We start from the raw sequence: 65,600 nt of genomic DNA on the forward strand, positions 1-65,600 counted from the left end.
GAGAGATGCATGACACATTTCATTCATGGCTCGCCAAGCGGCGGAAAACAAGGTTTTAAAATTCACTTGAAAAGGCAGAAATACTGAGAAGGGTGATGAATCGCTCGTCAACTCTTTAATGTCCCGGCATTTGGTGACATTCACTAGAAAGGTCAAGCCGTTCCGATTCTGGTCTCTTCTTCAATAATGAAATTTTCCTCACACGCAGCGAGAGATGCATGACACATATCATTCATGGCTCGCCAAGCGGCGGAAAACAAGGTTTTAAAATTCACTTGAAAAGGCAGAAATACTGAGAAGGGTGATTAATCGCTCGTCAACCCTTTAATGTCCCGGCATTTGGTGACATTTCACTAGAAAGGTCATGCCGTTTAGATTCTGGTCTCTTCTTCAATAATGAAATTTTCCTCACACGCAGCGAGAGATGCATGACACATTTCATTCATGGCTCGCCAAGCGGCGGATAACCAGGTTTTAAAATTCACTTGAAAAGGCAGAAATACTGAGAAGGGTGATGAATCGCTCGTCAACCCTTTAATGTCCCGGCATTTGGTGACATTTCACTAGAAAGGTCAAGCCGTTCCGATTCTGGTCTCTTCTTCAATAATGAAATTTTCCTCACACGCAGCGAGAGATGCATGACACATTTCATTCATGGCTCGCCAAGCGGCGGAAAACCAGGTTTTAAAATTCACTTGAAAAGGCAGAAATACTGAGAAGGGTGATGAATCGCTCGTCAACCCTTTAATGTCCCGGCATTTGGTGACATTCACTAGAAAGGTCAAGCCGTTCCGATTCTGGTCTCTTCTTCAATAATGAAATTTTCCTCACACGCAGCGAGAGATGCATGACACATTTCATTCATGGCTCGCCAAGAGTCTTAAAACCAGGCTTTAAAATTCCCTTGACAATGCAGAAATACTGGGACAGGTCATGAAATACTCACCAATCCTTTGATGTCCCAGCATTTGGTGACATTTAACTAGAAATGTCAAGCTGTCCTGATTCTGGTCTCTTCATTTAATAATGAAACTTTACTCACACGCAGCGAGAAATGCATGACAAATTTCATTCATGGCTCTCTAAACGGCGGAAAACAGTGCTTTAAAATTCACTTGACGTAGCAGAAATACTGGGGCGGGTCATCAATCGCTCCTCAAACATTTGATGTCCATGCATTTGGCGACATTTCATTGGAAAGGTTAAGACCCCGAATCTGGCCTCTTCATTCAATAAGGACTCATCATTCACATGCAGGGAGAGATGCATGACAAAATCATTCGTGGTTCGCCACGAGGCTGAGAAAACGCCTTAAAACGCCACTCGACTTTCTTTCATTCCCTGAGAATTGGTCTCACAATAGCAATATCAAATTCTTGATAGAATTTTAAGTATTTGAATGCATTTTAGGCATATTCTATAAATGCGTTGTAAACCAGATGCATAAATCGTTTGCAATTAAGGTCGAAGGATAAATGATTCGTTTGCCATTCAGACTCAAGAGACGAATCTGTTACACAAATGAACATCTGTTACATCTGTGAAGTCAAAACTTCAAACTGTAGAAAAATTCATTGTAATTATGTTTTGAGATTTGGAAACAGTACTTTGATAGATTATTAGTTCCATTACCTTATCGTGAAATTAGAGAGCAAGTAGGTATCCTAAATATATACAGTGGCTCAAAAAATTGAGAGTACACCTTACTTTTACTTGATAAATCCGACTTTCAATATAAATAGCACATTACCGGGAAGTGCAAACATGTTTTTATTTTTACACATAACAAATGGTTTAATTTCGAGTAAAAATAAAGAAAACTCAATGAAAACTTTTAAATTGAAAAGTTTCAGAAGCATTTTAAATAAACATATGCAGAATTTTGCCTCAAAAAATTGAGAATACACTAATAAAATTTTTGCAATATCACGCATGGAAACAAAGTGTCACTATTAAGTTACATGTCTTTTGGCTCTTATAATGGTCTCTAAACGTCATGGTACCGATTCGACCAATTTTTAGTGGCATTTGAAGATATTTCAAAACATTCTTCTTGCAACATTTGTTTTAAATGGGTTTTGTTTCTATTTTTTTTGTAATTAAACCACTTTTCAGTATGGCCCACAAGTATTCCATGGCATTGATGTCGGGATACCGTGGTGGTGTGGGTAAATGCTGTTTACAATGAAAAAGACACCATATTTTGACGTTACGTGCATTCTTTTTGGAATCGTTGCCCTGCTGGAAAATGGAATTTACATCTAAACCCAAATTTTTAACACTTTCCTTTAGATTGCTGCGACCATGTGCTTCATTCATTCAACTTGTTGCAGAAACTTTTCAACTCATAGCCAGAAGTGTAAGTGCTGAAACTGTGCGAAATGCCATTGGGCAAGCTGGATATAAAAGTCGCATTGTTAGAGAGTAACCGTTCATCAGCTTTCAAATTGAGAAAAGGCTTTTGAAGTTTGCAAAAACTCATCAATTGAAGACCAATAACTTTTGGAAGAAAGCTATATTTAGTAATGAAAGAAAACTCAACGTTTTTGGCAGTGACAGGCATCGTACTGTATGGAGAAACCCTAATACTGCTTTGGATTCTAAAAATCTACGTCCTACATTTAAACATGATGGTGACTCCGTCATGATTTGTGGTTGCATGGCTTCATCCGAGGTAGAAAATTTAATTTTTATAGATGGCATTATAAACGATATGGTTTACTTGGATATACTTCGCAAAAATCTAAAGGAAAGTGCTAAAAATTTGAGTTTAGATGGAAATTTCCGTTTCCAGTTGGACAACGACCACAAACACAATGCAAGTAATGTCAAAATATGGTGTCCTTTTTATTTTAAACAGCAGTTACACACACCACCATATTACCCCGACATCAATACCATTGAATATCTGTGGGCCACACTCTAAGCAGTGGTTCAAAATCATAAAATTAGGAACAAAAAAACCCATTTAAAATAAGTGGTGCAAGAAGAATGGGGTAAAATATCTTCAGATACCACCAAAAATGGGTCGAATCGGTATCATGACGTTTAGAGGCCATTATGAGAGCCAAAAGACATGTAACTTAATAGTGACACTTTGCTTCTATGCGTGATATTGCAAAAATTTCACTAGTGTATTCTCAATTTTTTAAGGCAAAATTCTGCGTATGTTTATTTAAAACGCTTCTGAAACTCTTCAATTTAGAAGTTTTCATTGATTTTTCTTACTTTTACTCTAAATTAAACCATTTGTTACGTGTAAAACTAATGTCACGTAGATACTCTAGTGTTGAACTCAATGACACACAAGAAGTAGAGCTAAACCAATTTATTAACTCAACTCAGAACTGAGAATACAGTGACTGACAAATCTTCTGCTTTTATACTAGCAAGGAAAGTTCCAGAATACTTTTCTGGAAACAGTAAGAAAAGTCCAGAACACTTGTCTGGTAAACTAAAGAAATGTTCAGTATCTTCTGGAACATGAAATAAAGGAAAACATAAAATCAACGAATTAAATATTTACATATACTGTGAATCCCATTGTCTCTAGCGGTATTCGAACTCAAAGTCTCTTGATTATGAGACCAGTGTCATGACCATTCGGCCATGGAGATTCGACTATCTTTCTTCAATGCGGCAATAAAAACATGTTTGCACTTCCTGGCAATGTGTTATTTATATTGAAAGTCGGATTTATCAAGTAAAAGTAAGGTGTACTCTCAATTTTTTGAGCCACTGTATACTGCTAAATTTTCGTTTCTGTATAATTATATTATAATGGTGAAAAATATTATTTATTATAAGCCTCATTGGCATTAATATGAGCTCCTAAAAATAAAAAAATAAATATGACTTTTTTCCGGCTCTGAAATTTGTGCTTGAAATAAATACTGAAGAATGAATATTTTCGTAAAAGAAAACATTGCTTCTCTCAAGAACTGATTTTGACATTTTAAAGGAATTCCATCTATTAGGTGCTTGCATGTATTTTGATCAGTTTTTCACTTTAAAAAGGCATTTATTGAAAAAAATGGGTACAATATATATCAATCAAAATATTTTTCATCATTTTCTGCAACTTTTTCTCATTTTCGACCAATAAATCTTTCAATTGATAATCTTCGAATTTTTTTGGTCCTCCAGGCCTTCCTTTGTCATTGAGATCGAAATCACCACTCTTAAATCGTTGAAACCCAAACCGACAATTGGGATATGACGGAACAACATCACCATAAGTTTCTAGAAGTGTTTGACGGACTTGGGTAGAAGATTTCTTCAAATCAAAAAAAAAAAAAAAAAAAAAAGGGGGGGGGGGGCAATGAAAGTTGAAAATGCAATTTGGAGCGTTCCATGATTGAGGTCTTTATACACAGAATAACTCAATAATACTAAATGGAAAACTTTCAAAATGATAACAATAAAGTAATAATAAATTGATTAAAACCCAAAACCATTGTCCTTTATATAGATACTCCGCATGCTTACCAATAGGTGCCGCTGATTAAAATATATGCAAGCACCTAATAGTAATAATTTAAAATCTAAATGGTGCATCTTTCATATTTTTTTTACTGAAGGAATTTGATTAGTTTTGTTAAAATAGCGCAGAAATGTGTTGTTTCTTTTTATGAAAATGCCTTTTGCTCCCTTTTAAATAGGAAATAAAAAAAATACTCAATAAAAGAATTTCATTTAAATTCTTACCTTTCAGATTATGTAGAATGCTCGGGAGATTTGTTTGCCACTCAGATTCAATACACGAATTTGTCACACATGTATCCATCTATGAATATAAAAGTTCAAATTGTAGAAAAATAATTCATTGTAAATATGCTCTGATATTTGCATTTTGACAGATTGTAACTGAAATATTCAATAAAACTGGCATCCATAAAAAAAGAAAGGGGAAATGACAGTTAGAAAAAGAACTTAAATAACACAAAACCAAGCTAAATAGTCAATCTGGAATGACATAAATTTCATCATGTTATAAAATACGTTCTTATACAGAAAACTAGCTGACCCGACAAACGTCGTTCTGCCTTATAAATTATTTCTATTGAATATTTTGGTTGTTAGCGAATGCATTGTAAGTGTGTGGGGCTGGGATCTATGACAGAAAGAGGAATGGAGTGCTGTAGACGATAATCGCCGATAAAAACAAAAAAACCCAACCATTCATTTTCTCAATACAATGCAGTTCAATAACATAACGAACATATACATTGTTTGATCTCTTAAAAGTTAAACGTAAAGTGAAAAAAGTAATATATTTTTTGTCCTAAAATATAAAAATGAAATAAAGAAAATCAATATTCATTTCGAAGAGCAATTGAGTGTACGATACTTTTTTGTCAGTCCGTCTTTAGCCAACACAAATAAGCTCGATGGTTTGCCCACGCGAGAATACGCAGCGTGTGAAAAACATGGTGTGCCCAAATCTAAGCCGCAAACAGACATCGTTTGACCTTGCGACTTATTGACTGTTACTGCGAATGCGAATCTAATTGAAAATTGAACGGGTTTGAATTCGATTGGCACGTCTGTGAGAATCATTGGAATTCGTGGCAGCAAAACATTTTCACCTCGGAATTTACCATTCAAAATGGTGGCTTCGATAACGTTTTCCATCAATTTTTTAATGACCAATCGCGTGTCATTGCACAGCCATGGTGGGTTCAAATTCAGAAGTAAAATAACCGGATATCCAACTTTCAGTCGTGGAAGGTATGATGACATGCCTGGCAAATCCAGTGAGTTCAAAAACTCTGTTAGATAATTTACAGCTTCGTTAGCATCGCAAACTGTATCGATCAATTTGTATGATACCAAGCCGCCTGGCAACGACTGCTGTATCTCGAAGTTTAAATCGTCGACCTCCACATTTTTTGCTGCCAAAATGGTTTCTTCTGCCAACCACGCATGATTTATGTATTATGTGCGTACATCGGGAAATATGCGGTCAATGATAGCATTTTGCGAATCAACGATAATGCAGAAATAGTGGACAATTTTATGCAACCAGTATTTTATTAGACAGCAACTTTTACATCGCCTATATCTAACAATTGGTCCGAGAATGTGTCAACAGATGGATCTTGTAGCATTTGGACGTGCGTGTTTAATTTTAGCTGGATTTTTTCAACATTACGTCACAGTGGCGATGATTTCAAGCAAGCGTTGATCTCCTCAGCGTATGGTGAACGTGGATAAGAGCACCCTAATTACCTAGCGTTATGAAATATACTTTACGACCTATTCTCATACCTACCAAATACACATAAAAAATTTCATGAAAATCGGTCGAGCCGTTTCGGAGGAGTACGAACACAAGCACTGTGACATGAGATTTTTATATATTAGATTACTATACTGTTGGTCAAATGGTCAGTTTACTAAATGCGATCCATTTTACAGAGCACATCTACTACTTACCCTGAATGTAATGTACCTGATATGTAATATTGTGACTAAAATTTCAGTTCGTTGGCTTTAAAAGGTTAGAAAAAAGCTCGCAAACACATATAAGCTTTTTGGATATTTGTCTATTAATCGCATGTCAGGAAATGAACGCCAAAATTGCACGAACGATTCAATACAACTTTTAGATGCAAACCAATGATCTGATCTGTATTTCGTAACTATCACTCGTCAACGCCAGGCAAGTCATTCCCTAGTTTATCCGAGGTCCAAAGTTTTATGCAAGGGAAGCTGATAACACCTTTGGTTGAGAGTATGCTAGAAGTTTTGAGGAGTTCACTCAGCTGCTTGTAACAAGAATTCATTAACATCAGATTAATAATAATGAATGATTATTACTAATATTCGTGTGAAATGTGTTCATATCATAAGAAAAAGAATTCTGACAATTTTTTGAGATTATTAAATGCGACCCTTCTAACCCTAAAAAAATTTTAGATATACGATTGATTATCACAACTCTGCAAAACAAACTCTTAAGATGTCTGTTGGGAGCAATATTTTCATACTTAATTCGTATGACTTTGGAAGAATTCCAAAAGCTGTTTTCGTTATAATTGCTTATCCTTCATTTTATTTCGTTCATTTCTTTAATACTTCACATTGCCTTGAAACATTTTTCTATAAGATTTTTGAAGGAAACACACAGAGTGTTCACATTAATCGTGACACCATAGTTAACTTTAGATATTAACGGTATTGTTACGGAAAAATTCATCTGGCGGATATAAGGCGAAAGATCCAACAAGTATGATAACGTTTGCGTTATTTTACAAGAATTCATAGTGAATGAATGCATCCAAAGAGTGTAGTTCGGTTTCATAGCATAAAAGCAGCAAATCACTAATAATCGACCGCAAAAGCACAAAACGCCCAGAATAAAACTCACTGGAGATCAACGCTTCAAAATGAGATTTTACTCGATTACTCTCTGAGATCTGTTAGTCGAGTTTTCATAATCTCAATGATTTAGTAAAGAAACTAGAAGGATATCGTATCTTCGCTCCTAATCAATATATGGCCAAACTATCAGTAGTTTCAAATTTTTTAAATTTGTTACTAAAGTTGACAAATTCATCTCAACGGGGTCGTTGACCTGACATCCATGCAATAGGCATTGAAATATCGGTAAAACTCTCTTACTTCACGAAACTAAATGATCGGGGAAGAAATATTATAGATTCGTAACAATAGGCACGTTAACGACTTATTTAATTGCTTGTTCAAAGTTTGGAGAGCGCAAAAATTAGGATTATATTATTTTGTAATTTCACGGAATTTTACCATCAGAATGAGAATTGGAAGACAAAACCGATGCTATACCGTTAGTAGTGGAATGATTCAATGCTTCATCTTATATTGAAATAAAACACTGCTTTCTTTTATTGCTAACATTGTTTCATCGTTAAGTCTCAGTTCATATTCTTCATTACATAATGAGCGTTTATTAATATAAAAGAATACTTACACTAATTAACATTGAGTTACTAAATTCAACGCGAGTCGTCTAGATGACAAACTCAAAAATTTTATCACACCCAAATGCAACAGCGCCAATGCCTTGATTCAACTATCTTTCTGCAAAATGAAACGCCTTTGGGACTCTCTATAGCAGTTTCTTCGGCAACATTTTATTAATGATAAAGTAATGCGTTTCCGGCAACCTAACCATCTCGTTCTACACATTTAATCCCTGTGATTTTTGGCTTTGGGGATACTTGAAAAATGTTGTTTATTGAGGACGTCCAATAAACTTGACAGATTTGAAAGACAATATTACTCTGCATGTGAGAAGCATCTCAATCAACCAATTGCGGTCCATAGTTGAACAAGCTGTTCACAGAATGACGATTTTACACCTGGAAGAAAGAAACCATATGCATAAGGACCGCTTACACGACTGTTCTTCGATGTAATCGAGCTTTGAACCTGAAACCCTCCAGTTCTAAAATCGAGATCTTACCACCAAGCCACCGTTTTTCACATACTTGCGAAAGTCATTTGAATTGAATAGACGTGAGGTTCCAAACTTTCCAATTTTATTCAACGCATTTTCTTATCCTATATACTGCTATCCTTATAACTGTTACTTTCCTGTAAGAGATAAGGTTCAGATACTTTTGTTGAGGGAAATCCTACTGAGTCATTTGAACAACTGTAAATGGTGTTTTTTTATTGGTTTTATGATATCGTACCAATCATCTGGTGAGGAAATATTTTGAATTCTTTTCGCATGTGAACCAACAACAATAAAATTTGAATTATTAGGCAAGCAAGTATCTATGGTTACTTAACAAAAATTTTATTTCAAATCATTCAGTTAATTGGGTACATTATATTCCACTGGATAGGTCCTGTAAAATATTAATTTTTAATGTTACATTTATTTTAAGCCTATATTTCCTTATTATCTCTCATAAAAATGAAACGCTTTTATTTGTAAGTAAGGAAATGATTTAATATTTCAGGATTTTTATTACATTAGTCATTTTTTTAGTCATTCTTATTAAAAATAAATAAATAAAAGCATACATTTTCACAAACTTGCTAAAAATAAAAATTTAAATAAATCCTTAATATGTCGAATAGATTAAAAAAAATTATTAAAATATGAAACTCAATTTATTAGTTATCAACAGAAAGGCCTCATAAAGCGTGTATTGTTAAGACCACGAAGTACTTAAATTTCCTACTAGCAAAAATCAGTTTTCCATTTAAAAGCTAACGTATGATTAAAATCAATTTTTGGAATGTAGATGGCAGCACAAACGAGATAAAATTCTTTTTTCCAAATATATATAATTTACATTCATACCTTTTTTAAAAACTGTAGTTAATCCAGTGTTAAAACCTTCGAACGACAGAATACTTGTTAGGCATTTTAATCAAGATTGTGAACAACTAAATATTATTCATGTGTTAAGATTATTTGAACATGTTGAGAATTGAAAATTAGTTAATTCAAATTAGTCTTTAAAAAAATAAAAATAAAAAAATTGTGGAAATGTTTTCCCCCTGCTCTCTATTATAGATACTCATTACGGCATGCCTATTCAGAGTCGCTCTAGGGGAAAGGAATTGATCAAGATTCAGGAATGGAAACAAAAATCGTTACTATAAAATTTAAGAGTTGAATTGGTATAATCTGCTATGTAAATCTATATCTATATCTATACTTATAATAAAGCTCAATGTGTGTGTGTGTGTGTGTTGGCGCTCTACAGGCCAGGTCATTTGACATGCAGCTATCAAATTTGGTACATGTATACCTTAGAGGTTGGGAATTTGCACCTGGGGTCCCTTTTTTTGAAATTTTAATTAGAATTTTAATTATTAATTAAAAACTAACTTTCCCGCCAAAAAAAATCTTCCATTTTCCCCACCGCCAACTTTTCCGCCAAAAAAATCTTTTATTTTTACCACCACCAAATGAGTAAGTCTTCGGTTGTTTTTTTCTCCCAACAGTAATGAGGTTAGGGTTAATATTTTTCGGCGGATTATTTCAAACGATTCTGTTTATTTTCTTAATGTTTTATGTATTTAAAATTAAACATTGTTAATTAATCCATGTTTCAGATTCATTCTGAAGTACTTTTGAATTAAAATAACACAGAATAAAGGAAATTAAAAATGTATAATCTGCATAGCGTTACCCCAACTGGCGTAGAAAAATTCACGCATTTGCGTTAACCTAACTGGCGAAGAAAATTCACGCATGCGCATTATGTTCTGACTGTTGGCATGACAACCAACGAATGATTTAAATTATTTTTAGGTTAGTTGCATGCTTTTGTAAGTAAATTGTATTTATGTTAGTTATATATTTTTTGTATATGCTTATAGTTTTAAGTACTTTTTTTAAACCTGTGTTCGACCGATTATTTTAAACGATTCGTTTTATTTTCTTAGTGTTTGATGCATTTAAAATGAAACATTGTTAATTAATCGGTCTGTTCATGATGGATTTCAGAAAATTTTGTTGACTAAGTCTTGAGATATTACATAAATTAAAAAAGATATTCTTTAGTGTCCATAAAGTTTAAACGCTCAGTGACTCTATTATCAGTAATCATATTATAAAAAAATGCTTTGTTTCAGTAAAAAATATTATGATATTAATTGCAGATTCATTCTTTCCACTTTAATTTAAAGCATAAATTCTACGGCAGCTAACAGAAAATTAGAGAGATAATATTACGTTATGACTGAAGGCATTTATAATATTATGAGTGAATTATATGACTATCAAAATTAGAAGTTTTTAAATATTTTGATGAAGAATCTATTAAAGTAGCGTAAAATATTTAATTATTAAACTTTAAACGAACATTAAGATTGGCGAACCGGCTGGTCGCCAAAGGCGGCTAGTAAATAAATAAAGGAACCCCGCAAGAATCAGCTTTCTGTAGCTGATTAAAACTACGGACAGAAAAAATTCTTGTAAAAACAAGTAGACTTTGCAATTTAGTTACCGCGATGTGCAATGTAATAATCAATTATTGTTGCATACAATATTTTTTTTATCATTGTAATTCACTAATTTCATTTTTTTCAAGAACATATCCTTTATATCAAACCTACTCACAAAATTATGAAATTTGATAAATACGTATAGAAAAGGGAAAGAGTAATAATTTTCCGAAGAATATCAATTGGAGAGGAATTAACATAAATATAGAACATAGGGATGCAGGGGTTAACAGTTCTATCAGCGGACAAAATCCTTTTTATATAATCCTGAGTGCGTACCTCCTCTTTCGTTTGACTGTGAATATTATTGATATGAGTACTGTCATTGATATGATTAATACTATGAGAACCAGTTAGCAGTCTTAAGTCCCGCTCCGTCGACTTACAGATTTGGCCATAAATCTGCCAATTAACCCGTTGTTGGACCACCCCCATCTGCGGGCGGCGATCGGGAGCTTTCTGCAACTTGTCGGTAAAATGAAGAGATATCAAAGAACCCCAGAAAACCATAAGAGAGCGGAAAGAGGGGGAAATGCGCCAGACCCAAGGCGAGTACAGGTCGTCGGAACAGGGCTTCGCTGGCCACCGTATATTTTGACTGTACATAGAATCAGACAAATGCGCCGCTGCTTTATAAGTTCGATTCATACCTCTCCTGAATAATGATAGATGAAACATTAATGGAACATGATTGTGTCATTTGTGGACTGCAGAAGAAAAGTAATGAGAAGCACCCCAAAATGTAAGGAATCTGTTACACATCTGGCGTTTCGAACTGTCCGTGATTCATCGTAATAGTAGCTGCTAAATTAACTGCCTTGAAGGCTAGACATTAATTTTGGCCAAATGCGAAGAGTAAATATATGTGGAGAGTAAAAATAATGAGAGGAATTGAACTGTAGCTCTCTAGAATTGGAAGCTGCTTAATTGTGATTTTTATTTTGAAGTAGAAAAACTCGCTATGTTCCAACACGGTGATTTACTCGATCTGGAGAAATTCAATATAACTTCGTCGCGTTATTTTAATTACGATCTCAAGATGTAGTAAACTTCTTTAACATGTATTGTATGAAATCTTTTTTAAAGAAGTATAAATAAACTAATTATCCTAGGGGTATTTTGCTTACTTGGGTGTTACAAAATTTGGCTAAACAAGTTACGTCTTGTTTTCTGTGCGCCACTCATGAAAGGGCCATACTGTTTATATTCAGAAATAGATCAGATTAGTTATAGTGAAAAAAAAGAAAGATAAGAAGTGGTATGGTCATGAAGGGAAATTACTGGTTCTCATGTAAAAATGACAGTTTACATCGATAGATCATATTCTAAATCGCGAAATGAATCGCTTGTGAACTGTAGTAGAATACTTAAAAAAATATTTCGTGAGCTCTTAAACTGTTTCCATAAATCTATTTTTAGTCTTTTTCTGCAAAATGAATACTTACACAAAAATGTCCCACCCCCCCTTTTTGTGAAGACTGGAATAATGTTGTTACAGTTAGAAGAATATCCTTATATTATATTTCAATTTAAAGGTAGTTCATGTTCCATGTCAACTATTTTCTGTCAAGATGAGAAAAAAAAATCTTCTTTTATCTTTACGTCAATTTTTGATTAAAAAGGATTTTTTTAAAACAAATTGCACAATAAATTTTAATAGAGTAAAAAGGATAGCATCAAGTTTACTATAAATCAAACTGAAATGGACTAAAAAATTATCTTGTCTTGATTCAACTTTCACGCTGGAATTATAATCAGAAAGAAAGAACAAAAATTAAAAATAAAGAGTGAAAACAGATAAATGAATAGATGAAATTCCTGAGTGATTCTTTCAAACAGGAACAAGAAACTTAATCAAAATGAGTTGCACGTCCATAAAACAAATTCTGCACATTCTTACATACTGGTTTCAATCTTTATGGATTGTGCATCTAAAACAACATGTCAGTTTCCAAGAATGAAATAAGAAGATTTCATAGAATTCCCCGAAGCAAGTAATTATAAGTATCACTGTTGAAACGTAAATGTGATATTATCTGGTCCTCCCCTTTTTATGTATTTGCAGTGTTTTGTGTTTAAATGAATATGCCATCTAAATCGCTAAGATTATATATTTTCTAACTGCAAATCTTCGAAGAAATTTTCCGATAATTATTGGAAATATATCTGCATGTTATTTCGAAGCTTGTTTTCTCTTCTTTTTTAAATAAATTATAGCTAATGATTGTTGAAACGTAAATGTAATGTTTATCTGGTCCCTCCTTTTTTATGTGTTTGCATTGTATCGTGTATAAATGACTATGTCATCTAAATCACTGTAAATTGTATATTCTCTAGTAATTGTATATTCTCTAGTAATTGTATATTTCTAGTAATTGTATATTTTTGAAACTTATTTTCTCTTCCTCTTTAACACCTCCAACTAATTCATTATTTCGGTTTATGACAGTTTAGACAGGTCGAACTTTCTGATACATAACTGAAGAATACCTTTAAGACCTTTACCTGGCATAAGAGATAAATTTTAGCCCACAGAAACCTATAATTGGAAGTATCTGAAAGACGAGATATCTCGTTGGTAGTGTTAAAGTGTTAAATGAATTATAGCCAATGACGTGTTTTATTGTATAATAATTAGAATAAGCCGAAATAATAAATTATTTATTGCCTGATGAAAACTAACACCTTTTAGAGGTATAAAAAAAGAGATTTTTTTTTTTAAATTCCAATGCGGGCGAGAAGAAAAAGAAAAAAATTTACATAAAGAGAAAGAAAAAAAAAATAAGGAAAAGTTTTAGAGCCCGTTTTTCTCCTATTCTAATGAATGAAGAAAAGCAAAGCTATTAACAAAAAGCCCTAAAGCTATTAACAAATGAATAGCAAAAAAGTCAGATGTTGTCACCTATATGATGGCATAAGAATAAAATATACTCACAAAAAAAGACACGAATGAAATGCTTGGATGTAAACTCGTCTACAGTCGTAACAGAAGTAAAAGCAATGATTTGATTTTTCAAGATGTTGGAGCAATAATGTTTCCTGATCTCTACTGTTCACGTCTGACTGAACAATGGTGATTTTCCTTACAAGCCTTTCAGGATCAATTCGATACATCACAGTGAAAAACCGACATTCCTACACTGCAAATTTTCTGTATTCTTCCCATACATTTTTTTTTCTTTTCTATTTTCTTTTTTTAAAAAAATGAATGAGTGAAAAGAGCCAATTGAAGCAGAAGGAAAAATAAGCACCAATACGGAAACATGGATAAAAGAAGATCAAAGCGAATTTCTAAAATAATGATGTTATAAAAGTTTCTAAATATGAAAATAGTAAAAAAAAGTTTTTTTAAAAAACGATATTATTACATATATTTGACATGTGTGTAAAAAAAATTTGACTTGTGATTGACATATATTTCCAGATGTCAAGACGACAGGAAAACAATTTAGAATTTGATTCATTTATCCATCCAGTTCGATTCATTTATCCACTGGAGGAGGAGCAAATTGTTGGGGATAAACGCGTCCATTCGCACAGAGGTTAAGTGAAAAAAGCGCTTTTCCTCAGCACTTTTATTAATAGATTCATATAGGGATTTCTTTGACACGTGTAGATTCAGGAAAGGGAATCTTAAGTATCTTTGGAAGTTATGCAATATATATATATATATATATATATATATATATATATATATATATATATATATATATATATATATATATATATATATATATATATATATATATATATATATATATATATATATATATATATATATATATATATATATATATATATATATATATATATATATATATATATATACTTTGTCAATATATATACTTGACAGAATATATGTTACGAATCTATAATGTTGCTCTCCACCACAGTTAGTCTATCGTAGGCAAGATAGTTTTACTGGCAGCTTCATTGGATCTGATCAGATGTCGGATCAATAATACCCGAGCTTGGTGACTTTGGCGATAAAATGGATGATACTAGAATTTTCAGAAATTTTGGGGATAGGACCAATAGGAGACAGATTTTTATTGATTCCCCTATAGCCTTTAAAGCCCTGCTTCGGAGAACATAAAAGGCTGGCAGACCAAGTCGGAGTCAGTCGTATAGTCGAGTCAGCGAGGAATCAGTCCAGTGAAACACAAGCAATGAATGGAGCTCAAGCGATTAATAGATTGAGATTTGAGTTCTGTGCCGAGTATTGGAGACAAGTATTGAATCTTGTATTAAGTAGCCAGTCGTTTAGTAGTGAATGGACGATTGAATGCAGCTAAAGCGAGATAATAATGGAGATTTGCAGGCGTTTGTACAGACCGTAGAGAGTAGCTACAGAGATTCCCTCCTCCTGCTGAATTCTGTCTGGCCATTTTGTTTGCTGCCAATGTGATTGTTGTTAGCTACCGATTACTACTTGTGGGCTGCTCTTTGTTATCAATGCTGCTATGTATTATTGCCTGTGTGCGTCTCATCTGTATATTTATCGTCTGTGTCTTCATGTCTTCGTGTTATTTGTTATTGAGGCCTGCAGACTGTTTCATCAAAGACCCACTAGCGAAACTTCGAGTTTAATGGAATTTTCGTATTAATATTTTTTGCCCAAAAGAAAGAAAATAAGCATTATATGTGCAGTAATATCGAATTCGCCTTCAAATTAAATAATAAATATTGTAATATCTTGGTTCAAGATCGACCAAATAAAACAGTAGCGTAACAAAAAGATTATTTTATTTACAGCATTATATATGTACACAAAACAACTTGCTCTCATTTAAGTTAATATCATTTACAAATATCCAATACTAGTTCAATCGCAAAATAGTTCCTCGATTAAATCGGAAAATAAGTCACCAATAAAACCACTAACCGGCTGTTAGTTCTAAACGGCTTCTCCAGGGCCTCTTCAGAAATCCACCGATCTTTATCGGGTGGATCATATCACAGAAGCCCGAAACACATGGAACTTCTCAAAAAATCGGGAACAACTTCCCCGAACACCGACGTCTCACCGAATCCCAATTTGAAGCCTTTTTCTCCTCTCCTGTGGGGAAAAAATATCGCAACGGCAACGTCGTGATGTTTCGGAGTTCCGCGATGTGACAAAGTGGTCACGAGCACCTCCACATCATAATTTGGAATAGATACTTTAATTTGTTAGTTTAGGGAAAAGTTAAATTTAATTGAAACTAGTTTGGACGAGCGCAACAAAGCTCTAACGTCATGAAATTTGGTATTTAATTCATATTATTATTATTTATGATATAATTAATTAACTAAAATAATATTTAGATTATTTATGGGGTAATATACAGAGAAATTTAATGGAATTGCACGTGCCTTAACTATTGGGACTGATTTTTTAAAAATAAATTTACTGAAGGAAGAAATTTCACGCGTGTAGCTAGCTCATCGTAGCTATCTGAGGCCAAAACAAATAATTTTGATAAATTTAATCTACCAGATTGGTAACAGAGTTAATTAATTCTCAGTTTTTTGACTGAGGGGAAATTAACATAGGTTGTCTATTGCAGCTCTCGGTCTCTTCCTCAAGCTGGATACTGCTGGATCATAAGCAGGTAGGTAAAGTAACTTGTTACGAATCTGGGGCAGTTTTTCGAAGAATTTGATTGATGTTCTTCTAATAAAGTCCGAAACAGGTTCAATTTTGAGATCGTCAAGTAAGATTTTCCTCCTGATATACCAGAGGGCGTTTACAATCTTCATCAGGTGCCTATTTTGGAAAACTTGCGACCTCTTAATGTTAATGGTGGAAGTCGCCCCCCAAATTTGGGAGCCATACATTAAAATTGGTCTTAAAATAGCTTTGTAGAGCAGAAGCTTGAGCCTAATCGATAGCTTGCTCCTAGGAGAAATTAAGCTGTTGAGTTTAACACTCATTCTTGTTGAGGGCTGCTTTAATATGACTATTAAAGCTCAATTTGGCGTCTAAAATTAACCCTAAGTATTTATATTCATTTACGAAGGGGACGGGTTGGCCGAAAATTTGGATAGGGACTAAGTCAGGCATTACCAGTTTTTTAGTAATGCCTTTTTAATTAAATCCAATCCTGGCGATTTATTCGGCTTAACGTTTTTCATAAATATCGCATTTTATTTCCATCAGATATATGCTTCTGTTTTCTCATTGGTGAACTTAAGTTCCTTATCACTCAATAACTGTTCAGCAACGCTTCCTCAATGGTCTGGACTCGATCGAGGAAGTGTCTGTTAAGGATCCATCTTTGTGGCCGACCCTTCTGGAACACATGTTAATTATAGTCAATTCGCAGTTAACATCGGCTGAAACGCACCTGGGTTTGACACTTAATGACAATGGTTGCTAGTGATTGATCGTTTTTTATGACTTACTGAGTCTCTTCATAAGGGAAAAAAAGTTTAGCTTCGGGATGTTTAGACGTTCTGCTCCCTTGAAGACATGATTGATCTATTTGAAACGACAGTGCACGCATCTGTGTTCCCCTATCTGGATAGCAACAAATGTCCAGACACAATGACTCTCCTAGTGAAAAGGATCCTCATGTGGCGGTCCGTATGCACTTAACTATGTGTAGGGAAATAGGTGACATTACATTTGGTCAGAATGCATTTTCCTGACCGATTGAAACCAAAATTTGACGCAGAAACTGCAATTGGCTTTCAATCGCATATGTGATTTGATATATTTAAGTCATTGCGTTTTTGAGTTATCGCGTTTACATATTTTTGAAAGTACAGACCGACAGACATTCAATCCTTTGTTGGATTTGGCCCAAAATTTGATAGGTGTCTACAGTTTAATTGTTAAATTTGTGAGGCAAATTTTGTCATTTGGCTCTCTTCGTTTTGCAGTTAACATGTTACCTACATTCGAATAGCTGGATGAATGAACTTCTTCTGATAGATTTTGCTAAAAAATTGACAGAAACTTACAGATTTCGAATTATTAGTCAGTCGTACAGTAGTGAATGAGAAATTTGTACAAATTTGGATTTAGTAGCCAGTCGTACAGTAGTAAACGGGAATTTTGTACAAATTTGGAATTAGTAACCAGTCGTACAGTAGTAAACGGGAATTTTGTACAAATTTGGAATTAGTAACCAGTCGTACAGTAGTAAACGGGAATTTTGTACAAATTTGGAATTAGTAACCAATCGTACAGTAGTGAACGAGAATTTTGCACAAATTTGGTTTGGTTTGGTTTGAGGTTTTAAGGCACAAGAACCAATATGAAGGTTATACTGCGCCAAACAAGTCTATTTCCAATTCAAAGTCCAATAAAAACAGTTTCTATAAAAGTGATATAGAAAAACACATTGGTAAAACGATGACAAATCACAAAAAGTCACAACGAAGCCATAATGGTGAGTTCAAATCAAGGAATAAAAACTTATAGATTTCAAAAAGACAAAAAGGTTGTCATGTGGATCTCTGCCAAGCAACAATGCTAAAGTCATTGCTGTTGTTTCGAAGTAAAATAAGCGCTGAGCATTAAAATATGAGCATTCAACAAGGATATGATAAACTGTTATTCCGCAGTCACAATTTAGGCATATTGTCAATTGGTAATTTAATATCAGTTGTCTATGTGTGAATCTAGTGTGACCGATTCTCAGAAGAGTTAAAACTGTGTCATGTTTACGATAATTCAAAGAAGGCCAATTTTCTATGATAGGCTTGCAAGTACAAAGTTTGTTTAGAGTTTCCGAATCCCATTGAGTCTGCTAGTTTATGTAAAGACAGATTTTTGCCCGTTTCTTCAAATCATATGCAGGCATGGGTGTTTCTAAAAACGAGTTGCAAGATTTGGCACTCTTATCAGCTTGCTCGTTCCCACATATTCCCACATGGGATGATATCCAGCAGAATAAAACTGTAAAGCCACGAGAGATAACCTTATAAAATAGGTCTAAAATCTTAAAAATATTTGGATGAGCATGATTTTGGAGCGATTTTAAAGACTGTAAAACACTTAAAGAATCGATATAAATAATATAACTTCCATTACGTTTATTTAAAATTTCTAATAAAGCATGCAAAGCTGCAGTGGGCTCAGCAGTAAAAATGTAACAACATGAAGGAAGTTGAAAACATGAAATTTTATCTGGAAAAACCACAGCAAATGAGGCATGGGTAGATTAATCCGTCTTAGATCCGTCTGTGTAAACAGGAATGAAAGACTGATAATGAGACCTGCGTTCGAAGAATAATTTTTCATACACAATATCTGCCATGTCCGATTTGCTAAGGTTTTCAAAAAGATTAAGAAAAATATAGAAGTATGGATTCTCCATGGAGGAATACTGTTAAATGGATGTGGGGAAAATTCTAGATTATTCGTATTGAGTTTTGATAATATAGTGCGTACCCTGGTGAAAAATATAGGTTCAAAGTTCTTTCTAGATTCTTGCAAACGAAGGAGAAAAGGTCGAAGTTTAGAATAGTAATATGGATGGCTAGGATGAGACTGAATTCTAAAATAATAATGTAAAGAAAGCATTTGTCTTCTAAGGTTTAAATCTGGTTCATAACACTCAACATATAAACTTTTAACTGGAGAGGTGCGGAATGCTCCAGAACATATTCTAAGAGCTGCATGGTGAACAGGGTCAATTTTTTTCAGTATGTTTTTCCTAGCTGAGCCATAGATTGCGCACCCATAGTCTATTTTCGGAAGAATGGTAGCTCTATAAATCCTCAGCAATGAAGTTCTGTCAGCTCCCCAAGATGTATTAGAAAGAACTTTCAAGATATTTAAAGTCCTCTCACATTTTTTCGTAAAAAAGTTAGGTGGGATTGAAACGTCAGCTTTTTGTCGAAAGTGATTCCTAAGAAACGAATTTCATTGAGAAAAGGAATTTTTTTGACCATATAACATAATTTCAAGTTTTGTCGGAAGATTTCTCTTCCGACAAAAATGCACTCCCTCTGTTTTAGCCGTTGAGAAAGTGAAACCATTTAAATCTTCCCATTGTTTAATTTTGTTCACAGCCGTTTGCAGCTGTCTCTCTATAAAACACATATGATTTCCCCTGCAAGAAACGTACAGATCATGTACATAAAGATTTCCTTTGACATATGGTGGAAGCTGGTTTAAAATGCTATTAATTTTTATAATGAAAAGTGTGACACTTAAAACACTGCTTTGTGGGACACCTTCTTCTTGGGTAAAAATATCAGAAAACTCATGTCCTAGTTTAACTTTAAACTGTCTCAATCGTAAAAAATTATGAATAAAAATTGGCAAGTTTCCTCGTAGATTAAAGTCGTAGAGATCTTTCAAGATACCATATCTCCATGTGCGATCGCAGGCTTTTTCGATATCGAAGAAGATGGCCACCAAGTGTTTCCTCAGCAAAAAAGCAGAACGAATATCGTTTTCAACTTAAAATATTGTCTAAAGTTCATCTTCCATTTCTAAAGCCACTTTGGAATTGACTGAGAATTTTGTTTGTTTCCAAAAAGTATATAAGTCGTCGGTTAATCACTTTTTCTAAGAGTTTGCACAGACATTTTGTAACAACTATTGGGCGATAGTTCAAAGGATTCGTGGGATCTTTATCGGGCTTTAAGAGAGGAATAATTATTGCCTGTTGCCAAGAAGACAGAAAATATTGTTCCTACCAAATTAGATTAAAGAGATACAATAAGTTTTTCTGCGATTCGTAAGTTAAATGCTGGTCATTGCATAGCTGATATTATCTGGGCCAGGGGAAGATTTATGAACGTTTGATAAAGCAAACTGAAGTTCTTGAAATGTAAAATTACTATTGTAAGGTAAATCAGACTGGGACTCTAAATTCAATTTTTTGTTCTCGGACAGTTTTTTGAAATTTAAAAAATGAGGATTATAATTTTCACTGGAGGATGTACTTACTAAAGTAGAAGCTATTTTATTTGCTACTAGCCGCCTTTGGCGACCAGCCGGTTCACCAATCTTAATGCACGTTAAAATTTTAATAATTAAATATTTTATAGAACTCCCATTTTAATTGCTTCTTCATTAAAATATTTTAAACCTTTAAATTTTAATAGTTATATAATTCACTCCTAATATTATAAAGGCCTTCAGCCATAACGTAATACGTATCTCTCTAATTTTCTATTAACTAACGTAGAATTTATGCTTTAAATTAAAGTGGAAATGATTGAACTGCAATAAATATAATAATATATTTTTTTTTACTGAAACGAAGCATTTATTTTTTAATATGAGTACTGAAAACAGAGTCGCTGAATATTTAAACCTTATGGGCACTAAAGAATATTTTTCTTAATTTATATAATATCTCAAGAAGTTTTCAACAAAATTTTCTCAGATTCATCATGAACAGATCGATTAATTAACAATGTTTAGTTTTAAATGCATCAAACACTAAAAAAATCCACAGAATCGTTTGAAATAATCTGTTGAAAACATATTAAGCCTTCAAAGCGAATTCCGTATCCGTTGTCAACAATCAGAACACAATGCACGTGCGTGAATTTTCAACGCCAATTATAGTAACGGAAATGTGTGAATTTTTCTACGCCAGTTGAGGTACGCTATGCAGAGTAGAAATTTTTAATTTCCTTTATTCTGTTTTATTTTAATTCAAAAAAGTACTTCAGAATGAATCTGAAAGATAGATTAATTAACAATGTTTAACTTTAAATGCATCAAACCTTAAGAAAATAAACAGAATCCTTTGAAATAATCTGCCGAAAATTTCTTAAGCCTATCCTCTTTAACGTGGGAAAAAAAAATGAAGCTTTACTCATTTGTCGGTGGGGAAATGAAAAGATTGTTTGGTGGGAAAGTTAGTTTTTAAATAATAATTAAAATTCTTATTAAAAATTCAAAAAAGGGACCCCAGGTGCACATTCCCGACCTCCAAGGTATGCATGTGCCAAATTTGGTAGCTGTAGGTCGAACGGTCTGGCCTGTAGAACGCCAACACACACACACACGCACGTACGCACACACTCACATACGCGTGCACACACACACACACACATTGAGCTTTATATAAGTATAGATGTCTTTTTAAGTTGATATAATCTGATCATTAACATTTAATATTGACACAGTGTTAGAAAAAGGAGTGCCTGTAGCTTTTTTAACTTTTTGCCAAAGTTCTCGGCTTGAAATGGGAACTTTTAAGGCGGAAACAAATTTTTGACACGACATTCTACGACTATATCGTTGAATACGCCGAGACTCTGCTTTGGCTCTTTTGTATGTAATTAAATTTTCGATTGTGGAATCTCTACGAAAGTTGTCCTATGCTTCCCCTGTTTCTTACGGGCTTGTTGACATTCACTATTCCACCATAGTTTACTTTGCTTCCTCCAAGTGCATTTAGTCTGCTGGATGGACGCATTTGCAGCATGATAGTTTTTGGGTAATTAAGTCTAGTGCTTGATCAATAGAATAATTTTTACCATAATTTTACTTATTTTTGAAAGAACAGAGAATGTATTCCAGTCAGCTGCTGTGAATATATATCTAGGTGGTTGATAATAATTATGATGGTTATGTCTATTATCAGTTATAATCAAAAGAAAATGGCCACTGTTGTGGAGATACTTGTCTACAGTCAGATTAAGAAACGGTAAGAATCATGGGGAACAAATAGCAAGGGCGATTAAATGGAAGGATTTTGAAGGCTGGTGAAAATAGGTTAGTTCATCTGTATTTAGAAGGCATAGATTGTGATCCTGTAAAAACTTTTCAATCTGTAAACCTCTTGCATTGGTGTCAGAATTTCCCCAAATGAGGCTATGGCCATTAAAATCTCCTATGATAAGAAACGGAGAAGGGAGTTGATGAATTAAACAATTTAAATAGGTTTGATTGATGTATTCATTAGAAGATAAATGTAAATTGCATATGGTTATCTGAGATTTTATATGTATTCGAACAGCAATAGCCTGTAAATTTGTGTTTAAATTCAACGGTGTGGACGGGTGGCCGCTTGCAACAAGCAATGCAACTCCACCCGTAGCTCTATCATTTATATGATTTTTGTAAAATGCAGTGTAGTTGAAACATGGATGTTATCACCCGGTTTCGGATGGGTCTCCTGTAAAGCTAAACAAGCTGGTGCATAGGTATTCATGAGATCTTTCAAGTCTGAAATTTTATTTTTTAGCCCTCGACAATTCCAAGAAAGAGAGTCTGCAATTGAAGGGAAAAAATAACGTAAAAAGGAGAAAAACTACTTCATAATTTCTTAGGAGAAACCAATTCGTTCGAGTCAGTCACTAAAGGACATTTCTTCGTTATACAAGTGAACACTGAAGAGAGGATCACTATCTGAGTCTTTTTCTTTAGCCTTTGTCTGTTCTTTTAAGAAGACTTCCTGTGTTAAGGAATGTTTTGGTGAAGACTTTGTTTGGGCTCTACGCTCTGTTAAAATTCTAGCACGCTTATTGACTTTTATTTCTTTAGCTTGTTTTATTTGGTCAGATTTTTTGTTCGTTTTCTTAGTCTCAACTTTCCGATTGGTGTTTGGTTTAGATTTTCCAGTTTCAATGTATGAAAAAGTGTTTTTGAGTGGAAAATTCTTAGCTATCGGTTTTAATTTAGATAATGGGGGGCAAATTATTTTTGTAATCTTTTCGTCAGTCAGTGTACTTGAGGGAGTTACTGATTTCACTGCATTGCTATAAGAAAGTGGTCTTTGTTCAGGTGTCAACAGCTTTTTAGCTTCAAAGTATGGTATATTTTTCTTTATTTTAAGTTCTTGGATTTTCTTTTCTAATTTCCATTGTGGACAGTCTCAGAAGTCGGATTGATGTGGTTGTTTACAATTTACACATTGCGGGTCTGCAGTGCAATCATTAGCTTGATGGCCAGCAGTTGCACATCTAGAACAGGTCTGTGTCCCTCTACAAGCTGCCTTGGAATGACCGAAACGTTGGCAATTATAGCACTTGATAGGATTAGGTATATAAGGGCGTACTTTGAAGTTTAAGTAGTCTGCTTTAATGCTGGATGGTAATTTTGTTGTATTAAAAGTTAAGATAATACTATTAGTGGCAACCAGAGCATTTCCTTTTTTCATAAAAATGCGCTTCACTGCAATTACACCTTGGCTGGCAAGGCCATCAAGAATTTCACTTTCAGGAGAATTCAAGAGTTCCTTTTCAGATATAACACCACGGCAGGAATAAAGTGTTCGGTGAAGTGTTACAGAAACGGAATGATTTAAAAACGATTTGGCTTGCAAAAAGGATTTGGTTTGAAGAGCAGAAGTTGTTTCGATCAATAAGTCGCCCAACCGAGGTTTTTTTTATTGACTTTGGACTACCGCCAATACCTTTAAAAGCTTTTTCAATGGCAAAAGGAGATAATTCAGACAATTTTCCATCAGAAATGGTGAGAATAACGAAATGGGAAGTTTCAGAAAGCGCTTCAGTGTCAGAAGTAAAAAAAACCCATAAGAGTCAGATAAAACTTCGGGTCCCAACGGCACCGCCCACCACAGAGCCCAGCAAGGGATGACAGCCACCGGCAATAAACATTCTAAGCCTCAGCTCTTACCATGGTGCTAGCCGGAGCCTATACGCTGGGAGTCACCCTCGGGGACAGTGACCACCCTTAACCCCAAGCCCAAGCAGTGACGTCTTTGCTTGATCCCCTTGAGCAGCCCAGTCATGTGTCTAGGATACTGGCTGATTGATATACCGGGAACCGAAATGTACCCCCCCCCCGTCTAATGGATCGCCACGTACGGCCAACACGTGAAGTTGTTGGCTGTCCATGAGAAGCAAGGAGCAAACAGAGCGGCGACAGTTTCTCATGGAGAGCTCCCTCGCTTGCCATCGAAGGATGGAAGGATCAAGCAAATAGCAGAAGGCGTAGAGGAGGGTAAGCATGAAGGGAGTAAAGATCCCTGAGTACCTCGTGTACAAATTTGGAATTAGTAACTAGTCGTACAGTAGTGAATGGGAAATTTGTACAAATTTGGAATTAGTAACTAGTCGTACAGTAGTGAATGGGAAATTTGTTCAAATTTGGAATTAGTAGCCAATAGCCCAGAATGGGCAGTTGAGAACAGCTAAAGAAAGAAGAGAGTGGGGAATGGCAAGCGTTTGTAGAGACCATAGAGAAGAATAGCTGCGTGAAATTTTTTCTTCCTACAGAGTTTTGTCTGGTCGCTTCGAGTCTTGTTGCGATTGTTTACTCTCGATTACTACTTGTGGGTTGTTGCTTGTTGTGAGGGCTTGTGAGTGCTGAATGTACCAAATTTCATCCATCTAGCTCAAAGCGTTTTTGAGTTACTTTTGTCACATACAGACATAATGCCAAAAATGTGTTTTCAAACTCAGGGAGGTTTAGAATGTGGAGATTCATCAATAATCCCGATTTTTTTTTTTTTTTTTTTTTGCTGATTACAATAACTTCTCTATATTTTGTATACCAAAAAGCACAAAAAATGTGAGATATTAAGAAAACGGACAGAAGCCTGTTCAATGACATTTGCGACTTCAGTGACATTCTCATCGCGCAACGATGACGCCCCATGTATTGTCATATAACAACCATATGCAGTAATATGATATCAGATACGATTCTACAGGTGTCTTATTTAAAATAGTCCCTCAAAATGCAGTCTTCGCGGGTCATTTTCTACTTGTTTCCAAAACCAGCTCTGAGTATCATGCACAAAACTTCATTTTAGAGCCTTCATTAGAATTACAATTGCTAATCTGTCCCATTAAGCAACTTTGGAAAGTGAGAGAAACGATTCAAAAACCGCAGCGAAATGAGCCGCCGAAAAAGCTTCGTTTTCCTCCAAACCGGCTGACCCTCCGGCGACCTCCTAATATACCCGACGGTCGAGTGGTCGGTCGGGCAATGGGCTCGCTGAAGAGCACTTCATCCACACGCTGCCGCTATGCTGGCTGCTTCGTTCTAGGCTTCGTGGTCGCTTCACTCACCCTCGCAGCCATGTTTTGGATCATCTGGGTAAGAACCCTCTCTTTACACATACTTCACTTGTCACAGCGGTGTGTTGTTGTGTTAAACATACATCTTTAAATGCGGTTTGGCCTTGACATGAATGAATGACTCCAAAAATGCTGTGTAAACAATGGATGAGATGAGAAACACCACATAAATTAAACAGGGCTCGACTTCGTAAATAGAATTGTGTTAATGACAGATAAATCGTTTTTTTATTGGTGAATGAGGAAGACGTCGATTATTGACGTGATTGTTTGTCCTTAAAAGCTGTAGTTCAGTTAATTCAGTTTTAGAGTTCACACCCCTTCCCCTCTCAGAAAAAAGAAAAGAAAAAAAAAAAAAAGCAACTTCAGAGTTATTTTGATGCGTTTCTCGTAGCTTTTGACTGTGGTCATGTGACGAGGTCAATACAGAGCTGTAAATAAGGCGAATGTGGCCGGTGGAATCATGTTATTATTATTATTTACCCTCTCTTTCTATTTGATTTTAAGATTTGGATTAGATTGGATGGATTTTTTAAAAAAATATTGATCTTGTATTTATCTCTGAGATACCCTGCAAGACTGGTACCCTCTGATCAATAAAAAAGAAATGATCCTAAAAATTTACAATACGGATTCATTTTAATTTTAAATCCAAATTTATTTAACTCTCACGTCAAATATTCGAAAAGTAAAAATATGATTAGGGCTTGTAACTCGACAATGAAAAGAATTTCGGCGTTAAAAAGAAGGTAAAGAATTATAGCAGATCGTCGTTAGGTGAATCTGAATAGAATGATTTAAATATTTTATTGATAAATTCTTCAGAAAATATTGATAAAGTCAAAATGATTGATGGACAGGCCAAATATAAATGCTGTAAAATATTAAGATGGACAGCTATTGTTTAGATCAAACAAATAAGTAATTGTAACATTTATTGTTATATTAATTTATATTTTATATCATCTAAATAAATGAAATTTATTTACACGAATAATATTTTTCTTATATTCTGAATTAAAATGATAAATCTTAATTTAATGAATATCATTAAAAATGCTAAATAAAATAAAAAGCGTTTCGATATGTTTTATTAAATAAATTTAAATATTAGGTATTAGGTATTGTACTTTTATATAAACAAATATATAGAAAAGAAATAACATTTCTTTTTATTCAAATAATGCAACCATTTGAATTTCTCATGCAGGCCTGATATTCGGACCTCTCTATTTAGATGCCTATTTCTTTGCTATCTTTTAACTAGAATAGAGACGTGAGCTAAATAGAATTAAAAAATAAAATAAATTGAATTAAAAACGGTGAGGAAATCATCTACTTCAATACATGGTTCGGTGTAATTAAATAACTGGTAAGAGCTACATATAAGTTAAGCAGCAGTCAATGTGTAAAGAAAATTTCCAAGCTCGATTTAAACTTCTATTAGATACTTAATTCATTTTCTTTTACATCTTTTTTCCTCTAAATGAAAGGAAGTCCAGGAAAGCTCTATTCCAAGCATTTCTTATAATATTTTATACCTCCATTTATTAGCTAAGTGAAGCTATAAAAATGTTCAATAAAATATACTACATTTGTTTATGTTCAATCGCTGTCATTTCATGATAATAACAATGATTTCTGCGTCCCGTGTGTTAACGTAATATATTCGTAAATTATTTCACATGGTAAAGATTGCACACCATATAATATTATACAATAACTTTGCTCTTTTAGGTGATGGTAGACAAATGGTGTTTGGTGTTTTTAGCAAATAGAGAAGATTATTGATGTATTTTTTTCGTTGAAGTCGTTACTTTAGATTAATTAAATAGTGCCCTATTTTTCAAATACGCTTGATTATTGGGGAAAGGATACAGGATTGAATCGCTTAAACTTTACCTATAACTTGGAAACGAGGACGACGCTTGTGTCTGCATCCTATCTGCGTGAAAGTATTGCATGAAAAATACTACTATTTCAGTTAATATAAATTAAAATGATTTTCAGATGCCTCCGAAATGAAACGAAAACGAAACTGGTATGGCACGATAAGATGCCTTCGATGTAAGAGCTTCCTTTTTATTATGTTTGCTTTAAACGTTAACTTAGTTATCCGATTTCAAATATATTCATGTATTTTTCTACTTAAAATGGTTGTTGAATTCCTTACAAAAGGAATAAATAATTAACGAAAAATGAATAGAGGAATGTCGGCTTAGTTCATTTTAACATTAATTCTTCACAATTTTATCAGTTACTAGTTGGTACCCATTGTGCTGCTAACACAGAAGAAATGATTTTGAATTATCCTTTGAAATTTAAAATAGCTACCTTGTTTAATTAGGAATGAAAGAAAGAATAATATTTATTTGCTTATCGATTATGAATACGTTCACTGCAATTGAAGGACATATAAATGAGGAGTATAAATAATATTTATACTAATTTTAGACTTTATAATTCAAATATACTTTGGGGTATAATTTTTTGTTTTTGTTTTTCCGTCTTTGGCAAAAATACATTAATTTTTTTGGCTGTCCGACTCATGAGTATCCACCTGGCCATGTGAAAAACGTGGAGTTTTATCGCAATCGGATGGGCGGTACGGCAGCGCTTAAGGTACGAACAAACAAAAATTCATTTTTATATATTAGATACTAGCCACCTTTGGCGACCAGCCGGTTCGCCAATCTTGATGTTCGTTTAAATTTTAATAATTAAATATTTTACGCAATTCCTACTTTAATAGATTCTTCATCAAAATATTTTAAAACTTCACATTTTGATAGTTATATAATTCATTCATAATATTATAAAGGCCTTCAGTCATAACGTAATATGTATCGCTCTAATTTTCTGTTAGCTCTCGTAGAATTTATGCTTTAAATTAAAGTGGAAAGAATTAATCTGCAATTAATATAATAATATTTTTTACTGAACCAAAGCATTTTTTTAATAATATGATTACTGAAAACAGAGTCACTGAGCATTTAAACTTTATGAGCACTAAAGAATATCTTTCTTAATTTATGTAATATCTCAAGAATTTGTCAACAAAATTTTCTCAGATTCATCATTAACAGATCGATCAATGAACAATGTTTAATTTTAAATGCATCAAACACTAAGAAAATAAAATGAATCGTTTAAAATAATTGGTCGAAAACAGGTTTAAAAAAACTACTTAAAAAACGATGTACTTAAAACTATAACACAAAAAATATATAACTAATATAAATACAATTTAATTTCAAAAGCATACAACGAACCTAAAAATAATTTAAATCAAGAATCATCCGTTGATAATATTGTCAACAATCAGAACACAATATGAATTTTCAACGCCAGTTACGGTAACGCAAATGCGTGAATTTTTCTACGCCAGTTGGGGTAACGCTACGCAGATTAGAAATTTTTAATTTCCTTTATTCTGTGTTATTTTATTTCAAAAGTACATCAGAATGAATCTGAAAGATCGATTTATTAACAATGATTAATTTTAAATGCAGAATGCAGAAGAATTTTAATGCAGAAAACATTAAGAAAATAAACAGAATCGTTTGAAATAATAGGCCGAAAAGTGTTAACCCTAGCCTCATTACTGTTGGGGAAAAAAAATATGAAGCCTTACTCATTTGACGTTGAGGAAAAATGAAAAGACTTTTTGGCGGGAAAGTTAGTTTTTAATTAATAATTGAAATTCTAATTAAAAATTCAAAAAAAGGGACCCCAGGTGCACATTTCCGACCTCTAAGGTATACATGTACCAAATTTGGTAGCTGTAGGTCAAATGGTCTTTTCTGTAGAGAGCCAACACACACACACACATTGAGCTTTATATATAAGTATAGATAATAATTGTACTATGCCTATAACCTTCGCGCAAGTACAGGCAATAAGTTGGCAAAGTATTATCGCAATCGGATTGAATGGTACGGTAGTGCATAAAATACGAACAAACAAAAATACATTTTTATATATTAGATATAAATATAATAATTTTTCCAATATGCATCTATCAAAAAATCAATACAAGTGATGCATTATTTTCTAACACAGCCATTATGCTTGAAGAAAAAAAAAAAAAAAAAATAAGAAACTTTCACGCAATTTTATTGACTGTAACTCAATTCTATTAACAATAATTGATATTTTATTGAATATTTAGATTGGCTGGATTAAGATGTATTAATAATTAAGATGCTCTGAATTTAGCAATTATAGATTTACAACATGATATCAGTTAAACATTAATATCAGTTAAAAAGCACTAAATATGGAATATGTATATATGTATACATGAAGAAAATTTGGAAGGGAATATTTAATATTAGATATTCAAACTATAATTAATCGCTAAAATATCTTTGTTCTAAAATCTATCATAAAAATATAATAAACATTAAAGTATCAACCCTATTCACACAACTTAACTCTATTTTACAAGAATAGTTCAATATTCAGAATACTGAAAAATATCCTAGAAATGTATTGTGTTAACAAGGAAATGAGTTGTGTCCTTTACATCATAATAAAATAACTTGTTCATCTGCTTCATTTCATAATCCGCATCGAATCCTTATCATTGTAATAATTTACGATAGATGCTACAAAATTAAATGGATTCCTAATTTAATTTACATAACATTATGACTGAAATATGCTTTTACATAAACTTTTTCGATATGCTATTATAAAAGAAAATACGTTTTCTAGATTGTATATTCTTGTGTTATATTATTTTTATTGAATTGAATCTATGGTAAAAATTATTAACAAAGGGGCATAGAACACATAATAAAATCCTTACTTTCTATTCTAATATATAAACAAATGCAACGAATGGAATAAAATATTTTTTTTTGCTAATATAAAAATGTTCTTTTAAAATTAAATAATGATAGCAAAGTTAATGTTTTGCGTTTTATTTCACAAAATTATGAATGCAGTGCGAAATTTTTTATATAAAAATGTTTTGAATTTTATAAAATTTATAGGATTTTCGTTTTTTATGAATCTTAATGAGCTTGAGCAGTTATAAGAAAATTGTTCGTTGAACTATCATGCAATAATACAATGAAATATATATATAAAAAAGACTTACGTTTTTCCTATAAAAACTTTTCAAAATAAATATAAACTTATTGCTATGGAGGCAAAAATATAGATTTGTTTTCCCTTACCGTGCAGCTATTCGAAATCATAACCATTCTATCTCACAGCACTTCTATATTTATTAGCTTTTAATTTCCGCATTGGATACTTTTATTTTCTTTTTTACTAAAAACTATTCCTGGTTCCTCACACTCTGGTTATATTAGAGCAATTCTAAAGTTGTCATTCGCTTTTAAAGAAAGTTAGGAATTTTTTTTCTTTATTTTTTTATGGCACATAAAAGTTTTCGATGAATGAAAATAAGGTATGTGTTAGTAATGTCCTTGTTTATCTTTAATTTGGAAGCGAAATATTTTTTCCTTACCTTTAAAATAAAAAAAAAGAAATTATAAAAATAAAATTCCTGCAAATTTAGTTTTTTTATGGACTTGATGCGTTATTTTATCATGAGATATCACTGTCAACTATCATTATGCAACAGTAAACCTTGTACTTTTTTTTAATATTTAATTATTTTTTATTAAATTATAACCAAGCAATTATGATATTATGTATATATATATTTTAAGACATGACTATTTTGTGATGTAGTTGTATTTAAAGCTATGCCCGAAGTTTAAGCCCTTTCTAATGTTCTTACCTCAATTTTCAGAAACATAGTTTGAGACTAATCGTTGTTTTGTTAATTTGCATAAAAAACAACTCTTTTCAATGCCAAATATTGTACATTGAACAATTTTTCTTAAACTAATTCAGTGATTGATTGACCAACAGAAAAGCGAAAACTGAACGGCAATTTGGTGCGATAGGAAAGAGTCCCTAGGTGAGGGCTATACTAGCATGATGGTAGGATGAGCTAAGCCAAAAAGGTCTTGAATACCCTTATTTGTATATGCATTATCGGACAATAATTACAAATGAATCTTTAAAAAAATTATTGCGATTATCTGAAAAAGATGAATCCCTTTAAGTGACCTGACATAATTGAGTAGCAAGAACATTGAATCCTAAATTGCCACTGAATGATCTTTTCTCTGAATATTTGTACTGCCATTTAACTTTCCTTCGAATATTTGTTTCCATTAAAAAAGCGGTATTTAAAATCTGTCACTGGAAGAGAAAGCTCTATTTCTCTGAATATTTACTGTCATTTAACTTCTTCTGAATATTTGTTTCTGTTAAAAAAGCGGTATTTAACAACCGTCACTGAAAGAGAAAGCTATATTTCTCTGAATATTTACAGCCATTTAACTTTCCTTCGAATATTTGTTTGTATTAAAAAAGCGGTATTTAAAAACCATCACTGAAAGAGAAAGCTTCATTTGTCTCTTAAAATGGAATTTTATCGCAACAATTTATTTATAAATTTAATTCTAATAAAGTGGCAAAATTGGTTTCGCCCATTTGCAAAAACTGATATTCTAATAAGAAAATATATGAGGAAATCGATGATAAGATTCTGTTAATCATTTATATAATGTTTAATGAACATATTAAAATTTTTTTATTAGTATATCACACAACATATTCAGCTTAGGCAATGTAACTTCATGCGCACTCAATCGAGAAAAAGAATCACGCGCGAACTTTCCAAACCAGCTCTGCATATATTTCAGAGATATATTTTTGAAAAGGCACCGAACAACAGTAGTGTTTTTCTCCAACCTTCCACTCAACCGTCCATTTTTCTTAACCCCACCGGCCCAAACAGGTGGTTTCGTTTATTTACTACCAAAATCACGCAGCTAAACTGATATATTTCCTCTGACGTCAACTGAAGGTCAGGCAGGTTAAAAATGCTCCATTCACGCAAGAAACAAGTTCTATTTTACTCGCAAGGAAGACACTCGAAGGAAAAACCACAAGAAAGGGCCCGAAGGATCAGAGAGGAATTAAAAAAAAAAGTTGTTCAGCCTTGAATTTGCGAAATCTGCTATGAACTATGAAAAACAGTATGAGAGTTTTACAACTCTGAAGTTGAACATTGTAAAAAATGTAGTCAAAGCAGTTTTAATTAATTTTTTTTTAAGGAAGATGATTTTATATTCAGTGTTTTGTCTGAAATGCAGATTTTTATATTACATGTTCTTATAAACAAAGCACACAAATAAAAAATATTTTAGTTGTTCAAAAGGCGATATCAGCATCTAACACAATCTTTATCACCTTTTAATTATATTGTATTTTTAATTTTAAATTATTTTACTGCTATATTTAGGAAATTTATCTCTAAATATAAATTTGCATCGATTTTTTCAGGTTGTATTTAAATACCAACAAAAAAGGCTTCCTTTATGCCTTTGTCTATATAAAGATACAATTATTTCATTAAAGACGGTAGATATAGTTAAATATACATCAATGCAAAAAATGGTACGACATTCTAATTATTTCGTTGCTTCATAGATCTTAAATTGTATTTGATTTCTTTTTCAGAGAAAATCATTCAAGTTAACGAACTGGCACTGGTCTGCAAAATTCTTTTTTTTGTGAAATGTTGACGTTTAGATGAATCGCTTGTAATCCTTTAACGCGTAGTTATTTGCGGTTGGGCTTTTAGTTCTCAGAGTAAAACTGATCACTCATTGGGGGTTTCAAATATCTATGCATATCAAAAGGCCATTGCTGAAGATAAAATAAGTGATACAACAAGCAAAACCTTATTTATTCGCTGCTCTCTAGCCATATTTGATTGTTAAAACTGAACAAATGTACTGAGGTTTTATCGCAGAGGAGGACATTAAGTCGATCGCGATAGACCGAGGGACCACCAAGATATTTTGGGGTGACCGCCTTTACTAAGATCTAAGATTCGCATGCTAAAAGGAGGAATGGGGCATCGATATAATTTAAATTATATATATTCTTTATATATTCTTTATCACCTGAAGAAGACGAAGTTTTTCTCCTTCAAATTGACATAATTTTAAAAGCACGTACTTCAGAATCTAAGAATAACTTTTGGAATTAATGGATAAAGTAAAGTATCCTTACTTTAAAAAAAAAAGTTGAATTTCATTTAACATTGATTTTTTTCTCTACTTATCTGTGTGAATCTACATTTTCAAAGATGAATATAATTAAGATAATACATTGTTCCCGTCTGACAGACGACCACTTAGAATCCAGTACAAGATGAGCAGTTAGTAATTACTTACCGAGATATTCAAGATGGACGGACAGTATGTGACTAAGTCATCTATTAACTATAACTACAAGAACTAACTTTAGATGAAAATGATTTGTTTTCTAATGTATTTTGAATTGTTTGATACTAAATACATCATTTGGTATTATTTTATTTGTGGCTATTATTATTATGCTTGTAGTTCTGTAGGTAGGTATTTATTCTGTGTTTATTATTAAGTAACAATAAATATTGTAGACTTTTTCATTAGTTAGCCACACTTACAGCACTGGGTAGACTGCAACACTTTGAAAAAAATTAGAAGTAGCCCTATCCTAGACAAGTCTGTCTTTTTTAGCCCTTTACGTTTGATCCCGAAACTACTTGCAGCCACCTATTATTACGTCACAGTCAAAGGCATATTTCTTCCTTTTCTCAAAGTTCGATTAATCCATAGCAAAAGTTTGTAGTAGCCACGAATTCTGCGATAAAATCTTTGTGAATAATTGTCTTTTTCTCTATTTCAATAAAAATACGTTTTTCTAATTGCAGTTTAATTATCATCATACTTTTTTAAATGTAAAAACTACTTCCACATTTATAATTTTCTTTTACTTATGATGAGTCGCCTTTGGTATCAGTGGCTTCGTCTAGAGAATGGCTTATATTTGATTTTAGATAAATCCTTTTTCATGTTCATGATTTCTCAAAATTGCCTTATATTAAAGCCATGTTATTTTAATTGCCTTAGCTAAGATCTGATTATCATGTACATGAACCTTTCTAATATTTAAATCTCATAATATCTTACCGCTATTAAAACAATTGAATTGTTTGAAGTTTTATGGCGCAAGAGCCATGATGTTGGCTGTGCTGCGCCAAACAATGGGTAAAATTATCTCATTTTAAAACAGTCATCGAAGAGAAGATGAGGAGAAGCAAAAAGTAAACAAGATTTAAATCAATGGATAAAACTTTATACAAGCAAAAATTTGGACATGAGGTGTCTTATCGAGCAGGGAAGATAATGAAGGGCAAGACTTTTGAAAAAACTGTAAACGCTGGGTATTGAAATTTGGGCATTCTGACAAAATATGTTGTACAGACATTTGACAATGGCATCGCGAACACAGTGGTGGTTGTTCAACGAGCAACAAATGAATATGGATGAATCGAGTGTGTCCAATCCATAATCGTGTTAAAACAGTATCTGCTTTTCTATTCGCTAATGAGGACCAAGGTTGCACATGGGGTTTGATAACATGAAGTTTGTTGTTTGTCTCCAGGTTCCCCTGTCTTTGCCAATTAGAATGAAGAAGCTCTTTAATGTTACTTTATGTCTTTCACAGAAATATTAGTAGCCATTGAAGTAGTCGCCAATTTGGCAGCCTTATCTGCCGCTATTAAAACAAATATCGGTTGTGGTTCCTCTGTCATCTGAGTTTCGCTGTATTGAATCTTCTATTTTTTATTCATCTTGTCAATGACGCAGACAAAATCATTCTTCTTTAACTTTTAACAATGAAAGAAAATTACGCGATTAAGTATTTGATGAAGAAATAAAAAAAAGTTGGAACATAAAGGCAATAATATAATCTATTGTTGAAAATTGGGCAAAAAAATATTTTTAAAAAATTGCCAAAATTTAGCAAAACCCGGCACAACAAGTAAATTAATATTCTTAAAGGACAATTTTTTTAAAAATTTTCATAAAGTGTAAAATTTGTTTTTGTGCGATTGTATTTTCTGAATTTTTAATGAAAAACGCCACCTACAGTCAATCAAGAATTCGGCTTCATTCTTAATTGACTAAAATTCAAATTCAAATTTACCTAGGTACACATTCTCTTCCTCCAAATTGCGCCAAATTTTATAACTGTACATGAGATGGTTTCTGGTCAATAGAATGCACACACGCACATGCATATTCATCTTTATAATTAATGTAGATGAAAAACGAAATGAAAGTAATAATGATGTTGGTAGTAAAAATGACCGGTTTCAGCCATTGAAAAGGGAGTCATGAATAAAAACTCAGAAAATTGACTTTTTATCGGAAAAGAAGCATCCTCAATTTTGTAAAAGAGACACGCACAAAATAGGAAAACCACAACTGCAGAAATTGCCGAGATTTTGAATTTGCTAAGCGATTAGACCTTGAATTAAAAAAAAAGAAGAAAATATAGTCCCACACGCTATCTCTTTCGTGAAATATAATTAAGAAATAAAGCATTTCTGAGAAATTGCGGAGTCAGAATAATAAAGCACGTTCTAATCTGAATTAATTAATTTTTTTTTGTGAAAATAATTATACCTTTAGGAAGCTTTTTCTAAAAAAATGTTTATTTTTAAAATAATGCAAATGCTTGAAATTAAATTTTTTAAAGGGGACAGTGGATTTTGAAATAAACAAATATGGAGAAAAACATGAAATTTTATTTCTATAGTTTTCACCTCAAAATATATGTTTATATTTAACTAAAATAGTGTTATAAGATAATTTTCAATAAAATGAATATAAGTCTAGAGAAAAAACACACATTTTAATTACTTTCCTCAAAAAGATATAGTAATTAGATTTAAATGTCTTTGAAATATTCCAGGTGTCTTAGTTTTTGAAGAAATTAAATAGAATTGATAATAAAGCTTTCGGTTAAACATTAAAAAAAAAAATAGGATATGGATTTTATATTTCTTTTTATATAGTTAAAAGTAAATTTTAGTTCCGCAAAATATAAATGAAAATTCAGTAAGTAAATAAAAATATTTCTAAAAAATTAGCATTTAATTGGAATAACAAAATTATACGTAGTTTTATTCTAAATAAATTAATATTGGGTAATAATGAAAAAAATAATTATAAAAAATTAAAGACCGGAACTAAAATTTTTATTTTATTTGTTTTTGAATATAGCTCGTTTCTTTGACCTACCTGGTAATAATGCACCTTTTAGACTTATAACCGACTATCCACATTCACAACTTTAAAAAATTAATTTAAAAAACATCAGTTTGTACAGGGTGCGGCAGCATCATTTGCTGATTTGAAGGGCCAATAAAACAAAAGACATTAAAGGTACCATTCTAAATATTTATTCACCATATGTTACATACATTGAAATTTACTTGGACAGTGTTTTGAAAATTGTATTGTGCAAGTGTCGCCCCTTCTTGGCGATACAATGAGTGACCCGATTTCTGAAACTTCGGCCAACTCTTTCCAACATAGCGATGGAAAAAAATTCGCGGCGAATGCTTTTTCCAGTAACCATAGTTTCTCTCATAAGAAACTCTTTTTTTATCCTACAGTATCCACTAATACTTTATCAGAAACAGATATTTCGTGTGGTTGGCCCCATTCCTAACTGAAGAGAAATGTAACTATTTTAAACCCTTGACCTACGAATTTATTTCACTTCTTAATAAAATTACCTATCCTATTTGGGACGTTTATTAATGTTTTAATTTCTGTAATAATATAAGAGTTTTTTAGATATTGAAGCGTTTTTAAATCATTTTGGCAATTTAAATTACTTAATATTTTTTACTTTACTGCAGATTTAAAATTAAAATTCAGAAATTGAATGCCCGAGTCAAACTCGTCATTGTATGCGAAGTGATTGTCTATACCCATTGACATTCATGGAAAAATCTTGGACATGAGAATAGCTGAGGCATCACATTCCGCTTTTTGTTCATCATATGACTAAAGCGGATGTTAATATTTTTTTATATGATTCACTTGTTTGATAAATAATTTATTCTTTAAAGTTATAAATATTTTATAATTTAGATATATATCTCAAAAAGTATCTAATTGAAAAAAAAGGAAAAAGAAAAGAAATTTTCTTTGTAAGCAGCACAGCAAATGTAGTCAAAATCAGATGATACATTCAAAGAACAAACAAGAAAATTTTATTAATTGCCTGCGTTATCATTCCCTTGAAAGAAAACTGCCATAATACAATTTTCTACTCTTATAGGAGAAGTGACTTGAGATTTGTCAGTTTAGACTTAATATCCTAAAGATATCAAGTTAATCACTGCATTGCTTAAGACTATCAATATTCCTCTTTGGTTGCAAGAATTGAAATTAAAACAGTGATATTATATTCTTGAAAAACTGTAATTAAAATCTTACAAGCTTTAAAAAAAAATGAAAAATTTCTCATTGTGACATTTTTTTACTTAAATATTTACAAAGAAAAGAAGTTTCAAAAAATCATCTGAATTTCCCCAAAAATTTTATCTTAAAAACTATTTATATTGAGCTAAAAACTGTATTCCATCATTAAAAAAAAAATTCTGCAACCTTATGAAGTTAAAATTGATTATATTTTTCTTATTTTTTTTCAGTGTTATTTTGGGCTGACTATTGTTCAGATCTCAGACACTCAGCGACGAGCCCTCGTCAACTATTCCTACACAACCGCTAAACCTCCCACAACTTCGAGTCCCAATAATCGAACGGAGGTAGATGGGGCCCTTGAGAGTTCCCTCAACGCTATCTCGAAGACTTCAGTCACTCCTCCGTCACCACCCAGAAGAAGGAGTGACTCATCCGTAGATTTGGCAAAGGGAGATTTTGCCGCAAGGCTGCCAGGTGGCGCTATGCAGAATTCAACAAGACGAGGTAGGACACATTTTGAATGCGTATATATCGAAACACTTTTTTTCAAGACATTTTCACTTTTTATTAGATTCAGATATATCTTTTTACCGATTTAGTTTCGAAAATAATTTTTTTACTGATAGGAAATTTCCGAAGATTTACTAATGGCATTTTATTTTCGAATTTATATTAACTTTTATAATTATTTAAAAATAAAAATGATAATTTAATAATCAGTGGTAATTTATTAACAGTTGGAAATAAGTAGACAATGCTAATAAAAAAAATCCAATTTTAAGTATCTATTCTAAACATCATACCATGTTTTAGGTTTGATGGTCGCGATGCTTGTATCAGCCTTTGCATTCTGAAAGAAACGATTTGTTATACTACGCAGTTTGCAGGGAGAATGCTAGTCTGTCTATCTGTCGATTCGTCTAAATCAGAATTAAGATTCTAAAAGTCTTTAAGTCCAGAAAAACAATATGTAAATATTTGAAAAGTGCCATAACATCGACAAAATACAAATAATAAAATTTGATACATGGAAATTATATAAAACTTGCAGTAAGATGGATATCAATATTTATTTTCGCCCTCTCTTATTTTCTTTATATTTAAAAATTTCTGCCTTTTTATAAAATTTTTTTGAGAAGTTTACTATTGAAATCTCAAAACCAATTTTACATAACATATCAACTAAGAAGTAGAAATCAATTAAAATAAAAAAAAAATCCTCCTCGATGGCCTCACATTTCTTTTTGATTTATTTATAATATCGTTTTTTTATAACTTTATTTCATCTCAAATCTCAGGAAACTTTCATTCAAAGAACATCCTCAAAAACCTTTTTTTTCTTACAGTTATTGAAAGTAGCGATGGCCTCATATTTCTTTTACACCTGATCCTCTTTTCCTTCTTAGTTAAATGACAAAACTCAACAATCAAAATAGTCATGCATTCAGAAGGAGGAATTGGCATTACATGTAGCAAATGTTCATTCAACAATGCATAATTTTTTCTCTCTTTTGCAGAATCCATTTCGTCTTCTGTGACGACTTCTGCTCACGATCGAAAAGCATCCATTCTGAGTGGAGGGGAGGAGAGTGACTTGCACCCTCGAAAGATTTCCACATCGAACAATGAGAACAGAGCCCACGAAGGGAGTCTTTCAGACATTAAACCCACACAAACTTATGCTCCTGCACAGTCAGATCCTCTTCCTACATCTTCCAAAGACGACAGTAAGTGTTTTTAAAAATTATGTTTAGTTTTTCTGCGACGTTGTTCTCAGTCTCTACAGTTTTTCAAACCAGAAATTTCCAAACTTTTTCTTTTCCTGGTGCTCTTGTCAAGCCCAGAATTTTCCAAGGCACCATACATATAACTCCAAAGGCATTTTTTTTTTGAGAAATAGTCATTAATTTTAAAATGGACCAAGAAATAAATAAAATAAAGAATTTTATTGAACAAGTTTTTCTACATTTATAAATTATTCAATGTCGCCAATACTGTGCATACGCCAATACGCCAATACGCCAATACTGTGCAATGTCGCCAATACTGTTGATTTCAAATGTCATTTATTGAATTTAAAATATATATATATATGTGGGAAGCGCTGACAGATCTCATATCCTGTATGGCGCCATGTTGGCCATGTTGCGTCACGTCATTAATCAAGTGATGCTTTCCCGCCATTATTGGCAGACGGGAGTTGGGCAGTGAGTCTGTAAGACGTACCGCTCACGCTCATGTATCTTTTATGTGTTTTATGTTATTATAGTAATGTTCTGTCCTTTAATTATAATAAATATATTTTCATATTAATGCTGGTCGTTGCTTTTCCCCACATACATATGTTTTTAGTTAGATGTTTAGAAAAATTTTCAGAATTAAAACTTAAATTCCTACATCTGATATTCTAATCCCGCTATCTCAGAAAAGTTTGGACGTCATTATTCGAGCATTTCTTCCGTTTTTAAAACAAGAATTGTTGTAATCCTTTTTTTTTTTTTTTTCATTGACTTTTAATTCGTTGTTTTTCCAATGAGTTCAAATATTTTTATTGCAATTCTGAGGAAACGGTGAAGATTTTTCAGTTTTCATTAGCAAGATCGCGAGATGCTGTTCCCTCTGAGAGAAAAACACCACAGAGAATATAAGAGTTGCTGAAGTGCAATGGCACAGATTTACGCTACAGAGAGAATTATAAAATAATGCTGTAAAGAGCCAGGATTTTCGTTGAAGCATTGTCGAACCTATGTTACACAGTACTTATTCCTTTAGTGATAGAGCATATGCTGTACGCAAGAAATAGTGAACAACTTTTCAATATCAAACTAAGCATTTATTCATGTAGCCGATGCAGTTCAAAACACTATATAGTTTTTTCTTTTTGAATTTGTTTCCAGTTTCATTGAAATTCGATAAAAAGTACAAAAAATGAAATCATATGCCTTTAATTTATAAAATGTGGCATCAGAGTTGGGTTGATTTACTTTGAAATTATGTTTCATTTTTTCTTCTTCTTCAGGTTGATAATGAATATATAGATTGATCGGTAAAATCCTTTTCAGTCTTTTAAATTCAAAACTGCGTCTCATCTAGCCAGGAAAGTAACAAGTACATAGAAAATGATTGAAAAAAAAGGCATTGCTAAACAGAAAAATTCTTAGTGTGTTCAAGAAGCCCATCAACGGCCACAATACAATTTGTATTCGATCAAGTTGATCTGCAGGCACATTCCAAATCACACACCTTAGATTTCCCAGCTTCCACGTGAATCCACTTTTCAGATCTTCTTCCTCTTATTATTATTATTTACTCTCTTTAAAGCTTAAATTTCACTTCGCCTTTGCTTAATTTGAAAAAAAAATGTATGATAATGTCTAATACATTTTTTAATTTTAGGTGAACCCTTTTTCAAGTCATGAAAAGTGCATACTTTTAATTGCAAATATCCTCTCTAATTTTGCAGATAACTCCATGAAACTTTTTTGTGTGTTTTTATTATAGTATAGCGTTATTTTTTTAATTAAACTATTGTGCTATTTCCTTTATTTATTTTTTTTTGAGTCATTTATGTAACTTCTTTTTTTTGCCACTAGGGGTGTTGTAACCTGTCGCAATGAATTCATTCTTTATACTCACTTTACTATAGGTAGGTGTTACTTCCCTGGATAGACACCGGCATGGATTTAAAGCGCTTAAAAGACTTTTACCGATCACCCTATACATGAGCAGCATAAAAATAATGCTTGAATTTATCTTTTGCATACAACTATTTGAATTTATTCAATATTTTTTTTTCTGCTTTCTCTCTTTAGCCTTTTATTTGGTTTACAGAAGTCATTATTATAAATACTTATAATATCTTTTAATTTATATTTATTGCATATATTTTAATTTATATTTCTTACATATATTTTAATTTATATTTATATGTATTAGCAAAACGTAATGCCAAAACTATAAAACAGAATTAAAAATTTAAATAAAATTATAAAAAGGGTCTTTAATACCTCTCGCTAGCTTCTTGAGTAACTCTAGATTCCACAAGGCATCCAGGCTCACACTGTGGAAATCACTCATCAGAACTTTTTAAAATTCCGAACAGTTGCATGTTAGATAATTATTTTCATACTTCCAACTAAATTCTCATAGAAATACAAATTATAAATGAGGTCTCATTTGCATTCTTAAAACTAGTTTGGAATCCTTTGTTATAGAGAAAGTTACATCACTGCTAAAATTAATTCGAATGTCATTGGAGTGGAAGTTCCAAAGTAATTAACGATACAAGTTATAATAACTAAGGAAATATTTCAAAATTTCCAGTAACCTAGAAATTTAACTAATAAAATTTAATAATAAAAGGAAATCTTCATATTGACTTTTAAAAGTGATTTTAGTTCATACAATTAATTCATTATTTTATGATATTTCTCCGAATCTTAATCCAAATTTTCTTGGGTTTTTTTAAAATCATTTTTTAAATAAAGAAATCACGGCTACAAATGAATGGATTCTTTTGGATAGATATGGTCTTGCAGAAAGTAAATTAAATAGAACTCTTTCAAATCATGCATAATCACAGTAATGGTTGAATATTTGATTAGAACTTCGACAAAATTATCCATTACACGATGTCATAATGCCAGTTCGAATATCAAATACTTATAATGATACAACAAGAATTACAATTTCTTTGTTAAAGAATTAGAATGCATTACTTTCAAAAATGCGATAAGACATTTGAAATATTTCATTAATTTTTTCTTATAATATGCTAGTTTTAGAATTTATTTAAAACATTCCTACCGTTTGCATTTTTTTTTCTACAACAGTCCTTCCTTATTTTCACAGGAAGACCTATTGCCAGAGATTCGGATCGGAAAGATGAGATCCACAGCTCGAAACCCTCATATCGAGATCCTGACTTCGAGCGTGAGCCGCCTGCGAGAAGATCTCAACCAGGACGGCGCAGATATGACGACGAAGACGATTACGAGGATAGAGGATCTGCAAGTCGATATGATAAAAGTGATAGAGGGAGAGATACCGACGATCGGTACTCCAAAGGAGATACAAGAGTTTATCCAGACGAAAGACCAAGACTAGAAGACAGATACCCACCCAGAGACAGTGATAGGCGGAGAGGAGATGACAGAGACCGTGAGGATCGGTACCGAGATAGAGATGACAGATATAGAGATTATGATGACCGATACAAAGACCGTGATGACAGGTATCGTTACAGAGATAATCCGTATAGGGATGAGGACAAATACAGAAATGACAAACCTTACCTAGATGAAGATAGAAATCAACGAAGAGATCGGTTTGATTATGATGATAGATACTCGTCAAAAGATGATCGATATCGATATGATGATCGTTACCGTCCAAGGGATGATAGATATCGAGATGATGATGATAGGTACGTATACGATGACAAGAGAGACAGATACATACCAAGAGATGATGAAGATCGATATGTTCGATCTAGGGACAGAGATTACAGAGAACCAATCTCAAGTAGCAGAGTTGATATTCCATCGGATAGAAAGAGTGGAAAGCCTGAAGATGCACGTCGGCCTACTGAATATGATATACCTGTTCGTGATAGACCGCGAATTTCGTATATTGATGAATCTAAAACAGATGATCGATATATCTATCGAGATGATGATGAATTTCGGAGACCGTCTAAATATGATGATCGGGACAGAATATCTCCTACAAGAACAAGAGATGAAGCCTATATTTCTCGGTCAACTGTACCAATATCCCGATCCAGGGACGACACATACAAGTCAGGATCTAGCATAATCGACGAACGGAAGAGAGATGACGATCGTTATTCGAACAATAGAGACAGACCAAAATATTATGATGATGATGATCGCCGGATAGAAGAATCACGATATATTTCACCCTCGTCAGTTCGTGAAACTGATAGTACTAGAAAAGATGTCAACAGAGACGATTATCGTACAAGATTACCAGACGACAAAAAAATAGATGATGTAGGCATAGAAAGGCGATCTTATTCTGCGGAAGAAGAAGAGTATAGAAGACAAAATTCAAGGACGAGATATTACGATGACACAGATAGAAAACCTTCAGGAGATTCAAGGCGAGATTATCGAACTGATGACGATTATCCCAGACGTACGAGACCTGATGATGACGAATATCGTAGAAGCAGACCTAGAGGTGACTACGACACAGACAAATCTCGTGATCCTGAAGTATATGATCGATCCATCGATGACGATGACAGAGCTTCAAGGAGATATTTACCAGAATATGATGAGCCGAGAAGGAGAAGTGACGCAGATACCGGTCTTCGTAAAGAATCTTACCCTCGAGATGTCATAGATGAAGACAGAATGTCCAGACGTCCAGAAGGAAGACGACCTTTACCACCACCAAAAGATCGACGATACGATGATGATATTCCACCTAGACGGCCGATATCCGATGACAGACCTTTCCGATCCAGACCAGATACTATCGATGATCGACCACTAAGACCCGCTATTGATAGAGCATCAGAAGATGGCCGCCGATACAGAGACGATACATATTTGGAAGATGACAGACGTTATAAAGATGAAGCATTGGTAAATCCAGATGAATCATCCAGGTATGGTCCTCCTAGATCTGAAAAGAGAGAACCTTTTGTAAGTTCACCAACGTCACCACGTGATACTGTTTCACGGGAAAAGAGATATCATAATTCTGGAAGAACCCTCGATGACTATGGCAATGAAGAGGAAAGACCAATTAACACGAGGGATGTCATCGATGCCGCCCTCAAACATTCGGACTCACCTGTCCAAAATCACCGGAAGGTGTCCTATCCTATTTTCGATCCGAGGATTTCCAATTTAACTTCGCCGGATTTTATACCACCTAGTGACAGGAGAGGAACGACAATCATGTCAAGGAGGCGAAGAAGTCGTACTTATTGAAATGAGATATGATAAAAAGTACTTATCTATCTGTAAAATACAAATAGCAAATATTAGTTATCAGATAGACTACAGACAACAGATTTTCATTTCAAGAAAGCCAGCTCAATTTTTCAGTTTCAACTCTCATTACAGTATAGTGATATTTTCTAGATATAGTCTAACTTTAGAATATATCTGATTTAAATATATTTTGACTGTTGGAAATTTGCCTGTAATGACAAAACAATCCACAGAATAATTTATCCACATAGCTAGGAGCAGAAAGAAAGTTTATTAAAGAAAATGAATGAATATTATATTCAAGAAATTAAATTTGGTTATTTAGGATTTAAAAAAATGCCTATTAATATCACGGAATATATTAATCATATTACTAAATTAGAAATAACATGACGCTCTTCTGAATTTGAAATGATCTGGAATCAAAGAAAAACATATTTACAATAAAATACGAGGACATCATATTTATATGAATCAATTATTATTCTTTTAGAATTTCGCCAATTTTTTAGAAAACACTAAATGGCAATACAACGTTGATTCATTCAAAGATACTTTGCAACGTAGATTTGTACGAATCTTTTCAACTTATCCCCATTCCTTTCCAACGTAGAATAATTGCAAAGGTACTTTGCAACTGTTTAAATTTATCTCAATCTATTCTAAATTTTCTATTCTTTTTCAAAAAAAAAAAAAGTAAAATATATTTTAAAAGGATTTTTATTCGTCTTAAATATGGCCATTTTGCAATGATTAATTAAATGAAAGAAAAGTCTGTTGTAAAAACAAAAATATTGTCTCAAAATAATTTACTTTCAGCCATGATAAAAAATAATAAGAAAAAATGATCTTTGAGTGTTTCGTAACACATAAGGTGAAGATAGAGGGGAAGGGATAGATGAAAGATTTAAAATGCAATAAATAAAATTTTAATATAAATAAAAATAAAAATAATAATAAAAATTAAATACTGACAAAAAATTGCATTTTTAAGCTAAAATTTACTTTAAATCCAAAAGAAAATTGTAACTGTCCTTTAAATTAGAGCTCCTCACACTGAATTTGTAAATAGATTATAATGTTTATGAAAATGTCTTTATGTAGAGCTTCTTGTAGAGAAGCTTTTTTGTTTATATTCATCCTTATATTGCTTCTTTTCTTTTGAAGCTGATATTATTGTTTTTTATTCACTTGACACAGTTTATTTATGTATTGAAATAAACATTATTCTTTTTGTAATTTATGTATTGGATTATTTCTTTGAACTAAATATTTTCTTAATATACAGTATACTCCCAAATATCCGGTTCGGGAATTACGACTTCTGTACCATTCGACCTAATTTTCTTTATCGTATTTAATTGAAGAAGGCAAGGCACTGCATTGGAAGCTGGCCTCTTCTACGCTTCCTGTGCAAAATGCAAGTTGTGTGAGAAAAAGAGCAGTGTTCTGCACGTTGTTTCTTGTTTCGTCAATGTGAAACGAACCTCCTTGTTGCCACTGTTCTTGATTATAACTGCACAGTACTACAGGATTCGTAAACTGTTCTTTGGGTATGCTTAATTTTTTGTTTTTGTTTTTAAGTATACCACAGTGAAGTGAATATAATTCATGTTAAAATTTGAACAGTTTATAACCTTTAACTTACTTTGCTTCCAGTGCAGTATATAAACATATATAAATATCAGTACAGAGCCTTCTATTTTAACTCGACATGTTACCGGCAACTACTTCTATGTTCCATCGGACCGCGGCCATGTTCACATTCTACGTGGCTTGAGATAAATGGAGTGTTTAGTACTCATTAAGAAGTGAGAATATGCAACACTGAGTTTTAATATAAAACTTTGTCTTCTGGGATTGGTGAGCAAAGAAATAAGTTCATAGAAGACCGCACTATCTGGCTTTTTTGTTATCCTGTCTGTCCTTCCGCCACATTAGGCCGGATACGCGGGATAGTATGCTGTAATAACTGTAAGAAATTTTTCTTCTGATTTATGATGACTAAATTCAAATGCTGCATAATAGGAAATTATTTTTTAAAAGTTTTTTTTTTAATATCAAGAATTATCTATCGTTTATTTGCATTTTAAAAATCATAAATATTGATAATATTTTAAAATGATTTATTTTGAAATAAAAACCTTAAAATTTCAAATAATACGCTTTATTTTGTTGACATTTTATACTTGTTAAATTAGAGAATTTTATGTATATTATTCTTATAGAACTATTTTTTAAAAAAAAGTTATTCTTTAAGAAATAATTATAAGGTGAAATTTCGAGCTTTCTTATAATATTTTTTTTATATAAATATTGCTCTTCTTATTAAAAATTTTGATAAATGTGGCCAAGAAAAATTTGCGAAATCAATTGGAACAGCTGTTTCCAACACATGGGATCGCGGTCCAGATGTGAGTCGTTAGAGATACTTCTTATAGAGTATCTTAGGAAATCACGTGAATATTTCAAACCTCAATCTGAAGAAATGAACTGAATAACATTCCCGAAGAAATATGTTTTATCATCAGCCTGTTCAAAGCTTCAAATATATAAATATTCTGAGTTTAAAGATTCCCATTAAAGTACTGAATTATTACGTTTACAAAATACACTATCTACCAATAAGTATTTGGGCATCTATGCAAATGTGGATATCTGCGGTCCTGATCTAAGACTCGCCTTCTGTACTTAAATATCGTGTAGGAAACAGCATTGGCATTAGCACATGTAAGAACATATTTAATGGGTGCAAAATTCTAAAATCAACAATGGTGTAGCATCCTCTATGTTTTCTTCTTTATCTTATTTTTAATTTTTGTAAGATAGCAACGTTGATTGCCTAGCAACAACGGAGATTATTGTTTTGATTTAAAAAAAAATTGTGTTCTTGTCTTAAGCCATCGTGTCATCTAATTTTGTTCATTTAATGAGTTAAAACTTTATTACGGGAAAAAAAAAAATTAACATAAAATAGCCACTTCAGGGGCTTTTGTGATTAAGAAGTGGAAGATGAGTGGTGATTGTCGGAATGTTGCTTCTACGCGGCAGACTCACGAAACTAAGAGAGAGTGATTAACGAATGGTGTCCAAACAAATTCGGAAAAACCACACCAAACGGATGGCCCACATACTCCAGGAGTTCCAACAAGCATCCGGAATTGTTGTTTCGATAAATTCCATCTTGAACCAAGTACATTTCCTTGGTTTCTATGGTCATGCTGCCTCCCATAGTTTTTGAAGGCAATTTTAAGGCTTGGATCATTATTATTTCCAGGATGATAATGCCACTTGTCATTTTGAGAGACCCATGGTATGATGACATGGATTGGTATGATGACAATGGGGTGAATCGACAGGACTGGACTGCCCAGAGTCCAGAATAGTATCCTATAGAAAACCTCTGGGGCGATTCGGATCGTCGAATTAAGGGGTGCAGCAACAGTCCAAAATTTGTGAAAGAACTTACATGTCTTTTCCAAACTGAGTGGAAGAAAATATCACTGTCCGTCATCCAAACACTTGTGGAAAGAAAGATTACGGCAGTAATTGCCTCAGGTGGAGACTCTACCAACTCTTGAATACGAATATATTGTATTTATCTCTTTTCTCACAGGTCCAATTACTTATTGGTACATAGTGTACACGAGACAATTTTTAAATCATAAGATTCTAATCGTATCTATTGTAAAATATTTTACAATTTGCAGCAATGCAAATATTCGAGATGTATCATTCCAATTTTGGATTGCATTTGTATAAATTAATTAGGCAAGACATCGAAAAAACGTATGTTTTACTTTTAAAATGTTGCCAGTTATACGTTATGTATTCCTCTTTCGAACTTTCTTCACAATAAAGTGAAAAAGCTTTATTTATAATAACAAAGTCCATGTACAAATCTAATAAATACTTTTAATCGGATATATAGCCGAGATTCTTTGATTTGAAAAATTCTGCTTCATTCTACTACAGACCTTAGTAATTTTTTAAAACTGCATGTTACAGTAACATGAGCATAATGGTCCAAGATAAAAAAATAAAAAAATGTGATCATTAAACGCACTTACTGATGAATTAGAAGCGGATATAAGCCTACGACTGGCAGAATACCATAAAGTTTTGAAACTTTTGAAATATTTTTTTTTTTTTGAAATTGGCAATATTTATTAACAAATTTAGTATTTGCTAATTCTTTGAATATTTGAACTTCTACCCCTAATATGTATTAATTGCCTATTTCTTTTGTTAAAATATTCTGTTTCCAGATTGTACCAGTTAACATATTTGCCTTAAGATTTCAGTAGTTTAAATGAACAGCTGCTTATCAATTCACTATAACTGTTTGTAAGCTCCAAATGATAGAATTCCAATTGCAAACTAGAATATAAATATTCTAATTCAGCCATTTCCAAGTTTTTTAATTGTGCGGATCTCTTATTGTGTAGCAATATTTTGAGGCTAATTTGTAAATAAAAATAAATAAATAAAAAATAAAAATATATTAATTCATTTGCACTTTATCTAGAAAGATAAGCCACTGTGCAACCTTAGCTTCCAAGTTCTATGAAAACTTATCAAATCTCCGATGAAATTACTGGATGCACATGGTGACGCTAACTCCTCAAGAAAAGACATCCAACCTCAGCCAGTCGCTATAGCCCCCCCCCCTCCGAAAAATAAAGCAATTCCTCAGATCTTATATATGTTTCTACATATACACAATTAATTTAGTTAAGTTATATTAATGTCCCGTTTCTTAAAGCAACACTAGGGATATTTTGGGAAGACCTCATAATTTTGAGCCGTGGTCAGATGATGAGGACGACACCTGTGCTGGCACCTCCCGTCCAAACTTCCTCACCACACTAGTGGGAGGACGTTTTATATACAATTATATATCAGTAATTGATAAAGCTTACTAAAGCGAACAAAAAGAATTGAAAAATTTATTATTTATTAAACAAAAATACTTTATTATCATGTCTAAAGGCCGCAATTATACAAAAAATCACAAAAAAAAATCCTCGAGTTAAAAAATTAGATAATAAAATGAATTGAAAGTAAAAAGTTAATTTACTTTTTTTTCGAATGTTTGTTCTCCACGAGATAGTCAATATCTGAGTTGACTTTTTACTGTCAACGTATTTAAGTTACAACAACTTACCTTTGTTTTCTATATTCAATTTGTTCTTCCACTTAGTATATTTCTAAAAATGTCAAAAGTTGAAGAAGCACGTTCGCACAGATAAGTGATCGAGAATCTCATCGAATGCCTCAGTGCAAGTTTGGAAAAAGCTGGATACTATTGTCGAACATTTATGCTATTCTGGATCGATGACTCTATCCTGAAAAACGATATTAGAATACAGTGTAATATCTTGATTCCGAACGATCAAATAATAGAGTACAGTAACAAAACAGTTCTTTTATTTACAGCCTTATATATTTGCAAAAAACAACCTTGTTCTCATATAGGTTAATATTATTTACAAAAACAAATGACAGTTCAATCACGAAATAATTCCTCGGTCAAATAGGAGAATAAGTCCCCCCCCCCAAAAAAAAATCTAACAGGCTGCTATCTCTAAACGGCTATTCCAGGGCCCCTCCAGAAATCCCCTCCCCCATCTTTTTCTGGCACATCTTAACACAGAAACCCGAATCACAGGGAGATTCTCAACAAATCAGAAACATGTCCGGACACCGACGTCTCTCCAAATCCCGATTCGAAGTCTTTCTTTAATGTCCTCTGGGGGGAAAATGTCGCATTTTATTTCCATCAGATATATGCCCATGGTTTCTCATTGGTGGACTAGAGTTCCCTATCACCCAATAGCTGTTCAGCAACGCTTCCTCAATGGTCTCAACTCGATCGAGGGAGTGTCTGATAAAGATCCATCTTTGCGGCCGAGCCTTCTTGAACACATGTTAAGTATACTCAATTCGCAGCTAACATCGGCTGAAGGGCATCTGGGTGTGATACTTAATGATAACGGTTGCTGGTGATGGATCGTTTCTTGAAGATGTGAGGAGTCCCTTCATAAGGGAAAAAAATTTAGCATCTGAATGTTTTGACGTTCTTCTCTCTTGAAGAAAAGATGGATCAATTTGAAACGAGGGAACTTATATCTGTGTTCTCACACCTGGATAGCAACAAATGACCAGACACAATGACTCTCCTAATGAAAAGGATCCACATCTGGTGGTCCCTGTGCTCTTAACTATATGTGGGCAATGGGTGACGTTACATCTGGTCGGAAGCCCAATTACTATGGGAGGGAAAAGGGGAAACGTTACAATGCTATCCTCAAAAGGTCACACTATAGATCAATTAATGAATCTTCTCCCTCTGATAGTTTCATCACCTTTTTAAGCGAAAATATTACGAATATGTCCGTTCTTCAAAAATTTTTCTTCGTCGTATTTAGGAAAACTTAAGTTTTCAATTTTCAGAAAGCAGCATTGGAAAAAAGTATGAAAAAAAGTATTCCGCAGTTTCAGAACAGCGCATGAAGATTTTTCAAGATCTTTCCTTACTAAGAGGGAGAAATTTTGCTTAGCCTTTAATTGTTAAACTTATTGCTGCATCTTATGAATGAATGTTTGCTTCATTCATATGACTACAAGAATCTTATGACTCATATAAAGAGTATATATAATATAATTTTTTTAGTAAGTAAATAATTATTAAAAAAATCTTTTTTATTTTCTTTTTCACTTTTATGATTGGGACGGACCTCGTAATTTTGAACCGCGGTCAGATGACGAGGACGACACCTGAGCTTCAACTGACACCTGAGTTTCAACGAGGACGACAACTGACACCTTTCTTCTACTATCTGTAGAAGGAAAGGAAATGTTGTATTTCCTACAGAACCTTCTTCCATTCATAATATGTGGAATGGAACGAATACACTTTGCTAATGTATTTGTCGGGATTAATTCCCCTTCCTAACCCCAAATCGCAGCGCTTTCCCGTTGTCTTGAAAATTATGCAGAAAAGATTTCTTGTTTGCTTAGCAGTCAAGAAAAATACACGTTCACGTGCAGTATGAGCGATCAGTAGCTTGCGAAGAAAAGCAGAGCAAATTTATTTTAACGATTACGCGGAAACTCAGAAAGTTTCTTGTGAAATTAGTAGTTTATGAAGAAAAGAATTTTTATTGTCTTTAAGAAATATTCGTAACCATGATATGGAATTGCTTATCAGAAATTGTTCAAAAATAAGGCGTGGCTCGATGTGAATAAATGGATGAGTAGTCAAGAAAACTGTTTCCTGATTTTTTTTGAGTAGAATCTTCCATTTTATGCAAACAGGAGCACAAGGTATGTGCTCACGAACAGTGTAGAAATACTTCGTTAAAGAAATATTCCTTATATTCGACAGTATTTGCACTGCAATGCAAATCGGTATTATGAGGAATCGCAGTATTTTTCGAGAATCGTACTCTCTGTACATAAAGAGAGATCGTTTTTTCCTGTTTTGCTGCTGCAGATCTAGAGCTCTGAAAAAAATAGTGTAAAAACGTTGTAAGTTTGTGGGTGCAAAATTATATGAATCGTGATTACATTTATACAGTGTAACGAGATATGGAGTGTTGTTGTTAACAGTTTTTTCGAATTTCTACATCATCTGTTTATGGCGCAGAAATTCACGTCTTAGCTATATCAGCTTTACGTAGTTTCATGATAGTTGTACTATATGCCAAGATCATGAAGACGATGAGACTTTAGTTATATTGTTTTTAGAATATGATTTATTAATAAAAAAGTTAACCCTTCTTTGCATGATGATGGAAAGTTCCATTTTAACATTTAGTAGGCAAAAAAATTCTACTCAAAACAGGTGTACTGTAAATTGGTTGTTTCTATCAACTTTTTTCCCGACTCTATTTCTTAGTAAAGAACGAAGCTGTCAAAAAAAAAAATGTCACAATTATTATAGCGGCTTTCAACCTGTCATTCCTCTGTTTTTTGTGCGATTTCTTGAATATTTTTTTATAACTAATCAGAGACTTTTTTGCTAATAAAAGCGATAATGAGTGGAGAAATTTAGAAGAGAGGGAGGGACATTGGAGATTTTGTACTGAACTTAACATAAATTTGCACGATGATGGATATTTTCATGATACTGTTTTTTAAAATTATTTTATATTATATATTTATACTACGATTTTTTAAACATTTTTCCTCTAATCTAGGGCATGAATTATATCACCCTGATTTATTTCACACACACACACACAAAACATGCGAAGGGTTAAATTATTAAACTTATTTTACGCATACAATTTCAATAAAAAAAATTTAAAACATTTCGTCGTCTATTAAGTGGGTTACATAAAATGTTATTAAAATACTAAATAAAAACAATGAACACTAGCTGCACTTTGTTTTTGTCTGATGGAAAAATCGATTTGTCGCCTGAGGCACTTGTTGCAACACAGAAAGTAACAGCTTCTCGAAATATGCGTGACAACAACATTCGACTGTCTTGACGACAGTGGTTCATTCTCCAATTCAAGGTCACAGAAATCGTTGGAACAGGCTGAGGTGCCTGATTTTACACGAATGAATAATTTAAACGAACATTGTTATTTTCGCATAATAAGAAAGGAAGTGAATAACTGAAACAAATTTGGCAAACGTATTTTAAAGTGAAGCATAAAATGTAACGATTTCTTGTTAAATGCGTACTCATTAGTTGGTAAGTAATTTAGAAAAGGAATCTGTTATGCGGGCGCAAAATCATTGAAATTGCTGATCATGATTTGTCAGTAGCTCGCATATTTGAAATTGTTACTATAATGAAAAAATCCGAGTAAAGGCTTTTTTTGGAGTTGATAAATATGAAAAAGTGAGAGTAAATTGAGTCATTTCGATTAAAAATCGGAATTGCAGAAAACAAGAAGGACAAATGAAAGGATTGAAGAATCATCTATACTTATAATAAAGCTCAATGTGTGTGTGTGTGTGTGTGTGTGTGTGTGTGTGTGTGTTGGCGCTCTACAGGCCAGACCGTTTGACATACAGCTACCAAATTTGGTACATGTGTACCTTAGAGGTCGGGAATGTGCACCTGGGGTCCCTTTTTTGAAATTTTAATTAGAATTTTAATTATTAATTAAAAACTAACTTTCCCGCCAAAAAAATCTTCCATTTTCCCCACCACCAACTTTTCCGCCAAAAAAATCTTCCATTATCCCCAGCGCCAAACGAGAAAGGCTTCAGTTTTTTTTTCTCCCAACAGTAATGAGGCTAGGGTTAAAATTTTTCGGCGGATTATTTCAATCGGTTCTGTTTATTTTCTTAATGTTTGATGCATTTAAAATTAAACATTGTTAATGAATCAATCTTTCAGATTCATTCTGAAGTACTTTTGAATTAAAATAAAACAGAATAAAGGAAATTAAAAATTTCTAATCCGCATAGCGTTACCCCAACTGGCGTAGAAAAAATCACGTATTTGCGTTACGTAACCGGCGAAGAAAATTCACGCATGCGCATTCTGTTCTGATTGTTGCCATGACAACGTTATCAATGGACGATTTAAATTATTTTTGGGTTAGTTGCATGCTTTTGTAAGTAAATTGTATTTATGTTAGTTATATATTTTTTGTATATGCTTATAGTTTTAAGTACATCGTTTTTTAAGTAGTTTTTTTAAAACCTGTTTTCAACCGTTTATTTTAAACGATTCGTTTTATTTTCTTAGTGTTTGATGCATTTAAATTTAAACATTGTTAATTTGCTAATAATGAATCTAAGAAAATTTTGTTGACCAACTCTTGAGATATTACATAAATTAAAAAAGATATTCTTTAGTGCCCATAAAGTTTAAACGCTGAGTGACTCTATTTTCAGTAATCAGATTATAAAAAAATGCTTTGTTTCAGTAAAAAATATTATTATATTAATTGAAGATAAATTCTTTCCACTTTAATTTAAAGCATAAATTCTACGGGTGCTAACAGAAAATGAGAGAGATACATATTGCGTTATGACTGAAGGCCTTTATAATATTATGAATGAATTATATGATAATCAAAATTTGAAGTTTTAAAATATTTTGATGAAGAAGCTATTAAAGTAGAAATTGCATAAAATATTCAATTATTAAAATTTTAACGAACATTAAGATTGGCGAACCGGCTGGTCGCCAAAGGCGGCTAGTTCATAATAAAATTGAATCGGAATCGGGGGGGAAAGAGAGGTTGGGTGTTTTAGTTTACTGAACGATGCTTCTGAACTACAGGAGCATCGTCAATGAACTACTTAGATTGCTCTATCGTTGTTACTCAATTTTAAACAATATGATAAAAATAATATTATCTTTTGCGATAAGATGTATTCATCTAAGCTGATGACACGATTAAATTAATCTTATTAATTCTTGTCTTCTTCGATGATTGTTTCAATGTTATTAACATTATGTCGACCGATTTTGATGAAATACACCACAAATTTAATTTTTATTTTTAAACATCTAGGAATTATATATTTTTGCTTTCTAACATTTCGTATATTTATATCTATTACTCATTATATATATTTACCTGTTACCAGAAAAATTTACTTTTTGCAATGGATAATTTAGTTTTTATTGTTGATGAAAAATTAATGTTAGCCGTTCATGCAATTTGAAATAAGTTTATTTTAATTAGTATTGAATGTATTTATTATTTAGTAATGAGTAATTTGTAATTTCTTATTATAGCAAGAATGCATAATTATATGGTAAACGAACGGAGTGGCCCCCAAAGAATCCCAATGGATTCTTAAGTGTTGGTGAGCAGAGTGAGCAGGGGGGGGGGGGGAGTAACCTCCCTATTATTTATTTAAAATTATTTATTTATTAAGAATATTACCACTGGAAGTAAGTTAATTGAAAGGAATTGTTTTCCTTTAGAACGAAAGCGAATTCGCCACTGATGCCTTCAGTTTCTAAAGGTGCGTTCCGACGATTCGTTCGCGTCTTGAGATCGGCACATTTTGCCTTCTTTCCCCTCTCTTGAGGTTTCTTTGATGTCTGTTCATTTTACCTACAATTTTCGGGAAGCTCTTTTACCCATCTTGCATTCCCCCGGGGGGGGCACCTCGAAATGAGAATGAGATGCTTCCGGCATGATGGTTGGATCTCGCCACCCTGGAGGGTACACTAATAGGTGGAGGATCTGGCTCCTCCCATCGATGACGGGACGTACTGCCTTCGGGGAGGGTTGTACCGTGGCCGGTGGCGGCCTTTAGGACTCAACCACAGTTCCCGTCAATGTTGCTGTTGCGGCGGTCCGGTCATTCAGTTTTATAGTTTAAATCCGTGTGCCTTCGGGCGGGTCGGAGAGTTAGATGGTTGACTACTCATCTTGCAGCAGTTCTGTAAGGTAAAGCAGATTTCCTCGCAAGCCCCTTGAAGCCCTACATGGCATTGTCTTTCTGTACGACCTCTAGCACATTCAATTTTTTATCTAATTTCGTTTTTTTTTAAAACATTCTGACAACACTTACTTTAGACCGCAAGCTAATACCAGGATCAGTTAATCGCGTCACTCCGCATGGGTGTTTTTTTTGCTCAGAGGTAAGGTAGGTATATAGCTAACATGTGATATGCGTAACATTCTTTGGTTTTGTTACGTAGCGTTTTTACAGCAGTGTTGCCACTATTAAAGTTCCAACCCTCGTATATATTGAGGAACAGAGGTTCTCAAAGTTTTCATCCCAATCAAATCTACGTAGGGAAATAGCACAGAACAAAATTTAGATTTTTCTTTTCTATTAGTAAAAAATGGTCTACTATATTGTAAATATATCTTCACGATATTAAACAATATTCATAATAACGAAACAACTTCAAATTGTCACTGCGTGGTACCTCATCTTAAATAGAAAAGAAAAATTTCAAATATCTTCTGTTAAAAAAAAAAAAAAAATCAAAATTTCTTTAAATTTCTTTTTAGTTATGAAATTTCTTTAATTTCTACATAAGTATTTTCATCAGAATATTTTCCGTTCTTTGTGATCTCATTACTGTCTGAATAACAATTTAAGAACAAAATTGTTTGCGTGTTATGCATAAGAATATACGGTAAAAATCGCTGGCGCCATCTGTAGCATATACTGCAAATTAAAAGCTCAGTTTTGGCACCCTTCTATTATAAAATAATGTTTTAATTTTTATTTCCCTCTCTTTTATTAAAATTTGCTTTGCATATTATGTTTGCTGTAAATCTATCAAAATTGTTTACATTAGTATTGATGATAGGTTTATATGAATGTGAACTGTATCAATGATCGTGCGAGTATGGGATTCTTTATTTAGGGGTTGGGTGAGGAAACTCCTAAACTTTTTGGTCTGTTAAGTTGGCAAATAATGCAAGAAATTTATTATTTTGCTCTGCACATCGACGATATTTGGATAAACATGGTGGCGATATTAGAAAAAAAATTAGAAATGTAATATTACAAGTTGATATTATTTCAAAATATTTACAGCCATTTATTTATTTGAAATATTTTATTTGTCAAAAACGAAACCTTTTAACTCGACAGAAGTATGTTTGCTGTTCGGAGAAAATGCCGATTCTGTATCACAGGATATATAATATTCGTATTCAAAATCGGCAATTACCCCAATTTTTTTATTTTTGCAATGGTGAGACTAAAGATTCTAAATGAAGAATGATTAATGATTCCGTACAGAAAGTAATAAAGTTAATTTTTTCGTGTCAAACAATATTTATTTTTAAATATAATCGCATGTGAGATTTATAGGTATAATTCAATCATGTCGAATCCTTTTTTTTTTTAATCCACCATGGTGTATAATTTCTGAACTCTTTAAAATTGGGTGACATTTCGGCAACGTGTTAATTGTTGGACGAAGATTTTTTCCAGCCTTATTTTCGAACAGTTATCCGAAGGAGTTATACTGAGAGAAGATTGGGAATGCGGAAGAATTAATTGCTTAAATCTTGAGGTTTGGAACTCACAACAGCAGAAATGTAAATCGGTAAAATATTGTGGAAAAAAGATTTTAAAAAAATTTTGCATGATAAAACAGTTTTCCCTTTCTTTTATTAACTAAATGGTTTAAAAGAAAGTACGACGTATCTAGAAGGCTTCTGTCTTCATTAAAGAGGCCATAAGATTATACCCAGAGCATCTCAGAAGAGATGTTTGGACACAGTTTTTTAGTTTTGAAGAGAATTCGCTGTTTAGAGCGATTCCTCGCAGTTATCTTTTTTCTTGATTGCTCTGTCGTCTCTAGCTGTAAAATAACAATACACACTTTTTGTATGTTTCAAAACGATTGAAAAGTTTCTCAGAATTTCAGTGAGAAAATGCAAACATTTTTAGTGTCACCTTTGATTTCAGGTGAGGAATCAATACATAAATACATAATGAAATTAAAAAGCATATTATTATCATGGATTTTTTTTTTTGTCTTTTTTTCTTTTGCATTCAAGTGTTCTATGGTGCATGGATACGGTAAGAGATGTGAAACTGAATTTCGAATTACTGGAGGTTTAGTAATTGAGGCTTCAAATTGGTTCAAATTCGGTAAAGCCATCGTTTATTTATTTATTTCTCTTTTGTGTGTTTTATTTTCTTATGATTCAAAACGTAACTGAATCGATGTTCATGTTCGATCCGACTGTTGGAAATGCACAAGATTCTGTTTTGTAAATAACAGAATGTGGTCGCAAATTCTTGGATGCGGCGAAATGCTCGCAATGTATGCTGAAATTTCTTCTTAAGAGATAAAGGAATTGCTTTATGAGTTTCAGATGCTATATTTTATCTGGAATGCATGCTGAAAAAAAGTAATAGATTCATTTAATTTGTTGGGTTGTTTAGCAATTTCAAGGGAATAAAATTTCGGTATGGGTATTTGTTAGAAGGTACTAAGTTATGAAGACACTGCTACAGTACTTAAGGGCATAACAGTGAGATCTTGTCACTTCTTGAAACATTCTTTGAATGATTTTAACTTGGGACATGAAAACATCCGTTGAAGTTTTCTTCGAGGATTTCGTCTTCTAATAGGCAATAACGACAATGAAAAACAGTGTTATACATTGCTTATAAAATATTTCAAAACATCCTGAAATCTTCCGATGGCACAAGCTTGGGTGAAATTACTAGAGAAATGCAAGATAGATTATTAAATTCGATGTTCTCGGAATCAGCCTTGGACACGTCTGATATAATTAACGATATAATTATTGCCTTGGCAAGGAGGTCTGCTGATAATGTCTCTAACCTTAACATGAGTTTGATTTAGCTTGTTTCGGATTATTGATGTTCACATCAAAAATATCACAATATTGATTGAATTACATTGAATTCCGGACGCAGTCTGTAAAATACGCATCTCTAGATCTTCTAGTGACGCGAGAATGTTTGATATTGTGATGCAAGCAGAAGCGTGATTTGTCTGGTCATATTACAATGCTCACGCACGACAGATGTTGACGCAATGCAAGAATGCATAATCTTAATATTTGAAGTCATATTTGAGACAAATATTGTGACATAATCTCCCATTTCCAAGTTAACGAAGTCACTTTCAGGAACATAAACCACTCTTAACATTAGGCAGCTGTGATTGATTCTCACCGATAAACACTTAGATGCATTGTTACCATACGACTGATAACTATGCTCAAAGTCAACAACATTTCTGCAAGATACCCTTGTTGTTCTAGAGTGAATAGAAACAAATTGAAAAACACGTTATGACCTCTTGCTTGTCTTCAATAAATATAAGCGCAAGAAGTAGACATTTGATAATAAAGAAAGCTACTAAAAAAAATCACTTCATTTTACTTTAAGATGCTAGTTACATTTTTAAAAAAAATGCGCTCTTTCAGTCGAATATTCAGGATCAAATTTGGAATCTATTATGAATGTTTTTCTTTACAGTATAACACATTTTGAATTACTTACACCAGTTAGTAGGAAAATTATGTTAATTGCTTTTTCCAAATGTGGTCAAAATGTGCAGGGATCTGGTAGTTAGACGATCGTATGTGATTAATGATAAATTCTGTTAGTGCGAGGGATTCAGAGATTGTTCTAGATTTTTCTTAACCATAACTGTCGCTTCACATCTACACATAAAATTGAAGATGGGAGAAATTTTAACTAAACATACGTCCAGTAAGTACTCAGACGTCAGAATTTATATCATTTAAACACTTGAACATGATGAAACTCTTTTTCTAGGACATGTAAATTATGCAATTTTATACAATGAAATAATTACGAAATACTTGTAACTTTATAAGTCATTCAGTAGCTGAGCGTGATCAATCATTTCCACGTTACATAATTACTCTACAATACCACTGTATAACAGCTATACATAAGAAAATATGTTGATAGATAACATGCAAATAGCAGTCTGTTTTGTAGCCTCAAGTGAAATGATTCCAAAGAGGTCGAAAGAATAGAAATTCTCCAATATACAGAAGAAAGTGACAGACGCAAGAGTGAAAGTAGCCATTACTATCCAATTGCTAATTACATTTGTGACGATTACTATCCAATATGTCAGTCGTCACAAAATTAATGTATTCCGCGAAGAACCAGTTTTTAAACTAAAAGGATAGCCGAAATGTTTATATATATATATATATATATATATATATATATATATATATATATATATATATATATATATATATATATATATATATATATATATATATATATATATATATATATATATATTGCTATTTAATTTGTACTGTAACATGCAGTAAAAAACTTTGTAAAGACACCTATAAGAAAGCCAAGAATTGAGAATTGTTCTTCGAATGAGTGTAAATTTTTAAGAATTTCATCAAACTCTTTGATTATTCTGTAAAAACATTCTGTTGAAATAAATTTGTCGGACCTTTCGAGAATGTGCAGAAACAAATGATTCCGAATGATTCTGCAAACAAAATGCGATAAATAAAAAACAGGCAAAGAATAGCAATTACGAAAGAATGAGACGGCGTTTGAAAAAATTCAGAAAAATAACATATACACGGGGGCTATAATTTAAAAATAATGCTCACCTTGAAATAAATTATCAAATAAATTATCTTTGCTTCCCGTGATTGATGTCGATGTTAATATTCCAAATTGACATATACATCATAATTAACAGAATAGCAAAGCAATGAAAACATAATTTTTCCTTGGAAAAACGAAAGTAAAACGCCATATCCTAAGTCTGCTCTTTATAATGGGATTCCGTTCAATATAAAACAATCTGCTTTAAATACAATGCAATCTAAAGAGTTGCAGAATCATTCTTAAAACTTCCTTCATATTATGGCTCTTAAAAATCACAAACTATAATTAATAAAGATTATTCGAAGCAATCTCTTAATTTGATAAGAAATTTGATTTTTAGATCATAAATTTCTGACTAATATAAAAGTACTTCTATTGCATGCATCTATTTTCCTAAAAAACCGAACAAAATGCCGCAAGTTAGCAAACTGTAGATAAAAAGAAACCGATTAAATATATAAACTTTCCACAAAGTTAAAGTAATTTGTGCAAAGCTAGCTTTTAAACTTGCAGATCTGAAATTTTCATTACAGTGTTTATAAAACGATCTTTGTATGGTGTACATAGTGATGGTTTTGGCTTCATTTGTCAAACAAGCCGATATCATCAAAGGTAAATCAATTGCAAAACAGAAAAATACCGTCACGATCTGGTAAATACAATTATCCAATATGAGATCATGGAAAACCAACCTATATCCGACACGAAACACCCCTATCATGGTGACGACAACAGCAAGAAAGGCAGGAAATGAGAACCGCTCGTTGAATTTGGACGTAGCTTTCAAAACGTCTTCATAAGTATTGATACTTTCCATAAAATCTGCTGATGAACAAGTTCGGGTAAGTTGTTTCTGGATTCAACATTCGAATTATTTTACAAATAAAAACATAGTAAGTAGGGATTGCAATATCGGACCGAAAGTTCAATACCGGTATTCGGTATTTTTTAGATCTTAATACCGGGATACCGGTTTTAATACCGGTAGTAGAAATTTTAGAAAAAGAAAGAAAACACAGGGGTTTCTTTGTTTTATTTGCCAGTTTTATTACAAAGTGTAAATATCGCAAAAAATAATTTGTAACTTATAATAGTATATAAAGAATCACAAAAAAGTAAAGGAACATCTTATTTATTTAAATCACAAAAAAAGTGCAAATATCACTAATCAGTCTGTGGTACTATTACAACTTTTTGAAATGTGATCTTAAAAAACATAATACATCGATTGTACTGTCATTAAGCTTGGAACGTAATTTTGTGCAAAAATTACCAGCTGCCGAAAATGCTCTTTCGGCATCTACGCTAGTTGGTGGTACTGTTAGCAATTCGCTGTTTTTCCAAATATTTACCTCTAAATCCATCATCTTCAAATAAATCAATTTCTCGTTGGATGGTTTTGGATATAGCTGATTTCTGTTTTGTATTTTGATTTGTTGATTTTTTTTTTATTTATCGCTAATTCTAATTTTTGTTCAAGAGACAATTCCTTTTCACTATCGACATTAGTGTCTTCATAATCTTCGATAACTGCACCAAATTCTTCTGAATGTGGATAGGTTAGTGAGTAAAAAATTTTAAGAAAATTTACTATAAACTTGATCAGATTTGAATTGGTTAGTCTCTTTTCTTCTTTTTCATTTTTAAAATCTTTATAATTATGTAAATACCATAAGACATTTTCTATTTCGGTATGCTTTCTTCTGTCCTCTTTTTCAATATAATATATAATTCTTCAGATAGTGATATGTGATTTCTTTCAATGATTGCAACATGAAATTTATTGTTCATTAGCTGTTAATAAATTAGAATCTCTCCGACATAATGCCTCAACAGTCACTTTTATTGGAAGTAGAGCTGATACAGTTCTGGGTATTAAGTCGAATTCACTATCTGAAAAATTAATTTGCAGGTTTAAGTCGATTATTGCTTTTTGGATTATTGCTTTCATTTCTCTTGATTGTACGATGCAACTTTGTATTCACAGTCTAGTTAATTTCTCCCATTGGGGAGACATAAAAACAAAAACGTGTACTATTTTGCTATGTTGACGATCCCTGAACATATAGTGGAGGCAATTTTAAAAATTTCTAGTAAATACCGAAAATACTGGTATTTAAACTTGTGAATACCGGCATTACAAAATTGTACAAATGGCTCAAAATACCGGTATTCAGTATACCGGTATTGCAATCCCTAATAGTAAGTTACAAAAACACTAAGTGTGCAGTCAGATATAAGATAGTAAGGAGACCCAATGGCTTGAATAATGGTAGGAATGTACGATAGGAAGCTAGCGTTACCTTGAATAAAATACAAAAGTTCTGCTTTCATTCTACTATAAACAAAGTAAATGTTTGCAGCTTCCCAAATAAACATGCTTATGTGGGCAAAGATGCATGATAAAATGATTTCATGTTTCCCCTTTCTAAAGTTTTACAAGTGTAACCTTCTGAAGACTTTGTTAAGATTATGCGTCAAACGTAAATACGTGTGCGTTTTTTATAAACAGAAATATATAAAAGGATTTTCAAATTTGAAATTACCAAGATTGTGAACTCGCTTGTTTTATCTTTTTCATGCACCACATACGATACACTGATTAACACTTTTACAAAGAAAATCGTATAAATGAAGCCTTTTAAACTTTTGTCAATGCTTGCTTCAATGTACAGAATTCCAGATCTTTCATAACTGTGCTTCACAGTATTGCGATTGCAAATTTTCATCCGTTCGTCCACAGCAATTCCAAATACAGCAAACAAAGTGAATATGAACTTTAACTCACTGACGAGATAATTAACTTAAAAATCTTTAACATCTGCTGCAGTTTTCATGAAAGTGTTGAAGTTTTGACTTTGTTCAGAAAATGTTACAATTTTTTTTCTTTTTCAAAGGAAATTTGAAAGTAAATTTTTTAGCTGATTTTCTCTTGTTAAATATCATTTGTGATCTTTTAATTTCAGAGGAAATACATCTTTGGATTCTGGTTCTATTTGACACAATAGTCTAGATTAACCCTTTAAAGGGTCATTTTTTTGTAGTCATATTATGTTAAAATATTTTTAGACTTGAAATTAGAATAAGAAAAGGGATTCCTTTAGCTTATTAGATAAATTTAGTTTGATTAATTAATTAATTTAGTTAATTAATAATGAAGTATCAAATCAAGACACATCATTTTGTATAAAATAAAGAACTAAAGCATCTAGATTTCTGTCTTTCTAAAAAAAATTGTCAGAACTTATGCCAACCTACATAAATTCAAACAAAGATTGATAAATTTGGTGGGAAGCATACTTCCCACGGCCTTACAAAGGGTTAAGTTTAGACTCACTGCAAAAAGTTTCTCTGACTAACTACGCATTCCTTCATAAAATAGATGTAAAATCATTTTCATTTCTGGATGCTATTTATATAATGTTTTTTCGTATCAAAAACGGAACTTTTATTTTTTGTTTGGAAACAGAAAAATTTCCTTAAAAATGGATCGATGAAGTTCTGGTACTGCAGCAACAACAGGCATTATGGATGAAACTCAGAAACGTCCATTTCGTTTCACTTCATCAAAAACACTATTTAATTATGCATACAGATTACATATGCTTATAACTTTTTATTATTGTTGTTATTTTTATTATGTTAATATTCGCTTTTAAAAAGCCTAGCTAATTTTTTTTTCTTCTTCAATTGGAATGTTTTGAATATGAGGAATTCATATAAAAGAGAGTTATGCAGTTAATCACATTTCGGGATTTTTTTATCAAGTAAAAGAATAAATAACTGAAAACCCCTATTTTATTGCTTTTTAATTGTTCATCTGACTAAACTAGTTGAAATTGTTGATTACTTATCATTACTAGTTTAACTACAAAGTTATATTTATATTCTGGGTATCATTCAATGAAATTTGATGTTTTCAGCATTGGATGTTATATTTATAATTATTCTCTGCATCTATAGAATATCAGGAATATTTATATATTTTATCTTCGTTTAATTGATGTCAAAATGTAAATGAAAATGTAGTTTAAAATTTTAATTTTTCTTGGCATTTTATGGAATTCAGTGCAAAAATTTTTCAATAAGTAAATTCAAAAAGTATTCTTATTAGCTATTTTAAAAATGTCTAGAAATGAAATCAAAATAATTTTAAATATATCTATTGTTAATTTTCCATGCAAAATCGTTTTCTTTTTAATTTTTGTACGATATTTTCATTCTCTTTTCTGCAGCTCCAGATACACTGAAAATGATAAAGCCCGTAAAACTTCAATCACTGTCT

At 32.5% G+C, this 65,600-nt stretch overlaps 1 protein-coding gene across 1 annotated transcript; it reads left to right on the forward strand.

Moving 5' to 3' along the window:
* The first annotated feature begins 25,667 nt into the window (after positions 1-25,667).
* On the forward strand, positions 25,668-46,486 carry LOC129981133 (eukaryotic translation initiation factor 3 subunit A-like). Its single transcript, XM_056091830.1, has 4 exons — positions 25,668-25,924; positions 38,507-38,783; positions 39,797-40,006; positions 43,131-46,486. Exons 1-4 carry the CDS (start codon positions 25,814-25,816, stop codon positions 45,242-45,244), a joined length of 2,712 nt encoding a protein of 903 aa, XP_055947805.1. The 5' UTR covers positions 25,668-25,813; the 3' UTR covers positions 45,245-46,486.
* The last annotated feature ends 19,114 nt before the right edge of the window (positions 46,487-65,600 follow it).

Source organism: Argiope bruennichi, chromosome 8 (assembly GCF_947563725.1).
Source record: "Argiope bruennichi chromosome 8, qqArgBrue1.1, whole genome shotgun sequence".
Lineage (NCBI taxonomy): Eukaryota > Metazoa > Arthropoda > Arachnida > Araneae > Araneidae > Argiope > Argiope bruennichi.

What these genes read in the sequence shown, in the direction of transcription:
- LOC129981133 (XM_056091830.1), top strand. Translation starts at nt 25,814, where the DNA reads ATGGGCTCGCTGAAGAGCACTTCATCCACACGCTGCCGCTATGCTGGC. An exon ending in GCAGAATTCAACAAGACGAG is followed by an intron (nt 38,784 to 39,796) that starts GTAGGACACATT and finishes TCTCTTTTGCAG; the next exon opens with AATCCATTTCGTCTTCTGTG. An exon ending in TACATCTTCCAAAGACGACA is followed by an intron (nt 40,007 to 43,130) that starts GTAAGTGTTTTT and finishes TTATTTTCACAG; the next exon opens with GAAGACCTATTGCCAGAGAT.